Consider the following 72,089-nt stretch of genomic DNA (forward strand, 5'->3'; position numbering starts at 1 on the left):
GTTCACTCTAATGATAATTTCTTTTGCTGTGAAGAAGCTCTTAAGTTTAATTAGATCCCATTTGTCTATTTTGGCTTTGTTGCCATTGCTTTTGGTGTTTTAGTCATGAAGTCCTTGCCCAAGCCTGTGTCCTGAATAATATTGCCTAGGTTTTCTTCTAGGGTTTTTATGGTGTTAGGTCTTATTTTTAAATCTTTAATACATCTGGAGTTAATTTTTGCAATAGGTGTAAGGAATGGATCCAGTTTCAGCTTTCTGCATATGGCTAGCCAGTTTTCCCAACACTATTTATTAAATAGGAAATCCTTTCCCCATTGCTTGTTTTTATCAGGTTTGTCGAAGATTATATGGTTGTAGAAGTGTGGCATTGTTTGTGAGGCCTCTGTTCTGTTCCTTTGGTCTATATCTCTGTTTTGATACCAGTACCATGCTGTTTTGATTACTGTAACCTTGTATTTACGACAAACCCATAGCCAATATCATACTCAATGGGGAAAAATTGGAAGCATTGCCTCTGAAAACTACCACAAGACAAGGATGCCCTCTCTCACCCCTCCTATAACACTGTATTGGAAGTTCTGGCCAGGGCAATCAGGCAAGAAAAAGAAATAAAGTGCATTAAATTAGGAAAAGAGGAAGTCAAATTGTCTCTATTTGTAGACAACATGACTGTATATTTAGAAGACCCCATTGTCTCAGCCCAAAATCTCCTTAGGCTGATAAGCAACTTCAGCAAAGTCTCAGGATACAAAATCAATATGCAGGAATCACAAGCATTCCCATACATCAATAATAGACAGACAGCCAAATCATGACTGGACTCCCATTCACAATTGAAACAAAGAGAATAAAATACCTAGGATTACAACTAACAAGGGGTGTGAAGGACCTCTTCAAGGAGAACTACAAACTACAGCTCAAGGAAATAAGAGAGGACACAAACAGATGGAAGAGCATTCCATTCTCACGGTTAGGAAGAATGAATATCCTGAAAATAGCCATACTGCCCAAAGTAATTTGTAGATTCAATGCTATCCCCATCAAGCTACCATTGATATTCTTCACAGAATTGAAAAAAAAGAAAAAACCTTAAACTTCACATCGAACCAAACAAGAGCCAGCATAGCCAAGACAATCCTAAGCAAAAAGAACAAAGCTGGAGGCATCACACTACCTGACTTCAAAAAGCGTTCTTTAAAACATTCTCACTACGCAAGTGCCCGTTTTAACATATTTTACCAACATAGGAAATTATGTCATTATGTCTAAAAGTTATGTGGCAGGCTGAAGGGTAAAACATATCATGTTGAAGTTTTGTTTAATGTTTTTCTAAATTGATTTTATTTTTTTAGAGACAGGGTCTCACTGTGTTGCCTAGGCTGGTCTGGAACTCCTCCTGCCTCAGCCTCAAACTGCTGGGATTACAGGCTTGAGTCACCGCACCCTTCCTAGTGTGTGTGTGTGTGTGTGTGCTGACATGCAATATTTTTCTAAAATATATATTCCCTACACTATATTATTTTCATCTCTCACTTGCTTATTCATGACCTTAACCTATTTTTTATTAAAGTGTTTTTATTTATATTGGTTGATTTATAAATGTTCTTTTATACTAAGGATGCAAATGGCTTGTCTTCTGTATTACAATTATTTCCCCAAGTTTCATTTGCCTTTTAGTTTATTTATAAAGAATTTTAATAAACAATGTTGTACAGTGGCACATAGAAGTTCTCCTTTATGGTTTATTAATTTTCTTTTAGGATAGAGAAACCTTTCATATTTATATATCAGATAACTATGCACCCTTTGTTTTTTGTGTTTATTAAAATGGTTTGCACAGCACTGTAGTAAGGGATGTATTTTTGTTTGTTCCTGGTCATCTTTTTCTAGGCCATCATGTGCTTCTTCTTTTATTTAAGCCAGGCCAGGAGGTGCTGGTTGCCTCGGAAAGAGTAAGGTGGTGGAAATGGAAGATGATGGAGCCACAGAAGCTGCTGTGAGTGTCCTGGGGAAGCACTGCCTTCTGTGTCCTCCTCCCCCAGCAGCTCTCCCCCGGGTGACCTTGAGGACTATGGGCCAGGGATTGAGGCCAGATAGAAATGAGGATGTCTGCGGTGATTCTCATGGGATCTGGGAGATGCCAAGATTCACAGTGAGTCCAGCTCTCAGCCCAGCCTGGGGCAGGGCAGTAGGGATGCTTCCACGACCACTTCAGGTCCTGGAGTTCAGATGCTGAGATGATGCCCACACTTTCTTCCCCATCCATGTGCTGGAAGGAGCCTCTGAATGTCTCCCAAGCCTGTAGTGCATGAAGAAGAGATTATGGGAGAGCTCAGGAGATGCCCGGGAGAGAGGCTCACCGGAAAGGCAGCAGCAGCAAGGATCGGGTGCCCACTCCCGATTCCCGGTGCTCCCCAAGACCCTGGAGGACCTGCCACCATCCCTGGGCCCCGCCCTGACTAAGAAAACCCTAACTGGAAGTTTATTACATCCCTGCCACGCTACAGCAAGAAGATTACAAATAAAAATGAAGTAACATTAGAAAAATAAAGAGACATTTCCTGTACATCTGAATGTAGGGAGTCAGGCTTTGTATCCATGAAGTTATTTTAGTGTGCGCGTGTATGTGCATGTGTGTGTGCATGAGTGCATGTGTGTACATGTATGTGTGTCTGTGTGTGCGTGCGTGTGTGTATGCGCGTGTGTGTGCATGTGTGTGTGTGCGCGCACGCATCTGGGTGTGCGTGTGTGCATGTGTGCGTGTGTGTGCATACGTATGTGTGCATGTGTGTGTGTGTGTGTTTTACTCCTTAATCCAGTGAATTTCTATAAGAGTATAATACAATGTAAAGATTTGCCATTTTTGAAAAGTAATTCCTACTAGCTTCATAAGCCAGCTATTTGCCATTTAGAAGTGTGTGTTTGCACGTGTATGAGAGAGAGAGAGAGATTTACCAGTAATTTAAAATGGCACATTTATTATGTATCAAAATCTAATGACATTCTGATAAATTCTGGGTCTGTCATCTCTGGGCTTTTTATTCTATACATTATCTAGTCTCTGTTTTACCATGGGCATTGGATGGTTTCGGGCAATTGCTGAAGTCTTGTAATGTGTTTTAGGATTGGTCTACACTCATGCCCACTGCCTACACTCTTGCTGACAATAACTTCCTTCTCAATATCTTCTTGGAATTCTTGCCCATTTGGAAATTTCTTGTCATAACCTTGATTTTACGAGATGCTGTAGGTGGGATTTATACCTTTACTACACTGGTATTATGATGGGATTTATGCCTTTACTGTATTGATCTTACGATCGAGGATTGCAATATGCTTTGCTATTGATTCAAGCCTCTTCTTACTGTCTTCAGTATAGTTTTATAGTTTTATTTATGCAGGCTCTGTACATCACTTCAGGATCTATCACTAGGTAGTGAAATCGTTTGTGTTTTCTGATTATTGGTTTTTTTTCACTGTTTGCTTATTTGTTATTTTGTCACTATATTGGGGAAGAGATAAGGACCGTATCTATTCCAGCAAAGGAACATCATGTCTGTACGTGTGTGCGTTTTTTTAAAAATCTATTTGATGAAGCTATTTTACTAGAGGCCTCATTTCCTATCATGTTTTATTTTTTCAGCAGAGCAGCCACACCACACTTTCCATGTGTTTGGAGCAGACTGATTTTATACCATGGTTCCTGCCCTCTCCCTGCCTTAGAGAGCGCCCTCTGTGCTTAGGAGAGGCCCTGTCCTCAACTCATTTATAATCCGCACCCCTGCGGCTCCCAGGCAGTGACTTTTACATGGGGCTGTCCACTGCAGCCAGTGAGAACTCTTCCTCTCCCCGATATCTCATCCCCTTGCAAATCAGAGCAGCCAGGGAAGCTGGGCAGAGATCCTCCCCTTTTCTTCTCAGAATACCGCACTCCCGACTCTCTCAAGAAAAAATTAAATTCAGTCCTAGGCCACGTGCTTCCATCTAACCGGGAATTATATTTTGAATGGTGAATGCTGCCACCCCCAGGGCATTAGGAAGCCTGTTAGATAGTTGTTTTTTTTTAATATTCCTAGAGTTTTTATTTTTATTTATTTATTTACTTCCATAGGTTCTTGGGGAACAGGTGGTATTTGCTTACATGAGTTAGTTCTGTAGTGGTGATTTGTGAGATTTTGGTGCACCCATCACCCAGGCAGTATGCACTGAACCCAATTTGTAGTCTTTTATCCCTTACCTCCTTCCCACCCTTTCCCCCAGAGTCCCCAAAGTCCACTGTGTCATTCTTATGCATGTGCATCCTCATAGCTTAGCTCCCGCTTACGAGTGAGAATGTACGATGTTTGGTTTTCCATTCCTGAGTTACTTCACTTAGACTAATGGTCTCCAGCTCCATTCAAGTTGCTGCAAATGCTATTAATTCATTCCTCTTTATGGCTGAGGGTTAGATAGTTAGTTATTGTCACAATGTCTGGAGGGAACTAAAGGGCTTTATTGGATCTTGCCATCCCTGCAATGCGTGGGACAGGCCTGTATGGCAAAGAAACATCCTATCTCAAAGGACAAGAAATAGTAAACTGTAGAAAAAGAGGTCATTCTGACGCCACTTTAGCAGCAGAAATCATCATAGATTTTGGTACTCAGGTAGCTATGGTTTCCTAATTTCCTGATTGGATATCCGCCCCACACCCCACCTTTTCTTTTTATTTGTTTCCTTTGCTCCTTTTTGGAAAGAACACACGGCTCATTTATCTGGTATGAAGTTTTCTTTTTTCCTATAATGAAGTGGCATCATTCATCGGGGTGACACCTGAAGTTCATTGTCCCATGCCAAGGAAAAAGGAAATGAAGAATGCAGACATAGAAGGAGTGAGGTTGGGAGCAGAGGCAAAAGAAAGAGAAAAGCTCTCTCCTGCAGAGAGAGAGGTCCTGAGCAGGTCCTCCAACCCACAGTGGTTTTGTAGATGAACTTGAGGTTTTGTAGATGAACTTGAGGAGGCGGCTTCCTATTTACATAGGGCGTGAAAGATTGGTTGGTGAGCCATCTGTATAGAATGCAAAGAACTGGTTAGGACTAGGTGTACGATTTTCATAGGGTGAGAAGAAGCTGGCCACCCCACCCTAACCTTTTATTATGCAGATGTGGTCTCTACCTGGCCAGGGCCACCTTGCCTGTTTCTTTACTGTACATGTGGTGACAAAGAAAAGGGAAGATGGAGCCTCCATGTTGAAAATACCTGGCCCCCAAAGTGGCCCTTTTTTATTGGCACAGCTGCCAACATTCCCTCGTGCAAACTTCCAACTTGCTTATCTGTGTCTGCAGCTCAATTTTTTTTTTAATTGTACTTTAAGTTCTGGGATACATGTGAGAAACGTGCAGGTTTGTTACATAAGTATACATGTGCCATGGTGGTTTGCTGCACCTGTCAACCCCTCATCCAGGTTTTAAGCCCCGCATGCATTAGGTATTTTTCTTAATGCTCTCCATTTCCTTGCCCCCACCCTCTGACAGGCCCTGGTGTGTGATGTTCCCCTCCCTGTGTCCATGTGTTCTCATTGTTCAACCCCCACTTATGAGTGAGAACACTGCAGATCTATTTTTCAAGCTGCTCTTTGTTAGAAAAGATACAATTTGAGGGCTGTTTTTGTTAGAAAGGAAGCCTTGCCGAGGACTCCTTTATCCTCACTATCTGCCTAAATAATTTCTTTCTGCCTCCTGTATCAGTATGATTTTCCCATTTGTGATGGTCAGTTTTTTGCACCAACTTGAGTAGGCTGGCGTACCCAGCAAGTCAATCAGGCACTGATCTAGGGGTTGCTGTGGAGAGATCTCGTAGATGTGGATCACGTCCACACAGTTGGCCCTCCCTTATCTGTGGTTTTCTTTTCATGATTTCAGTTATCACTGAAACCACGGTCTGAAAATATTTAGTAAAATAATTCCAGAAATAAACAATTCATGAATTTTAAGTCGTACACCGTTCTGAGTAACATAATAAATTCTTGTGATGCCAGGTCCCATCCCATAGGGACATGTATCATCCCTTTGTCCAGCGTGTCTGCACTGCATACACCACCCAGCATTAGTCGTTTAGTGATCTTCTAGGGTGTAAGATAAAAATACATAGTATCTATAAAGTTTGGCACTACCTGCAGCTTCAGGGGATCTTGGAATGCACTCCCTGCAGAGAAGGCAGGGGGTGGTGACATACTGAGTTGACTTTAAAGAAAGTAGATTATGCTAGATAACCTTGGTGCACCTCAAAGCCTTTAAAAGAGAAACTGAGATTTCCCTGAGGAAGAGCCCACCTGAGGACAACAGCATCAGCTGGATTTCCCAAGGGTTTCCAGCCTGCTCACCCACCCTATGGATTTCCAACTTGCCAGCCCACAAATGTGCAAACCAGTTCTTGAAACAAACCTATCTCTCCTCCCTCTCTCTTACTCTCTCAATCTCCTCTCCTTCTCTAGACAGATAGATGGATATTATATATACACGTATACACATACAATTTCTAGATGATATGTTAGTTCTGTTTCTGTATAGCACATGGCGTTTCATAAGTGTGTGGTGCATGGAGAAGTCTCTTAGGTGGGAGTAAGATTCTAACACCAGTATGAGAATGCATTTGGCCAAAACTATTCTTGAAACTCTCTTAAGACAGCTGCAGACACCTTTGAGGAGTGCAACGCAGCTGCTGTGTTACCCTCCAGGGTTGAAAGAGTTTAATGTTTCCCTGTGAGCAGCAGACAATGAGTTGGTTGAATTTTGGGGTTAAAAAAGGGACTATGTATAGCATTGTTGGAATTACACACAGTTGGACAAAACATTCACAGGGCCAGGTTCTTTGGGGACTGACTGAGGAAGCTGAAGGAGCATCAGAGATACAGCTCCCAACTCAGGCCCACCTGGGCTCATGCTCAGTGAGTGAGATGGTGCACAAGGTTGTCCAAATAAATAAACTCGCTGGCTCTTGGACTGGAGCACATAGAGTAGAATTGGAGTCAGTTCCATGCACATGCCATGCATCCCCACTGTAGGAACAAAGGGTCTTAAGGCACCGGGAGAGGAAAAGTCCACTCTGAAGTTGCCTGGGAGAAGGTGGTCAGGTCACTCCAGGTGGCGAGGTGTGAACAGGTGCTCAGCATGCTTGAGAAAATGGAAGAATCCTAGTGGTGCCTCCTCTGGATGAGACCCAAATCCCATGGGTGACCACTGCCTGCTGCACAAGCCCAACCTGCTGTTCCCCATGCCGTGCCAGACCACGTGGTGGTGTCAGAACCACCAGCCCGCCAGAATCTCGGTGGAGCTAAGCGCTCAGACACGGCAGCTGTACCACGTAGGTGTGAAGTTTCAGCTTGTCACTTACTAGCTCTGTGATGTTGTAAAGTTCAAAGTCGTTCTGTGTCTCACTATTTTTTTAACCTGTAAAGTGGAGGCAATAATGCATGTTTCAAAGGCTCGGTATGAAAGTCAATGAGCCTTTGAAGGACGCACTCTTATTAGCCCCATTTTCTCACAATTTCAACCTACCTGCACTGCCCCACAGGGGTGAAGGACAGGCCACTCTACTCCTTATGTCTCTGCTCCCTTCACTGGGCAACGTCTTCCATGAGGGTCTGGGCTAATTCGCCCTATGCCCCCAGAGACGCAGATAAGGTGTGGTCCACACAAGGCAGCCAGTAGATGTGCATCATAGATATTAATAGAATGGATTATACATATTAATGTCTGACCCCACTTAGAGGATTGGAAGTTTTCAGCACTAAAAGCCTACCCTAAACTCAGCTTCTTAGATTTGCACAAATCTTGAGATGTTTGGGGCCTTGAAGTTTTGCTTAAGGAAATTCTAAATAGATGCCAGCATGATTGCAGAGAAAAGAGAATGCTTATACATTGTTGGTGGGAGTGTAAATTGGTTCAACAATTGTAGAAAGCAGTGTTGCAATTCCTCAAAAAGCTAAAAGTAGAACTTCAATTTGACCCAGCAATCCCATCACTTGGTGCATAACCCAAGGAATATAAATCATTCCACCATAAACACACATGTGCACAAATGTTCACTGCAGCCCTGTTCACAATAGCAAGGACATGGAATCAACCTAAATGGCCGTCAGTGGTGGACTGGATAAAGGAAATGTGGTACATATACACCATGGAATACTATGCAGCCATAAATGAGCTCATGTCCTTTGCAGCAACATGAGTTGAGCTGCAGGCCGCTATCTTTAACAAACTAATACAGGAACGGAAACCAAATACTGCATGTTCTCACTTATATGTGGGAGCTAAATGATGAGAACACACAGACACATACAGGGGAACAACTCACACTGGGGCCTGCTTGAGGGCAGAGGCTGGGAGGAGGGAGAGGAGCAGAAAAAATAATTATTGGGTACTAGGCTGAATAACTTATCTTTACAGCAAACCCACAAACCCCATAACATGGGTTTACCTATATAACACACCTGCACATGTACCCCTAAACGTACAATAAAAGTTAAAATTAAAAGAAAAATAGATTGCACCCTGTTTTCACATCTGTTTATTGCTTATGTATGTTTCTTCTTGGGTGAAATGTTTATCTATTCTGTGTGTCTATATATGTTGGTTTTGATTTGCTAAAGCTCTTTCTATATTAATAATGTTAACAAAGTTTAATATTATCCATATAAATCTAATCATATTAACTTTTTTGGTGAGCCACAAAAATTCCAAATTTGAAATCTATGAAACCGCATTGTAAAGGAGAGGTATGCCATTTGATCATTGTTCCACTCTTTGATTAGAACTGCATTTATACTTGAGAAATGGGAACATATAATGTTTCAACCATAAAAGAAGATTAAAAACATTAACATAAAGCACTGTGGGAAAAAATAAGATTAAAACTTGCCTTCTGTCTTGGCACAATTATGCATTCCTCCCCCTGAAATTACTGTAAGGATATAAATTATCTCAGAATCCCATTGCTGTATTTAGTATTCCTCCTCCAGCCTACCACAGGACCCTGTGTTTAATGTTAGCAATACTCAAATTTATCTAAATCATCCTTTTATGCATTAGTCTTTCATTTAAAAAATAAGTTACTTGAATAATATTTCATTATATGATTATGCTACATTCTGTTTAGTTACTCGTCAGCTGATGGACATTGGGCTGTTGGGCTAGCGTTAATAGTGCCGCAATGAACATTCTTGTGCAAGTTCTTGCTCAAACACATGGTGGAATAGGGAGGAATCTGACACGGATGATCCAGGTGATGGAAATCAGACACAAAAGGACACACACTGTGTGATTCCATTATTTGAAATGTCCAGAATAGGTAAATTCACAGGAACAGAAAGTAGATTTATGGTTGGGAGGGGCTAGGAGGCGAGGACAATGTGGAATGATTGCTTGAGAGGAAAGGCGCTTTATTTTGGGATGATGAAAATGCAGGGTTTTGTAGAGGAGATGGTTGCACAACGTTGTGAGTATACTAAATGCTGCTTAATTGTTCCCTTGAAAATGGTTCACGGTCAATTTTATATAACGTGAATTTTACCTTAAAAGTGCACACACGTTTATACATGCATATGCATATATATGTATAAGAAAAAAATACATTATTTCTCATGAATATTCATATTAGAAAGAGAAAAAATAGAGATGGAGAGCACATCATTTACTTCTAAGTCACCATGGTTTATCTCAGTCTCTCACACAGAAGCCACTCAAGAAATGTTTTTTTGTTTTGTTTTGTTTTTTGTTTTTTAATTTTTGTTGTTGGGAGGTTGGTTAGCTCACCAACTGAGCTAACCGGCTGCCTGACTCAAGAAATGTTTGAAGTAAATTATAGGAATTAAAATTCAATCTTTAATAAAACCCATTTGGGATCTGATATTTTATATTATCTATTGTGTAGCTGGCCAAAGAAGAACCCATTATTCTTAATGTAAGGTGTATGAAATGTCGGGCTGCTGGCTGTGGTTTAATTCACAATACAGCCACCGTTGGTAAAGTTCCTTAGGATTTATTAAACCTGCTTATCCTATGTGAGTATAATTCATCACATCTAGCCCAGGTAGCTTCATTTCTCCTTGGGACTGTGAGAAATGGCACTTAGGAGGTACACAGCCTATTTTAGAGTTTGGGGACTTAAATTTCTCTTATTTGGTAACATCCTCTGGCTTAAGCACACAGACACTATCTTTGGATTTTGCTGTCTGATTAATGGCCATGTCTACACGGGTTGCTTGGACTTGGAGAAAGACAGTAGAAAGAAAGAGGTGTTTGGCAATAGTAAAGGTGGTGAAAGCCCTTTTCTCAGCAGACAAACCCTGAATAGTCAGCAGCTGATGTGAGCAAGACAGCTCTCTTTTATCGTGGAGTTCATGGGGTGATGAGCCAGCCCTGTCTGTGCAGGATTGTCCCAGCATTAGCAGTAAAAGTCTCACATCCAAGACAACCTCTTCCGCCGGACAGAAAATGCCCTGACTTTTGGCAATAAGTATGTAAGATTAGGAGAAAAGTACAAAGCCTCACATCGGCTCTGAAAAATAAGGACCAAAAGCAGCATCTTGACATCACTGAGTGACGCCACTGAAGTGTACAACTGGAAATGTGTTGTCATGGTAATGTTACCAGCACATCGTTGACTTTGCCTGTAGAATAGCTGTTGTTCTTTGTGTCAAGGTAACTATAGTTTAATATTCAACTTTTAACATTGTGAAAATTAGGACTATGTTTTCAAGAGTTTAGTTAGTAAGAATGAGAACAATTGCAATAATAGCACCATATGACCAGACATCACCAAACAAAAAAAAAAAAAAAAAAAAAAGAGAGAAAGAAGAAAGGAAAAAAAATTACTGGTTAATTAATTTGGAGGTAGATTAGCAGGTAAATTATTAGCAAAAAGCATTTTGCACAATATGCAGAAAAGAATTTGGGATTGGGCCTGATGGAAAAGAGGATATCAGAATGCATATGGAAATTCAATCTCCCCCATCCAGGATGAGCCAGGCAAGTTCTTCCAAATCAATCAAAAGTATTTTTGTCTTTCGGGAGCCACCAACGCTCAAGTGAAAATAGTGGCCACTGAATTCACTTGGCAAACCACACAATCATACATATACGAACATAACGTCCCCTTAATTGTACTAGGACTGAGCAGAGCTATATTTTCTATTTCAGAGGTTGCAACTAACATGTTCCTTAGGCAAACAACAACAAAAAAGAAATTTCGATAACAGATATGTTGGCCCTTTATCTGTAGAACTGATTTTATCATGCTTTTTACAGTGTGTCAAATAATGTGTTGAAATTACAACATAAAAATGTCCCCCCAGCTCTAATGCAGTTTGCTTTATTTTATTTATTTACTTTGAGACAGGGTCTTATTCTGTCACTCAGTCTGGAGTGCAATGGTGTAATCTCGCCTCACTGCAACCTCTGCCTCCCAGGTTCAAGCAATTCTCCTGCCTCAGCCTCCTGAATAGCTCAGACTACAGGTGTGCGCCATTGCCACCCAGCTAATTTTTGTATTTTTAGTAGAGATGGAGTTTTGCCACATTGGCCAGGCTGGTCTTGAACTCCTGACCTCAAATGATCCAGCTGCCTTGGACTCCCAAAGTGCTGAGATTACAAGCATGAGCCACCTTGTTTGACCCTGCAGTTTGCTTTAAAAAATAGAGCTTCAAATTGTTTTCTTGGTTTTGTTGAAGATTTTATTTTATTTTTTAACTTTTATTTTAGGTTCAGGGGCACATGTTTAGGTTTGTTAATACAGGCAAACGCATGTCCCAGGGATTGGTGTACAGACCATTTTATCCCCCAGGTACTAAGCCTAGTACCTCATAGTTATTTTTTCTGATCCTCTCCCTTCTCTCCACCTTCTCCCTCATGTAGGCTGTTTCTCTTGTTCCCCTCTTTGTGTCATTAGTTCTCATTACTCATCTCCCACTTATAAGTGAGGACATGTCGTATTTGGTTTTCTGTTCCTCTGTTATCTGGCCAAGGAGAATGGCCTCCGGGTTCATCTATGTTCCTGCAAAGGACATGATTTGTTCTTTTTTATGATTGCATAGTATTTCACGGTGTACATGCACACATTTTCTTTATCCAGTCTATCATTGATGGGCATTTAGGTTGATTCCATGTCTTTGCTAATATAAATAGTGCTTTAACAAAAACATATGTGTCTGTATCTTTATGGAAGTGTGATTTCTATTCCTTGGGCATATACTTGGTAATAGGATTGCTAGGTCAAATGATAGTTCTCTTTTGAGCTCCTTGAAGAATCACCACACTGCTTTCCACAATGGTTGAACTAATTTACCCTCCTACCAACAATATATAAGTGCTCCCTTTTCTCTGCAACTTCGCCAGCATCTGTTATTTTTTGACGTATTAATGATAGCTGTAAGGTTGACTGAAAAGATGGAGAGGCAGACCCAGGGTCAGGTTTAGCAAGTTTATTTCAACGTGCCAGGCTGGCTGTCTCACCACAGGCAGTGAAGGCAGCAGCCTGGCTTATACACTATGGGGATTATATGGGGGAGTTGCAGGTAGCTGGGTGCTATTCTAAGAAAAACCACATCTTGGTTCTCAGGGGCTGACATTCTGCTTAATTGGGTTAACATCCAGGGTTCGAGAGCCGGATGCGACCACATACTGGAACCTAGGTGCCCTGTTTACAAGGCTTGAGGCTGTTTTTCTTATGAGCTCGGCTTAGCAGGGGACAACAGGGAGGGGTCTATGGGCTTGCATTGCTGTGACCTTAACAATAGCTATTCTGATTTGTATGAGATAATATTTAATTGTGGTTTTAATTTGCATTTCTTTAATAATCAGTGATATTGATCTTTTTTCATATATTTGTTAACTGTATGTAATTCTTTTGAAAAGTGTTCATGTCCTTTGCCCACTTTTTATTGGGCTTCTTATTTCTTGTAAATTTGTTTAAGTTTCTTATGGATGCTGGATATTAGACCTTTGTCAAATGCATAGTTTGCCAAAATTTTCTCCCATTCTGTAGGCTGTTTACTCTGTTGGTAGCTTCTTTTGCTGTGCAGAAGCTCTTCAGTTTGATTAGATTCCGTTTGTCAATTGTTGCTTTTGTCATGATTGCTTTCAGCATCTTTGTCATAAAATCTTTCCTAATTCCTATGTCCAGACGGGTATTTCCTAGGTTATCTTCCTGGGTTTTTATAGTTTTAGGTTTTACATTTAAGTCTTAAATTCATCTTGAGTTGATTTTTGTATGTGGTTTTGGGAAGGCGTTCAGTTTCAATCTTCTGCACATGCGTGGCCAGTTAGCTCAGCACCACTTAATGAATAGAAAGTCCTTTCCCCGTTGCTTGTTTTTATCATTTTGTTGAAGAGCAGATGGTTGTAGGTGTGTGGCATTATTTCTGGGCCTTCTATTCTGTGTCTGTTTCCACACCAGAACCATGCCGTTTTGGTTACTGTATATCCCTATAGTATAGTTTGAATTTGGGTAACATGAAGATTTTAATAAAGCCAGAGATATCATCAGAGAACAGATTTCTTTTTGTGTCTTGTCAAAATATCAACTATATTTTACTTATTTATATACGTATTCAGCCACTGTGCAAATATAAATGTTGACAAATTTCACTCAGTCTGTAAATTCTTACCAAAGAAAATAATAGTTACTATTTGCTAAAGTCTAGCGGAAGTTCAAAGGAACTCTTTTCACTGGCCAGGGGGCTTGGAGGAGGTGGGAATTCCTCGCAGGTTAAAAGTCCCTGTCCCCTACATCTGGGTGGACTTCCCCCTCAGGGGTCCCCTTCCCCTCAGTGTGGAAGCTGCTTTCCCTTTCCAGGATTCCATGTTTCGGTCCCCTTCCACAATCTTCGTGGAAGCTTTCTCTTTCTCATCTTTTTCTCTCTCCTTTTTCTCTTTCTCTGTCTAAGTAAATCACTTTCTGCAAAACCTCTTTGGGGTTCGATATTTACTTGGGAGCGCATGGGGCCTGGCGTGGTCCCCTCTCCCTTTCTTGGGAGAGCGAGAGACCAAGAGCCTGGAGCCCACCTGGGAGCGAGCTAAACCTCCTCTGCACCCTGAAACCCGGAAACAGTAAGGCGTGTTCTTTCACCCCTACTGACACGATGATCACATCTCCAAGCTCTTTTGTTTTCTATTTAATTTTAGGGCAGCATATCTGGCCTGATTTATCAAAATACCCATTGTTTACTGCAGATTAATCAGAGGCAGGTGATGACCAAAGAAGGTCATTCAGGGATCTTGAAGCCACAATTACAGTGATTTCAGGGGAGATTATGTAATTCAGCAGAAACTTCCATTGTTTTCTTCCTTTGTCAAATGCATCTCACATGTTTGCTTGCAAAAACTCACAGATGGGGCAAGCTCTTTCTAGTTACTATTTCAAAATCACACAATGACAGCCCCCAATCTACATTCCTCAGCATGAAGGCCTTGACTCCTTTCTCTCACCCCAGCTCCATGGCAACCTTTTCTTCTGGCCTTCGCAGCTGCAGCTTTTGGGGAGTCCTGCTTGGGATACTATTTTGGGTGCCCTCATTAGACACAAGGTCAGTGCAACCATGTGTGCCAATTGCAGCTGCACAGAATGGAGCAATCTAGGACACTGAAAACAAACCCAGGATGCCATCTCCCTTACTTCTCACTTCACCAAGGCAGTGAACCCTCCTGAGATATCATTCATTCATGACGAACTTGCCGTCCAGCTCAGGTGAGGAGAGGGGTAGAGAAAGCTCAGCTCCAAGCAGCACGCTTTGTGTGGGGCGATTGCTTTGCATGGGATTGTCTTTGGGTCACGTTTTGTCTGGCTCTCTTCCCCAGGCACGTGGTAGGATTGCCTTTCCAAACCTTCTGGAAATTAAGGATTGCTTCATGACTTGCATCGGCCAAGGAAATGAGCATAAAAGTGTCCAATGCATTCGTCTCTATGTTTCCTCTTTCAATCTGCTGTGAACACCTGTGTTTTCCAACAGAGCTGCTACCATAGCCAGGGTCCTGGGGTAGGGCCAACACAGCACAGAAAACTCAGGGTCTATGCCCAGTGGGCACACAGCGTAAATGAGAAATCAGCCTTTGTGCTGAGGTTCTAGGCCTCCGGGATTTTGGAGATAGTTACCAGAACATAATACAAATTATCTTGACTGCAACAATGTAGTTGATAAGGGGTGTGAAATCTGAAGAATCCCAATGCCAGGTTTTAAAAACAACTTCTCAGACTAGAAGTCCTAAGACTACAATTTCTGTTGAACAAGGAGATGTTGTTCACGTCTCATGCACTCACAGAGGGCATGACCACAGTGCGGGCACATAGAGAGCAACTGAAAAAGCAAAGAAACATCCAGGGGCACCAGACGATCTTCACATCAGCGTCTTCACATCCTCTTCTCCACCGCACCGAATACCTGCGCTTCCTTTTGCAAAACTCTCACACTCATCACCACATTTGCAGTGTTGGTATCTAGAGCCGTTTTATCCATGAGAAAATGAATATAGGTTGAAAATGGGACCCCTGATTCTATGACTTGTGTTGGTTGCTTCCTTTGCTCTGCAGCAGCTTCTTAGTTTGATGTGGTCTCACTTTTTTATTTTTGTTTTTATGGCCTATGCTTTTCATGTTACCCTGCCTTTGTTTTGGGTTAAAAATAATAATTGCCCAGGCCAATGTAAAGAGCTTTTTATCCTATGTGTTCTCCTAGGCATTTTATGGTTTTAGATTCTACATATATGTCTTTAATTCATTTCCGTTAATTTTTATATGGTGGAAGATGAGGATCTGATTTCATTTTTTTGCATGTGAATATCCAGTTTACTTCAAACTGTTTATTGAAGAGACTTTCCTTTCCCCATTGCATATTCTTGGCACACAACGAGATTCCACTTCTCACCCGTTAGGGTTGTTGTTGTCCAAAAGATAAGAGAGCGGTGCTGGCGATGATGTGGCGGAAAGAGACCCTATCTGCTGTTGATGGGAATGTAAATTGGTACAGTCATTATGGAGAACAGTATGGAGGTGCCTTGAACAACTGAAATAACACTGTGATGTAAGAGTGTCAGTTACATCAACAGGGGAAAATTCACCATAAATACGTGAAAAGTCTAAGCATTTCTACAGGCAGCCTGTTGCCTGTCGTGTCATTGATAAGAGAGGATATCTCACACAGAAACAATTTGAAGGTTTGTTATTAAAAATACGCTGGCACTATTTCAAACACAGTGGCACCTGGAAAAAACACAGGTTCAGCTCCAGTGCGGAAGAAGAGGTGAGGGTATCATTTCACGGACACGATCATAAGTGTAGCTCAGGAGAAGCTGAAATAAGATCTAGGCAGGGAAATCATTGGATAGAATCCTCCTGGTGCTGAATTGGAGGAAGTCTGATTTTATCTAAAGAAGATTTTAGGAGCTTTGATAGAGAGAAAGGAGGAAAGCAGAAAGGAGAGGGGGAGAAAAAAGGAGGTTCACTGCACAGGTACAGTGGATAAGTTCAGTTCTACCCTTCTCCCCCAGCAGGGATGGGTTCAGCAAGAAGACCATCATGTAAGTTGGTCTGAGCAAAAGTGTTTCCCAGAGAGTAGGACAGCAGGTAACAGATGCAAAATTTTATTCTTCTGTAGGGACAAGAAAAACACATTTTAAAAGATTTTTTTTTTCAGCCAGTTTAAATAAACATTTCAGGTGTGTGCATTTAGAAAGGTATCAGCCAGAACAGCTATCAGGGCAGCGCCCACGGTCATGCCCCACTTTGGAGGAGAAGGGGTATGTTTAGGCTCTTCTTGCACTGCTATAAAAAATGCCTGAGGCTGAGTAATGTATACGGAAAAGATGTTTAATTGGCTCAGAGTTCTGCAGGCTGTACAGAAAAGCGTGGTGCTGGCATCTGCTCAGCTTCTGGGCAAGGCTTGGGGAACTTTTACTCACGGCAGAAGGAGAAGGGAGGGCAGGTGTCTCTCATGGCAAGAATGGGGGCAAGAGTGTGAGGAGGTGCCACACACTTTTAAATGATCAGATCGTGCAAGAACAAACTCACTACTGTCAAGACAGCACCAAGCCATGAAGGATCTGACCCCACGATCCAATCACCTCCCACCAGGCCTACCTCCAACACTGGGGACTACAATTCAACATGAGATTTGGAGGGGACATCTTATCTATATCAGAGCATGAGAAAGGAGCCCATCAAGGGAGTGGGCATCAAGGGAGACCATCAAGGGAGTGGGCACTTGTTTCTGGGGAGTCTACTTCTTCAGCAAATCAATAGCTGTGAAGCAGGAACTGATGGATACTTCCAGGCAGGTGTAGCCAGGAGACCTGCAGAGGCAGAAACAGTGTGGCCAGTGACACAGCAAAAGGGTCCTGGCATGACCACGTGGCCTACCACCATGGGGAAGAGATCATATCAGAGCTGGATGCAGAGAGCTGAGCTTACTACAGCAGAGCTGCCAAGTATAGGAACCACTGCCCACCTGCACCCTTCTTCACCCCCAGACCACTGGGTCTGTGTGAATACACATTGGCCAGCTCACCCAAGTAGATTCTTTAGACTTGTTGGTAGCCAATTCCAGCCCTGTCTAGTTATTTCCTCATTCACAAGTCAGGGGCACAAAAATCACACGTGTCCTTATGAAAAGATCCAGCACCCTAAGAGAGTGGGAGAAGCGAGCCTCAAGGGGCAGAAGAAAAGCACACTTTTAGTAGCATTTTAGTAAATGAAACATATATAAATTTGAGACATAGCCTGCTTTGGGCCCACAAACAAGGCTCAACTACAGAGCAGAAATGAAAACGTGATCACTCTTTTCACAGGGGCTGCTATCCAGATACTCTTTAAATATTGCCTCTGGCTGTCATCTATTTTAGCGAATGAATGGTATTAGGTAGAGAAACCTGGGAAAAGTGTGAAAGATGGGCACAGCAAACTGATCACCCCTCCTTTTTTCTCCATTTCCCTCATGTATTAATTAGGCAGCAAGCAGACATGGATGAAGCAACTCTGTCCAATACAAAATGCCCACCCAACTCCTGGCTCCCCTTCTCCTTCTCCGGCAAACATGCTTCCCTCAAGGCCATGTAAACTCTGTACTCTGCTTTTCCCAAACACAGGGCTTACTATCGTCAGATTTGATGATTACTTTTTTCTTAGGGTAAGTACGTCCCCATGAAATATTTGGGATATACTTGCACTAAAATGTATTCATGGTTGATCTGAAATTCAAATCTCACTGCCTGTCCTGTATTTTATCTGGGACTCTGGCAGGGAGTGATGCATGTCGTGGGGCTTCTAGGGGAATCAATTGCTCAGAAGCAGACAGCTCGCAAATTAGAAAGCCTGGGAAAACACAAGGAGGGAGAAAATTAAATGGAAGACACGCAAAATGGCTGCAGTCATGATGCTTTAAAAACTTAATCAGGAGAAGGTTCCTTGGGCAGAAAGTCTGGAGTCAAGAGGGCAATTCTTTTTCTTCTTTTGATTTTGCTTCTTATTCCACAGAGGAAACAGAAAATACATTTTTTCTTTGGGGTGATTAAGGCCAAAGGAAAATCTGTGCTAAAGCTCTGGCCTTACCATCTAATATCAGTAGCAAAGCAAGATTAACTTATTAAAATTTTCATAAATATTTAGGACATTGCATCCAACCACCAATGTGGACCTCTACACAGATATCCTTGACTTCCAAGCCAACTCTTAGAGTTTCCCCAGAGAGATGTTTTACGTTCTTGTCATTAGGAAAATTAAGCAAACATTTGAAATGAGCTGCAAAATCAGACTGAGGTCTAAATAATTCACAAGGAGATTACTAGACTCCTGATACAGAATGTTTATCAGAATAATAGCTCTCTACACAGTTTTTTCTTTTTTTCTTCTCTCCAGCAGCTGCTGCAACACTCCATACAATCAAGAACCTGCCTTCTCTAGTTTGTTTGTTTTGTTTTGCTTTGCTTTGTTTCTTTTTTTCTTTTCTTTTCTTTTTTTTTTTTTTTTTGAGATAGGGTCTTGCTCCATTGCCCACACTGGTGTGCAGTGGTGCAATCATGGTTCACCACAGCCCAGCCTGGTTTTAAACCTTAAAAATATATCTTCCCTGGTTTTAAATCCTAAAAATATATCTTAGTCTGACTTCTTTGACATACCTCCAAAGAAGGAAGGAGAGAGAAGTTCAGGAACTCTAAGAGTAGATAATGTGGGTATTTCCTTTCCTGGGTAGATCTCAAGTGGAGCTGAAATGGACTTTGGTGACATAATCCTAGGATAGAAGTGGCTGGGTCCTGTGTGTGCCTTTTCTGATGAACCTGAGACAGCCTGACAGAGCATCTTTTGTCCCAGCCTAGTCCATTGTGTTTTCTGGAAACCAGCATCTTCTGAGAATAGCAGAACAGTTTCCACGTTACTAAGAAAGATACTGGGGTAGAAATAGAAGCCAAGAGACGCAATGGCAACCCTCCAGTGGATAAAAGAGAAGACACAGAAGACATCTGCATGGGAAATGGGAAAGAAAAAATATATAGCAAACGTCCTCAGAGACAGAGCAAGAATGGAAAGGAAAGACAGCTTCCCTCCTATCCCACATCCTCTTGCCCAGAACATCACAAGCTCCTGGAATTTAGATGAGATAAAAGGGGAAAACACACAGGAATCCCAGAATGCACAAGACAGCCTATGTATAATTCAGTATTCATTGACCAAAGTCCCACACATTGACAGTTTCCAAAGCCCAAAGGACAGAAGGACAGAAACAGTAGTCACTCCTCAGGTAGTCCTTTCTTCTATGAAAGAACAGACCTTTCCTGGAACCTGCCAACTAACTCCTCTTCTGCCTCACTGGGGGTCACATGCCCACTGCTATTCCACCAATCACTGGCAAAGGAAAAGAAGTTGAAGTGAATGGTTTAATCTAATCAAAATTAGCCTCCTACAGACTGGGGCTACATTCTTGGAGATGAGGGCATTAATCCTAACACCTGACCAAAGGCAAGAAGAAGGAGGGAAGACTTTTGGTTAGGTCATTGACAATATCGCAACATGGGACAAAATGATAAGAATGAGGACTGCTGCATCCTCACCTCCAAAGAGAACCCAGGTAGGCATCATCCCCGCCTCCCTACACCCTGGGGCTTCTTATTTTCATATCACACATGAAACCAAGGAGACAGCAGGAAGGTCACCTGAACAGTGGCAGGTGAGTGGCAATGACATCCTTCACTCCTGACTCACGTTCTTTCCATAACACAGTTTTCTCTTGGCCTGTATAAAAGTGTTTTCAAAGGGCATTGTAAACGTTTTTAGAAAAATATGTTAGTTTCTCATTTTTCTACCATAAAAATGCATAGAACATTGCATCACCTTTGCTGTTTAGAAGAATTCCACTCAGATGCCTTCTTTAAGAAATAATAGAAGCAAGCACATATAACCACAGCAAGACACCGTGCGCTTTTCCAACAATGCCACACACAACTCACCTCATTGTTGCGACAACCTCATGAGAAAAGCACCATTATCCCAACTTTAGTGATGAGAACTCTGTGGTTCAAAGAGTTCAAATGATTTGTCCAACGTCAAGCAGCTGGTGAGAGTCAGAGCCAGGACTTAGCTCCAGAGAAGTATATCATAAAAGATGTTACACTTACTCCAGGGACAGAGCTTAGTGCCCAGTGGGATTAAGTGTATACGTTTATAGATTTCAGAAAATTCACATACCTGGGACAAGGTAAGCTAATAAAATCTAACAGGCAAGCAGTTTATTCAAACAAATAATTGGCAAAATAAAATTTAAAATATTATTTTAAAAATAAAATTAAAAAGGAAATTAATACAACCCCTTTGTAAAATTGTCCAGTCCTCTCTATTAAAGCTAGCACCTACCAAAGCTAAACATATACATACTCTGTTACCCATCAGCCCCACCCTAAATCTATCATCAACACAATGTTGGGCATAATTTTGCCAAGATCCGTGTACTCGAATGTTTAAGAAAGCAGTATTTGTAACAGCCAGAAGCCAGAAACTACCCAAATTTCCAAATGGTAGAGTAGTTTGTGGTATATGTATATATGCACATGAAATTATATATAATATTACATACATATAGTTTATATACTTAAATAGACTATTCAACAAGAGTGTGAGTAATCTAAAATTGCATGTAATGGTCAGGCATAGTGGCTCACACCTGTAATCCCAGCATTTTGGGAGGCTGAGACAGGTGGATCACTTGAGGTCAAGAGTTTGATACCAGCCTGACGAATATAGTAAAACGCTGTCTCTACTAAAAATACAAAAGTCAGCCAGGCATGGTGGTGGGTGCCTATAACCCCAGCTACTCAGAGGCCAAGGCAGGAGAATCACTTGAACCCAGGAGGTACAGGTTGCAGTGAGCCAAGATCTCGTCATTGCACTCCAGCCTGGGTGATAGAGTGAGATTTCGTCTCAAAAATAAAAATAAAAATAAAAATAAATAAAGTTGCATGTAAAAATACGCATGAGACAAATAGATATAATGTTGAGTGAACAAAGCCAGGGCCACAAAAAAGTATACACACTATACATACAGTGTAAATCCATTTACCTAAAGTACAAGCAAGCAAAACCAATCATTTTGTTGGCAGTGGTGGCTAGTGGGGAGTCAGGTAGACATGGTGAGAAGAAGGGAAGATGAGGAAGGCCTCCGCGGGCTGAATGTGTTCTGTCTTTCCAGTACAGTTTGAGTGACACAGGCGTGTTCAATTGTGAAAGCTCACCAGGTGTGCAGTGATGATACGGGCATGCTTCCACAGGTACCAGGTACTCCAATTGGAATATTTTAGACGGTTAAAGGATTTGAACTTCCTCAATGTTACCTGTCTTTAACTTTGCATATTTTATTTCTTTTTTGTCTTCCGGGCACATCTGTGGTATCAAAAAAGTCTATGTTTTGTGTATTGTTAAATTCTCCCTTAAAAAGCAGTTTTCTTGCTGTGATACATGAATTAACCTCTTGGCATTACAATTTTCTTTTTCATGACAGGGAACTGGCAGGGGAGAGTAAAAAGCAAGAACTTTACTGGAATGAGAGAAAGTGGGATTAATTTTTGACCCTGTTCTCAAGCTCTCCTGGAGGACGGGTTGTATCGTCGTCTTTCCCACTCTGGGAGGAACTGCAGCCTCCCTGCCTGCAGCTGAGGGCTGACTTTGAACCAGTGTGTGTGCCGGGACCTCCTCCTCATGGAACTTTTAGTTGGCCACTGTTGGAGTTTGGAGCCTCTGGGATTAAAACTATTGCTAATCTGAAATCAAGGAAGAAGCTAGGCATAGAGAGAGGCATCTGCCCAGGTATCTGTCTAAGGGTGTAGAGAAACAGACCCACGCACACACCTGGATGGCAAAGGGGTGCAGCCTCCATGAGAAAACTGGTCAAAACAGGTTGAAAGCCTTAAAGAGTGTGCCACATCCTCAACTCAGTTAATACTACTTCTAAGAAATGATTCTATGAAACAACTGGGCAAGTCTTTACTACATATTGATTATATTTCCATCGAAATTATATTTCAGTTTTGTGTGGGATAAATATGATTGCAGCTGAACTACCGTTTGACTAAGTAAGACACAAGTTAGAGTGCCTTCACAGAGCTGTTGTGAATCACTGAAGAAATGAGAGTGTTTTGAAACCTATAACTTTCTGTCTGGCAGGTGAAGCAAAAGTCATTTTCTGATGGAATTGTGGAGATGAGATTCTAAGAAATGTGTTCATTTTCGTCCCGGAATTCAGAGGCCAGTCTGGATTTATTGTATCTTCCAGAAACCAATTTATCCCCAATAGATCACACAGAGAAATATGTCTTGATTCTGCTCTTGCAACTGACACTCAATATTTTAATTTATTTGATCCACAAAAGAAATATAGATTTTTCACAGTTTATGATGCTGCACACTCCCTAACCGACTTTCTTTGAAACAAATATGTTTTTCTTTGCTAGAATGAGCATAATGATGTCAGTGGATAGATCACATTTACCAATAGCTCTCTTTGGAAATCTTGAGACATCTGCTGTAGCTGCTTGAGGTTTTAGCAAACGAAAGCTGGAGCTATTAAATTAAGGCTCTGAGAGTTCCTTTCTCTGGCCAGTGGAGGACTCAAGGGTCATCCATTAGCTTTGGAATTTGTTTCTGTAATCCTGGTCTCCAAGGTCATTTCTTTTCTGAAAGCTGGAACCTCATCAAAAGGCATCTGGATGAAGACCTTGTAGGCTGAGGGCTTGCTGGTCAGCAACATTGGCAGCAAGGCTGGTGAAAAATAAATTAATTTACCCTACCTGCAGTTCTGACCTACAGAGTCAAAGGCAAAGAAAAAACATTGAACATCATGATCATTCATTAAGGTGTTGAGTTTTATGCCCAGAGCTCAATGCTTCTTTTCCACCCCTTCCCCCACCCATTGTGGAGAATAAGTAGAGAATTACATGACCATCTCACCTACTTTGAGGTTTCTATTCAAAGAGTGTTTTAAGATGCTCTTTTTATTGCTATTCAGGGAAAGTGAGACCACCAGATCAGCTGCCATTAAACAGATGGACATTTACGGTTCCCAAGAGGCAGGGCACACAGCACAGGGGCAACCCGGGAAAGCACCAGGCTCAGCAAAAAGGCAGAGGGAGTGAGGGGACGGTGTGGGTAAGAGCTTCCACTGTGGTTTCTGTGGGAAATAACAGGGGAGGCAGTGTAAATAGGAATAGGATTGATTAGTTGGAATAATTTCAGCCAGTCCTTCAGGGTAGGTGTATTCTCTAGTTTTCTGGTCCCTGGCCCTGGGGTAATTAGGGCAGGTGCATAGTAGCCCTGAGTATAAGAAACTCACCAAGAACGTCATTGGCATCTGCGCTCCAGATTGTTTTTTACATTCGGAAGGAGTGCAGTCTTTTGCTATCTCCAGCAATTACCTAACCTGGGAGGGGCGGTCACTCCCTGGTCAGCAAGATCCCAGATGTCAAAGCATTTGCTTTTGGATCCTTGGTCATGAAATGCTTATTTTTAGCAAACAGCAATCTCATTTTGTCTTTTTTGTTTTTGACTTTTTGGAAACAGAGTCTGGCTCTGTCACTCACGCTGGAGTGCCATGGTGCGATGCCAGCTCACTGCAACCTCTGCCTCCTGGGCTAAAGCAACCCTCCTGCCTCTGCCTCCTGAGCAGTTTGGACTATAGGTGCATGCCACCACACCTAGCTAATTTTTGTACTTTTTGTAGAGATAGGGTCTTGCCACATTGCCCGAGCTTGTCTCAAACTCCTGGACTCAAACAATGTACCTGCCTTGACCTCCCCAAAGTCCTGGGATTACAGATGTGAGCCACTATGCCCATCCCAAACATAAATTTTAAAAATGTGTGCTTAATACAAGGATTATCTCACCTGTGTGGCCAGGGAGTCAGAGGTGATTATTCCTTTCTTATCCTGCAGCATCCCATCCTGCAACTGTGTGAGATGAGCATGTTTCCACACTCTTGAAATGCTGGGTGCAGGGGTATGTGGGATCAAAAAGTGTAACCCTATTAGAGGCATCTGGACTTCCTTACCTGCTAAACTGGCCTATTCAATTACCTGAAGAGAGAAAAATAACTCTTTGTACATATTAAACATTCAGTTTTGATCTGGTCACAGAGCCAACAAATGTGTTGTTTTCCTCAGCCCTGGAGGTTTATTGATTGCATTAAAAAAAAAAAAAAGAGTCTGAGGAAATTAGGAACACAAATTTCTAGGCCATTTCAGGGCAAGAATTCAGTGGACTTCTTAAAAACAATATAGGAACTAAAAAATTACCAACAAAAGAAAGTCCAGGACCAGATAGACCACAGCAGAAGTCTACCAGACATAGAAGAATTGGTACCAACCTTTCTGCCACTATTTCACAAGATAGAGAAGGAGGAAACCCTCCCTAATTCATTCTATGAAGCCAGCATCACCTTCATACCAAAACAAGGAAAGGACATAACCAAAAAAGAAAACTACAGACTGACATGCCTGATGAACATTGATGCTAAAATCCTTAAGACCATACCAGCTAGCCAAATCCAACAACATATCAAAAGAAAATCCATCATGATCAAATGGGTTTCATACTAGGGATGTAGGGAAGATTTAACATATGCATGTCAGTAAAGGTGATATTTCACATAAAGAGAATTAAAAACAAAAATCACATGATCATCTCGATCAGTGCAAAAAGGCTAAATCCAGCATCCCTTTATGATTAAGACTCAGCAAAATCGTCATACTGGGGACATGCCCCAATAATGTAATAAAAGCCATTTATAACAAACCCACTGCAAACATAATACTGAATGGGGAAAAGTTAAAATCATTCCCTCTGAGAACTAAAACAAGACAAGAATGTCCACTCTCACCACTCCTCTTCAACGCAATGCTGGAAATCCTAGCCAGCACAATCAGACAAGAGAAAGAAATGAAGGGCATCCAGACTGGTGAAGAGGAAGTCAAACTGTTCCTGTTTGCTGGCAATATGATCATTTACCTCAAAAACCCAAAAGGCTCCTCCAGAAAGCTTCTAGAACGGATAAACAAATTCAGCAAAGTTTCTGGATGCAAGATGAATGTACACAAATCATTAGCTCTTCTATACTACACCAATGGTGACCTAGAGGGGAATCAAATCAAGAACTCAACCCCTTTTACAATTGCTGCAAAAATAATACAGTACTTAGGAATATACTTGACAAAAAAGTGGAAAGACCTCTACAAGGAAAATTAGCAAAACACTGCTGAAAGAAATCACAGACAACACAAACAAATGGAAACATATCCCATGATCACGAATGAGTAGAATCAATATTATGAGAATGATCATACTGCCAAAAGCAATATACAAATTTGATACAATCCCCACCAAAATAGCGCCATCATTCTTCACAGAATTAAGACAAACAATTATAAAATTCATATGGAACCACAGAAGAGACTGCATAGCCAAAGCAAGACAAAGCAAAAAGAACAAATCTAAAGGTATCACACTACCTGATTTCAAACTATACTATAAGGCCATAGTCACCAAAATAGCATGGTGCTAGTATAGAAATAGACATATAGACCAACAGAACAGAATAGAGAACCCAGAAATAAGCCCAAACACTTACAGCCAACTGATCGTCAAGGAAGCAAACAAAAACACAAAATGGGGGAAGGATACTCTTTTCAACAAATTGTTCTGGGATAATTGGCTAGTCACATGTAGGAGAATGAAACTGGGTTTTCATCTCTCACCTTATACAAAAATCAACTCAAGATGGATTAAGGACTTAAACACCTGAAACTATAAAAATTCTAGAAGAAAACATTGGAGAAACCCTTCTAAATATTGGCTTAGGTATGGATTTCATGACCAAGAACCCGGAAGCAAATGCAATATAAACACAGATAAATATCTGGGACTTAATTAAACTAAAGAGCTTTTCACAGCAAAAGGAACAGTCAGCAGAGTAAACAGAAATCCACAGAGCAAGAGGAAATCTTCACAATCTATACATCTGACAAAGGACTAATATCCAGACTCTACAAGGAACTCAAACAAATCAATGAGAAAGTTGAAGAGTGGGAGAACTAGGGAAGGGATGACAGGGGGTGGGGAGACTGGGGAGGGATAACATTAGAAGAAATGCCTAATGTAGATGATGGGGGATGGATGCAGCAAACCACCATGGCACGTGTATACCTATGTAACAATCCTGCACAATCTGCACATGTACCCTAGAATTTTAAAGTATAATAATAATAATAATAATAAACAACCCCATCAAAAAGTGGGCTAGGGACATGAATGGACAATTATCAAAAAAAGATATACAAATGGTCAACAAACATACGAAAAAATGCTCAACATCACTAATGATCAGGGAAATTCAAATCAAAACCACAGTGTGATACCACCTTATTCCTGCAAGAATGGTTACAATAAAAAATTCCCAAAACAGTAGATATTGACATGTGATCATGCAGTGATCAGGGAACGCTTCTACACTGCTGGTGGGAATGTAAACGTACAGCCACTATGGAAAACAGTGTGGAGATTCCTTAAAGAATTAAAAGTAGAGCTAGCATTTGATCTAGCAATCTCGCTACTGACTACCTATTCAGAGAAAAATAAGTCATTAGACGAAAAAGATACTTGCACATGCATGTTTACAGCAGCACAATTCTCAATTGCAAAATTGTGGAACCAACCCAGATGCCCATCAATCAACAAGTGGATAAAGAGATAGATAGATAGATGATAGATAAATAGATAGAATGAAATACTACTCAGCCATAAAAAGGAATTAATTAACAACATTTGCAGTGACCTGGATGAGATTGGAGACTATAATTCTAAGTGAAGTAACTTAGGAATGGAAAAACAAACATCGTATGTTCTCACTGGTATGTAGGAGCTAAGCTATGAGGATGCAAAGGCATCAAACTGATACAATGGTCTTTGGAGTCTTGGGGGAAACGGTGGGAGGGGGCCAAGGGATAAAATACTACAAATAGGATGCAGTGTATACTGCTATGGTGATGGATGCCCCAAAATGGCACAAATCACCACTAAAGAACTTACTCATGTGACCAAATAACACCTTGTACCCCAATAACCTACAGAAAAACAAATTTAAAAAAACAAAATAGGAATAGATCTAAACATGGAAATGGGCTGCACTTGACGGCATTTTGTCCTCTTCATTTTTGAAGATAATTTCTTACTCACATTTCTGGTATCCATGTTAACTCTGCTACTTTGCACATGAATACCATAGCCATGCCATTAGTTTGTGCGAGTCTCGCTTTCTTCAGCTGTGAAATGGAGATGATGATAGGTTCTGGCTGGGCAAGGTGGCTCATGCCTGTAACCCCAGACATTTGGGCAACTGAGATAAAAGGATCGCTTGGGCTCAGGAGTTCAAGACCAGCTTAGGCAACATACCGAAACCCTATCTTTATTATAAATCAATAATAACAGATCTTCCTCATATGACCACCGTGATGGAGAAATCACATTATAATGGAGCATTTGTGACACATATGATCAATGTTAACTGGGACAATCATGAATCTTATTAGTATGGCAGATCGTATTTTCCAAAAATGGCCAGAATATGTTGTTAAAATTTGGAGTGTTTTTTTGTATTGTTCTTTTTTTGTTGTTTATTTTCTCTCCATTTGCAACGAAGCAAAATGAGGCTTTTGTGACTGTCTTAATGGATAGAATATGTCAGAAGTTAGGATGTGGGACTATCAATTGTAGCATATAAAAGACCCTACGACTCTGCCTGGTCACTGGGGGACTCTCAGGCTTTGAATCCAGCCATGATGCTCTGAGGAAGTCAAGCAGCCACATGGAGAGACCCAGCTGAGGTTGCAGTGGATGGCCAGCGTCATTCCCAGGCATGTGTAAACAAGACTTCAGGTGGGTCCATCCTGTACGCACTTGCAGGACTAAAGCTGAGTGCAGAGCACGCCCCTCTTAGCCCAGCCACCCACGTGGATTATCCACAGGGAAAAATCAAAGCCATTTTTAAGCCACTGGGCTTGGAATTATTTTTGACATAGTAATAATGCTAAAATAAGAGGTTTGTAAAATATAGGAATTCTATTAATGTTTGTGCTGTTATTTTTTTCTAATTAACTAACCTCAACCACCCCTCCTCCCCAAACCTAAGATAAAAAACTAGTAAGTGAAAAGAAATCTTGATTCTTAGCAATACATGAATTTTACATAAAACATATTACCATGTGAAGCAATATTTCTTTAACAAATAATATACTGAGAGGCAGAATTTTCTATTTCTGCTAATTTACATCTGTGTAGGTATATCTATACATATATATTTGTATCAATACTTATATACAGATCTATCTTGATAGATAAATGCACAATTATTTTCTTCAGTTTTACCCTTTTGTTCTATAATCAGAATGAAATAACTTTTAAATGATTGAATTAAAGTACATTCCTGTACTTAATAGTAGTTTAAAACTTAAACGGCATAAATGTGTTCTCTTATTATAAGCAAGAAAAAAATGCTGGGTCCATCTTAATCAATAAAATTATTTACTTTTTTAAAGATTGTAAAAAAATACAGAGAGCTCAAGAGTAGATTCAGAAAATAAAAGATTGAAATGATAATATACATGAAATGATAGTATCTTTTAAAAATGCTATTTTAAGAAGTGTAAAGACTTCCCTAAGCAATAGAGGTTCTCAATTTACTTTGAAATGACTGTGCTTAGCTTGCTTTATGCAACTTTTTAATCTCTGTCAGTTAAAGGAGCAACATAATACCTTAAGGATGAACCAGAGAGGAGTACAAAACTCAGCTCAGAACCAACATATCGTCTTTCTCAGTAGTCTGACCCACTGCATATTTCTTTTAGAATGTCTTATATTTCAAATGGTAGCATTGCCTTCTCCTTCTTTACTGAAATAATATTTTAGAAATACTCTGCTGCGATCAAGTTATGGATACTTGTTAGCTATATTTGTTATGGAAACTCACTAGTGAAAGTTAATTCGTCATGTTTTTTATTGTAGTGTGTATAAAACATAAATATCTCTTCTAAAACTGGCTTTCCTTAGTCAAAAAATGTCTGCATCCATAGGAAGGTAGACAAACAAATCTCTAATGCTGAAATTTTATAGTATGTAAGCCCATGATTTTTCTGTCCAGACAGAAAGGATAAAATTTAGAATGGGCAACTTCCTTTCACAAACCATGGCACATCTGCACCTTTTAATTCTGTAAGTTTACCTTTTAGTTCTGTAAGTTCTTTGTAAACACTCACTGAGAGTATTCAGATCATCCTGGAACCCACATAGGAACCAACAGCAGGGCCATAGGCGCTGGGTGTTTCAGTCACTGTTGTGAGAATCTCTCATTTCTATGCCTACCAATAGTGACCTCATAATTTCACTTTTCAACTAATTTTGACTATTTTTATTTATTTATTTTGATTCATTGATATATTTATTTTTGAGACAGAGTCTTGCTCCGTCACCCAGGCTGGTGTGCAATGACGCAATCTCAGCTCACTGCAACCTCCGCCTACCTGGTTCAAGCAATTCTCTAACCTCAGCCTCCTGAGTAGCTGGGATTACAGGCACATGCTCTCATGTCAGGCTAATTTTTGTATTTTTATAGAGACGGGGTTTTACCATGTTGGCCAGGCTGGTCTTGAACTCGTGACCTCAGGTGATCTGCCCGTGTCGGCCTCCCAAAGTATTGGGATTACAGGCATGAGCCACTGTGCCACGGCCTTATTTTTAAGAATAAAGCCTATGAGCATTACTGAGACTACCCCTTCCAAACAGCATTGCCATTGTGCTTTACTTAATGTACAAAATAAAAACAAAATTCAAGTGGATAGAGATTTTGGATTTTGAGTTACTCAAGATTCCATGGCCAATTGCAGTGGCTCTATGCATTTAAATTGAAAAAACATAAAACAAAAACTAAAAGACTCCAAAGATCTTCAGCTCTTCCAAGTGCTCAGGTCACTCACAGGCACTAATGCTCACCAAGGTGTCCTTTTTGAGTCGCCATTCTTCCTAACGTCCAAAAAAGGTCGTTCAGTTACTCACAGGTTCTCTCTCCCAATTCTTCGCTTTCTTGTTCAAGCCAACAAATTTACCCATGTTTCCTGCAACCAGGATTCAAAGCCTATCTTCACCAGACAGGTGAAGCTGTCTACAATCTTATCTTCCACGATGGAATCTGCTGTTCACCAGATTCAAAGCCTGTCTTCATACTACTGCTATATCCACTATGTGAAATGATTCCTGAACTCATTTTCCAAACAGCAATTAAGTCTCAACGTCGCTGACAGCAGAGATCTACAGACCCAAAGGAAATATTTTTGAGTGGATATATTTACAATGTGATTAGAAGAAAATTAGACTTGAATATAAAATCTTTTAGGCCTGTATATGAAAATACCAAAAATCTTGTTGTAAGATTTCAGCTATCTGAAATAGTATATACAAATTTTATGCTTTTAATGCTTTCTTTCTTTTTTAACTTTTAAGTTCAGGAGAACATGTGCAGGATGGGCAAGTTTGTTACCTAGGTAAATGTATGGTATACAGATTATTTCACCACCAAGGTATTAAGCCTCATATCAATCAGTTATTTTTCCTGATCCTCTCCCTCCTCCCACCTTCCTCCCTCTGGTAGGCCCCACTGTGTGTTGTTCCCCATATGTGTCCATGTGTTCTCATCATTTAGCTGCCATTTATAGAAGAGAACATGAGGTTTTTGATTTTCTGTTCCTGAGTTAGTTTGCTAAGGATGATGGCCTCCAGCTCCATCCATGTCCCTGCAAAGAACATGATCCCATTCCTCTTTACGGCTGCATGTATTCCATGGTGTCTATGCACTGCATTTTCTTCATCTAGTCTGCCATTGATGGTCATTTAAGTTGATTCCATGTCTTTGCTATTGTGAATAGTGCTGCAATGAACATACACGTGCATGTACCTTTATAATAGGATGATTTATATTCCTCTGGGCATATACTCAGCAATGGGATTACTAGGTTTAATGGTAGTTCTGCTTTTAGTTCTTTGAGGAATCACCACATTGTCTTCCACAGTGATTGAACTAATTTATACTCCCAACAACAGTTTAAAAGCTTTTCTTTTTCTCCACAATCTTGTCAGTATCTATTATTTTTTGACTTTTTAATCATAACCATTCTGAATGGTGCAAGATGGTAGCTCATTTGCATTTCTTTAATGACCAGTGATGTTGAGCTTTTTTTCATGATTTTTGGCCCCATGTATGTGTTTTGAGAAGTGTCTGTTTTTGTCCTTTGCCACTTTTTAGCGGGGTTGTTTTCTTCTTACAAATTTGCTTAAGTTCTTTACAGGTGCTGGATATTAGACCTTTGTCAGATGCATAGATTGCAAAACTTTTCCTCCCATTTTGTAGGTTGTCTGTTTACTTGTTGATAGTTTCTTTTGCTATGCTGGAGCTCTTTAGTTTAATTAGATTCCATTTGTCAATTTTATTTTAAATTCCAAGGCACACTGGTGTTCCTTCAGGGCTACACAAAATTATTTGTTCTCGTATTGCAATTCTCTGATTTATCGGCTTTCTTTGCTGGATGCCTGTAATTACTGTGGACCATAGTAAATACGCAGTCATTAAATTCCTGATTTCTTCCTGATACTGCATTGCAGTGTCTCCTTGCTGATGAAGAGCAACAGTGTGCTCAGTCCAAGATTCTACCACACTGCCATAGTCTCATCATCTTTCAAGGAGACCTTCAGCATCCCCACGTATTTCTCAATTGTGTGGCTCCTTTCCTCATCAGCTGTAGCCATTGAGTCCCCAAGTCTCTGCTAGCAGAGATCTGTATTCCCACAAAATATGGTTGTGTCTGGACATTTCCTCAATGAGAAGAGAGAGAAAAGAAAAACTTAAATGTGTAAATATTTAGGCACATAGATGAAAAACCCTATAGTTACATTTACTAATTTAGTTAAATCTATTCTGTCATTGTATTATATACAAAGTTAAAAGTGTTGCTTTTACTCATTCTCATATTTTCTAAAGCAGATTACTTAAACATATTATATGTATATCATATGTGTACTTGACATCAATATATTTTCAGTCTTGAAACACCTGTCTAATGAAGTTTTTCAGAGCACATTTGTTAAGTTGCTTGAGATAGAGCACAAGCTATGTTTATGTTTTATGTTTTGCCTGGAAATTTTATCTCAGACCACCAGTGCCTATTTGCTTAACCTTAGGATATTTATTTTTTTTTCCCTTTTCCAGAGAGTATACATAAACACAACAAAATAACCTCAATATTGTTTTATTAAAGAGTTCTTTGGATGCCTTGTAATATTTAATACTCACTATTTTAAAATCATAGCCCTAGAAATAGCTACTAAATCCTTATTAAATATTAAACTCCAATTGTTTTTTTCTCTTCCTTCTCCTCCTCTTTATCTTGGCCTTTTCACTGTCTTATTTTTTTCTCAATCATTGTCTTTTTTTCTCTCTCTTCCATCCTCTTCCTCTCCTGTCTCTTCTTTAATAAATGATGTTGGTTGGATTCCGGCTCAAGGAAGCTTCTGGGTTGCCATTAAGATGTCAGTCAGGGCTGTAGTCCTCCCAAAACCACCTAAAACTGGCTCATGTGATAGTTGTAGACTTGAGGAATTTTCCATTTCAACCCCTCACAGGGCTACCTTATGACAGCTGCTTTGCTCCAGAAGAAATAAGAAGCAACACCCTAATGAAAGCCATAGGTTTTTAATAACCTAATTTCAGAGCAGATGCCTCATTACTTTGGCTAATTAGGTTCATTGGAAGAGAGTTCTTCAATTCAGCTCATGCTGAAGGCAAAGGGATTATACAGGGAGTGGACACGCTGAGGCAGGGGTCACTGATCACCATCTCAGAGGCTGGGATGGTCACCACGTGCAAACTTATAGAAACCAAGGATAGCAGCAAGCCAAAATAATTAAGTATTGGCATCAAAACCCCAAAATTAATCCCTTGTAGTAATTTCAGTAGTTGAAGCTAGAAACAGATAAACGCACATACAAATGAGACTAAGTAAACCTTTCATTTCTACCAAAATGATGAGTCGACTCAAAGAATATCCTTATACATTTGTTATAGTTGTAGGAATGTCACAAAGGTGTTTAAAATATCCAAATGTTTTCCATTACCAGAGTTACATGACTGAAATTTAGTTACTTAAAGATGTATTTTTGTTTCAGGTTTTCGAGTCAATTTTGTTATTGTTAATGTTGCTGTCAGCTATATTTTGACCAATACCATAGGATGTTCTTGTAAACTTAGTACTTATTGTATTTGGCATATATTTCTGTGCTCAGTATAATACTGAGTGAACAGGGAAGATCTGCAGGGCATGTGGGGCCTGATCATCGTGGAAGGTAGGATTGTAGGCAGCTTCTGTCTCTCTTTTTGGTAGAGACTTTGCTGTGCTAACTGATAATCTGAGTTATAATAATCCAAAGAGAACACAAGAGCTCTTAGTACATAACGAAGTCTGCCTGATTTCCTTGAGTTTCCCCAGCTTGTTGTCCTGTGGTTCATCCCACCCTAGAAATCTGAGGGCAGCTCTCAATTTGAGCCAGACTCTGTTCCAGGCAGGCAAAAGCAGCCCATGTTGGAGAGAAGGCAAGCCAGATCTTGTGAAGCCAAATGCAGAGAGGTAAGAGACGTGGAGAAAAAGACTTACAAACCCCAGCACAATAGGCATGCGGCCAGCCAGCCTCTAGCCCACTGGTTTCCAGGCTCTGAGACCAGACAGGAAAGTAACCCCAGCCATCCCTCCTTCCAACCCTGTGTTCAATTCTCAGGTACCTGCAGTCACAGAGCAAGAAGCAATGGCTTGTGAGGTTCCAGTTCCACATACTGTTCTGTGAGCTAAAAAGAGAAAGAGCAAACTGCAGAGAGAATGCATTGATATCCACGTGGGAGAGGCAAGAGAGGTTTCCATCACACCTTCTGTCCTCTGAAATGATGTAACAATGACTTTTGGTGTTTCTACCTCAGTCAGTGCCAATTTCCCTGAACCAAAGTTTTTGAAAGAGGTCCATTAAGGCTTTTTACTTGTAAAATAGCTTGTCAAAGAACAGGCTTTGCTGCAGGGTCAGTGATATGTCCAAGTTTAAGATGATGCCAATTGAATCAGAGAATCATCACCAAAAGAAATTGGCCCATTTTGTCATCAGGATCGTATTTCCAGTAATAGCAGTTGTGTTTTTTCCATCTTCAATGAAAACAGAACACAATAACAGTCTATAGGAGGTTGTTCTGCAGTGACCTTGAAGGCAGGGGACTTTTAAAAGGCTGAGAGTAATTGTTCAAAGCAGCACAACGGATTTGGAGGAGACCCGGTGAATGTGCGCCAAGTTTTAAGGATGCTGGAACACTCCAATCACTTCTCTCTCCTAAAAGCAAATGTAACCAGATTGCTGCAGGGGGTCGACTATGATATTCCAGACTCTTAGCGTCCTGGCTGCTATGAGCAATGTGAGGACAAACATGCAAGTGACAGAGCAGGGGAGGTGAGAAGGAGCCTTCATTCCCTATCATTTTTATATAACTCAGTCTTTGAGTTCTCCTGATATACATCAAGCATGTTTTAAACTTTCCCTGGCTTACTTTCCAGTTAAAGTCATTGTTATTTTTAGACTAATCTCATTTGAAAATAAAAGATCTAGAGTCATCACCCACTATTTTGGGCCATTCACTAGTAAAAATCTAACTCTTTTGTAACAAATTTATCAGAAATTCTTTAAAATGTTGGTTGTACTAAATATAAATTCAGTATGAGTAAAATCTCTTGAACTTTCTCTGTAGGTGCTTCATTCGCTCACTCACTAATTCATTCATACATACATACGTATACCCATCCATCCATCCATCCATCCTTACACAAATACACCCATCCATCCATCCATTCACCCATCCATCCACTTATCCAACCATTCATCCATCCACCTATCTATCCACTCATCCATCCGAGTACCCAACCATCTACCTGTCCATTCACCTACCAACTTATCCATCCATCCTTCCATCCACGCATCTATCCACCCATTCATTTATGTCCCCACTCATCCACCCACCCATCCACCTACCCACCTATCCATCCATCCATCCATCTATCTGCCCATCCATCCATCCTTTCATTTATTCATTCAAAAGCACCTACATGTGGCAGGCTTTGGTCTAAGACCCGGGGATCCCATGGTGAATGTGAGTCACTTCCCTGCCCTCATGATGGTCACATGCAATGAAGGATTCAGACAGTATGCAAGAAAAGAAATAAACAAACACAATGTTTAGGTTATGATAAAATGCTATGAAGATAATAAATGAGTAATTTGATGGAGGGAGACTGGAATGGGAGTGATGGAGCTACCTGAGACAGCAAGTTAGGGGAAGCTCCCCAGATGAAGACATGAGGGTGCTGTCCTCTAAGGAGGGAAGATGTAACTAAGATAGGCCAAGAGCAGGAGCTGCAGGCACAGGATCCAGCAAGGAAAAGTCCTGAGGCAAGAATAACCTTGGTTAGTTTCAGAGACAAAATGGACATAGGTATATGGTATGTGTATTTACTGCCTGAACACATTTTAAAAAGACAGTTTATAGGTGAGGTTTGAAGCATGTAAATTCAAAAAAATAATCAATGAATATAGAGAACATTTGAAGATGTTTTTGTATGTGTTATTTTTATTTCTAGTAAATTTTACCCGATCAATGCAAAGAATGCATGAAGATTCACTGATGACATAGGTAGATCAATTTACATCCCAAAAGTAGTTAGGCATTTCTACATTTGTTATTCTGCCAGGAATTTCCCCAAGTACAACTTTTGCTTGACAGTCTTTCCTGAAACCATCTGAAATCATGAGTCAGTATGTGCAGTTGTATTTATGACCAAAGGCTCAGGGTATCCGCGTGTAGGGCAGGAGTCAGATGTAAAACAAGCCCAATGTTGCCTTGGAAGTTCTATAGGGTAAGTAGATGCTAGCATTTACTTTCTTGCCTCAGTGGCTGTGGTTCTGACCTGCACTACTGTAACTAGAAGCTTAATAGTCACTTTCATTTTCCAAAAAGGTCAATGTGTTTCTTCCAATCCAATAATGGAACTTTCCACTAGGTTGGTAGCACAATTCAATTTTTAAGCCAAGCTAAGCCTGGTTTTGTCTCAGCAATTGGGTTATTTAGCTTGACTCCTACAGAAAACCAAGCTCTGTCATGAGGAGGTGGGCAGCTGTGACTTGTACAAGGATGAATGTAATTATGGGATTTGTTAAGTTTGGTGTAAAGAAAGTAGATTGGAAGTCTGCCATGCTTATCTATGGTAAAAAATAAAACATGTACAAATGCTATATTAGAAGTTTAAAAAAGGCTCAGACATGCAAGGAAATTTTAACATTGACTAGATATTTTATGATATTGAGATTATATTTCTAATTCTATTTATGAATAATTATAATATTACAGTCTTTTTAACAAGCATAAGAAAGTATTTATGTATTCTATGAAAGAAACCTCTCAGAAGGGCTTTTAACCTTTGTAAAATTTTCTGATTATGTTTTGTTTCTATTTTTTTCCTGTTTGCATTGTTTGTTGTTGTCATTGTTAGTAATACACTGACCTGACCGCCATGATATTTGGAATTCAACTCAGTATTTCCACAGTCATAGAGAGAGGTCATATTCATTACATTTTATTCCTAAACAATTGAAAATTTCTCCTTCAAGAATTTTGCTAGTATTTTGATATTTAGCCAAGAGTTTTCTTCTGAATCTACAGCAATGGACTCTTGCATGGCGAGATTTGAATCCCACGTACAACAGAAGCTTCCAAATGCATTGTTTGGCCACAGAGAAGGATCCTTATTGAAAGATCCCTTGAATGGCATAATTGAATAGACATAATTGCAAAGCTCTGCACCATGTAAAATTGTAAATAGCACTGACAAAATAATTTATGCTCATTTATGATACAGTAGCTCATTACGGCTCCAATTGTCATTTCCTTCATTAGCTAAGCTCATCTGTTTCTCTGGTAGACATTCCTTTTGTATTATCCACAGTCCTTTTCCCAGAGAAATACTTGTGCATGTCGATAAGAAGCACTGAGCATGGGAGGGTGCTGGTGACAGGGAATATAGGCACAATGTACACAATGTAACCTAAACAGACACTGACACCACATCAAAACAGGGACAGGTACCGTAGAACAATGACAGGTAAATGTTGCATTAGAATAGTGCCCATTGATGCTTTGGTTTCAGGAATGTCATAATAAATGAATAAAGTGGGTTACCACTACAATTACGGCAATCATGATAATGTTTTCAATAATAACATGATTGAACGAGAAGCCTGCAATCAAGCCCCATATTCCTTGTGGGTGTGTTCAACGAAACCTCACGCTGTAATTTGTTTTACCTGAATGACTTCCCTCATCATCTAGTTTATCACTTCTTTCCACCTTGTGTCAGGTTGGAAGCCGTCACTTCCCCATGTCGTCCATCCTTAGCTGCAAAGTTCCTTCTTTGTGTTGAGCAGCAGGAGGTCTCTTATCTTCCTTTCCACTTGTTCCAGCTGGAGACCATGACGTAGAAGCCTCTCACTTTCTGGGATTGTTGGAATAAAACCGAACCCCTTCCCCAGTTTACTTGTTCACCCTGGAGGGAGGTTAGGGAACTGTGGAGAAGGCAGGATGGTCACAGTATCTATTCTCCTTTCTCTAACCAGGAAGGTTAATATGTGAAAATTGTGGTCATGTGTGACTTACTTGAGAGGTTCCTGGGTTCTCTGTGTTTGACAAATGGAGAGGTGGTCCTGGTCCTCTGTACGAATGGACTGAAAGAAGATCTGTACCTATGGAGTACATGTAAGAGGATAATTTTACTAAAGACCCAACCATGTCTATCAAACCAGCATTAGGAGCAATAAAACTGCTATGTTTGTCATATTTTAACATAAACATGCCTCTATTTTTATTTCAATTGGTTCCAAAATCAGAGAGGAATAAAGTAGGGTCAACTGTTGCACTCCTAAAACACAAAAATGAACAGTAACATTATATTAAAAGGGTGAGATATTGGCTAAATACGTTTTTTAAGTATATTAAAGAACCTCATTAAGGTGTGTCGTGTCCAGTTAATGGCACCGATATGTTTTGTTCATTCTCAAATTCAAAACATGCAATATTTAGTACGTGGGTCTCAATGTTTTGTCTGAAAACTTTATGAGTTAAGAATAGTGTTCATTTTGAATTACAGGCTAAAATATAGTTGCTTATATGAGAGAGAAATTTGTTTTATCTCATGGAAACATCCTAAGAAAGGGGTCTGAAGCTGGAATAGTGGTTTGGACCTAGAAGGTCTTCAGGAGCCCAGGCTTCTTCCAGATTGTTGCTCTGCTGTTGATCCCCATTCCTCTCATCTCATTAGCAAGATGGTAGCATCAGCTACAGACACCACCTCTACATTAAAGTACATAGGAGAAGACAAATAAAGAACTACGTTACAGTCCAAAAGAGGAGCATAATCTTGCTATACCTTGGAAGCTGTCATGTGACACTTCTGCTTTCATCCCATTGGCTAAGATTAAGGCACCTGACATTCCCTTGTCCCAGGGTGTGCTGGGTAATGTACACTTTATTCTAAACAGCTAGCTATGAAGTCAAAAAACACAAACTCTATTCTTAGGAGGAAATGCATAGGGAGAAAATGAGTAGTCTCTTCCATAGGAAATACAGTTGCCTTTAAAGACTAAAACATTTTAATATATCTGCAATTCTGAGCTCAGGTCAAGGTGCACCATGTTGTCTGTGGCAGCGTAGGTGCATGATGAGACACCTTCAACATTGAAGCCAACTGTGTTTGTTCAGATGGTTAACAAAGACACTGAATAGAAGCAAATGCACCAGAACTTCAGCAGCAAGGCTTCTAACTACCCTGTGGAGCCCCAGTTCCCTTCTTTCTAAAACCAGCATAACATTATCTAACATTGTGATTATAATATTTGCCAGGCCTACTTTCCAAGTTGTTGTAAGAATCAAATGGCCAGGCACGGTGACTCAAACCTATAATCCCAGCACATTGGAAGGCCAAGGATGGTGGATGACTTGAGGTCAGGAGTTAGAGACCAGCCTGGCCAATATGGTGAAACCCCCTCTCTACTAAAAAAATACAAAAATTAACTAGGCATGGTGGTGGGCATGTGTAGTCCCAGCTACTAGAGAGGCTGAGGCAGGAGAATCACTTGCACGTGATATGCAGAGGTTACAGTGAGCAGAGGTCACTCCACTGCACTCCAGCCTGGGCGACAGAGCGAGGTTCCATCTTGGAAAAAAAAAAAAAGAATCAAATGAAAGAACATATAGAAATTAGATTACATGTAGAAAAATGAAAACCTGTATGATTTTGCTTTACCTGCCATATTAGGAGTCCTCAGTTCATTGGGTATTTGAGACTCACATAACCTAATATCCTAAGTACTTACAACAGGGGCTAGGAAAGAAGAGATACTCATTGTATGGGACTCATCTTTAGGAGGTTATATAGAACTTTTAATGTGTAAATTAATTGGTTAGCTGATATAAAGTTGGTATCTTTTGGGTAAAATAGAGAATAAACATGCCTAGGACTATAAGATGTGGGGGGATTGAGATAAAATTTAAATCCGCTGATTCCAATCACGTCCTCCATGAATTTTCCCCATTCTTCCACATAGTGTATTACCAGGACCCCTGCCTCCCTGTCTGATGGGCATTCACTTGGTTGATATACTGGGAGGAATTCATCATTTGTACCTCACACCATATTGTCTCTGGCAGAAACCATTAAAGATAAAGTCTCTTTGTTTTACATTGGACGGTCTGAAGAGCCATTTTCAAGTAAAAGCAAATAATGACATTTTTATGACCAGAATGAATTTATTTGCCTTTTCCACATTGTCAAATGCTCTGTCCCTATCCACTGATATTTTAGACTCAAGTAGATTAGAGTTTCTCCTCATTTTCCCTCTTCCTAAAGCCACAGATTCTGATACTTGCTCAAGAAGATAACAACAGTAACAAAGTATAGCTCAGTGAGTTTGTGGAAAATTAGAGACAATGGATGCTGAGTTCTTATTGAATCAAAGTTGAGAAAAATTCTGGAGCAAAAATAATGTATCATCTAAGTGGATCCTTTCCAGTGTCATGAGAAAAACTACTATTATTTCTCACATTTAAGTAGATCATAGTATTTACCATCTCATGGGGGTTTTGTGAAGATTCTATGAAATAGTATTGGCACACGGTTACTGTTAAGTAAATGTTGACTATTACTGTGGGAAACAATGGACTGCAGTGAAGGTCCTCAGGTGCCTTTGGGCTGCAGTGAAGGTTCTCAGATGCCTTTGGGGTGCAGTGAAGGTTCTCAGATGCCTTTGGACTGCAGTGAAGGTTCTCAGATGTCTTTGGATGGAGGAATTTTGTATAAGTTTTCCGTGCAGTCAGGGGACTCAGAGAGTGAGCAGCCTCCCATCTGGACCCTGGTTTTAGGATGCATCCCTGTAGGTTCTCAGGTTGGGGTGCAGGTAGGAAGAAAGGCTATAAAGGGCCTGGGTTATCTTTGCCAAATGGAATGTATTTCTGGTATTCACAAAACTTCTAACACTTCACAGGAAGCTAGACATTGACATTTTTTGTAAAATATTTTATTTTTACATGTTGAATATTAATTTTAAATTTTTAACGTTCTGTTGCAGATGGCATTGGGCCAGATAACCACCAGTGCACTGCCTTTGCTCTGACAGAATACGGTCTGTCCCCAGGGATACTGTTTCATGGCAGTATCTCAAAGCAAATGAGTGTAAAAAAAATATTGCTTATATTTAGTAAGTGTAAAATGGAATCTTGGTGGAATAAATGGAATTTGGAGAATACATGAGAGTATCAGTATAGGGTTGAGTAGCATAGAGTTAGGAGAAGGTTAGCCTCAGTTATATTCTAGTTTCTGTTGTTATCTCAGGTTACTGAATTTACCTCTCTACATTCAATATTTTGTCTGTGAAACAGGGATGATAATGCTCCCCACACACACATGCAATCACCTACACACATCAGACTTTTGTGAAGATCTCATTGACGATGCAGGTTAAATCTTTAGATCATGAGCCAAATCCAGTGAGCTCCTATAAATGGTAGCTGTTTCCTTCGTTCAGTCCTAGCTGCCAGTACCCTTAATTCAGCTCAAGAAAAACAGCCTTTATTTAACTGAGACTGGCTTGTGAGCAAGATGACTCTTGGTAGCACATTAACTTTTATTTGCTCAGATCTGAGGTTTCCTTAAAGTCCAGTGGAACACAGGTCCAATTGGCCCTGGTTTTTATGTATTCATGATGTACACTCCTTAGTAATTCCCTGAAGAGGCATATGTGTTATGTGGGTTTTCAAGCTATACTTACTTGCAAGTTAAAACTGCAGAGAACTTTATAATTTCAGGACTGGTGGGAACTGACTCATTTAAGAAAATCTATGATGAGAGAGGTCTCCTTCTGTCTGCTTCCCTGACTTTATATCTGTGCATCTATTATTTATTTTTCTATTTATTATACTCATTGGCACACAGATGCAGTTACACCATGGGGAGGACACACTGATGGGAATTAGAGTGGGGTTAGCTTTCCCCACCCTATGCTTTCCCAATCCCTAGATAATATTTTCTCCATTTTCCATTGTAAATGCTTACTTCAGATATCATTTTGATGTACTTTCCCCCCAAAACTCTTTCACAGGCGTAATTATGGAATCTTAGATTCATGGACTGGAAATTGATGTAGAAATTTTGTCTCTGGTTCTCTGGGGAAATAGCTCATGATGCTACTCCTGAATCCTAAGTAGCTGCCTTATCACTTGGCCCGGAATACAAGGAGAAAGAGCTTGTAAAGAGCCATTTCAACGAATGAGTTTCCTCCTCTTTCTTTGTAGATGAAGGAGGGAAGCCTTCCCAAAGTGAGTTGCATTTTTTCCCAGTGCATAATGAATTAGCAATTGAAATATAAGAGAACGTACATCTTTGTAAAATAATAAAACCTTTTCTTGTCATGAAAATAAACCTTATCATAGCAACACTTAAAGATATAAAGATACAGTAAAAACAGAGGGTAGAAAAATGACTCGACCAATCTATTGACAGTGGACATGTTATTCCATTTCCTTCACTTCCCCCTGCATATTTTAATTGTATCCTATTCATGTTGGTATACAGTTTTGAATTCTGCTCCCTTCGGTCAGTATTAACTATAAACTTTTTCTGTGTTCTTATTCCATATTATTTATAAACACATTCATAAATGCCCCAAATATTTCATGTGTAGACTTGCCATAATTAAGCAGTGTCTTAGTCTGGAGTCTTGGGATGGTTTCTGATCATTAGTAGTAGATACAGCACTAATAATAGTAACCAACATTATTGAGCATTTGCCTATGTCAGGTGCTGTGTTCAGGATTTCATGTACATTATTGCATGGGTTTCTCAACAGCAGCTGAGACACTTTCTATTGTCATCCCCTTTGGCAAATGAGGACAGTGAGGCTTCAAGAATGTATTTAATGAGCCCAAGGGACAATGGCTCACACGTGTTACAGGCAGGATTGGATGGTTAGAGTTTTCCTTTTTTTCTGTGTTTTGATTCATGACCAGAATAACAATGTGAAGCCCTGTATAGATTTAGGTGCATGACGAAGTGGGTAGAGCACTCCAAAGTGCAACTGGATTTCCAGAAACTGACCTTCTCTTTTGCCCGAATGAATCAACAGAAGTGATGTTCTTGAATGGAGCAGGCAGTTATTTGTATCAGTTGGTTTTTTTCCTCCTTGTTACCCAGGCAGTTGCTGTTTCTGTCCGAGAGTCAGGGGTCTCATTTTGGGACCCAGAGGAACGTTCAATTTCTATTTCTATTTCTTTTTGGAAGGCTTGGGGTACAGTAACACTAGGTAGAGTTTAGAGTTACCTCTGAAACTTCTCAGAGGATTGGCTGCACAAATACTCTTCCACACAGAGATCAATAGAGGCTACACCAGCCCAGAAGTCGTGAGATTGAGGGTTTAGTCTGAGCTCCACCTTGTAGTAGCTGTGGGAATGAGGGAATATCCATTTGTACTTGCTTCAATTTCCTCATCTCTTAAATGGGGAGGGCAGTGTTTTATCCTCCTATGTCCTAGGAAGAGCGTATTTTGAGAACCAATGGGAGAATTAGATGTCCTGTTTGTTTCTTCCTCTGAGTTCCATTTCTGCTTCTGCTAAGAGCCCCCAGCTTTACTCTAAAGATGAACTCTTTTTTCACTCACACTCTATGTCCTTCCAGTGAGGCTGAGTCAACTCTGTGGCTCTCTGTCCCTGACCTTTCTGCAGCCAAGAAAAAATACATTTACACACCCTCAATAATGGCTTCGGAGATGTATCTGTAATCCAGGCCAGACCTATCAGAGCAATGTTTGAGGATGAGGTAATCAAAAAGCAATCCAAAATTGAGTACACTTCACAGTCTGTTCCATGGAGCTTGTTCCATTTATAGGCCATCAGTCCCTCGTGGCTCTGTCATGGTTTATACAGCTCTGGCTGCCTGGGTTGCCACTTTTCATCTTCATCCATGCGTAATCAGCTGTGTTGACCGTGGGGACATGTGTTGCATTTACCTGCTCAGCACTCATCCTCCCCTCCACCCCAACCCTGTCATATGTACTAACTTCCTGGGACTGCCAATCAAAATGCCCAATGCTCTCTTGGCTGAGGGGTAAGGAGCAATCTGGGCCATGCACATGCTCTCCTCAGAAATGTAAATCTTGAGTTGGGAAGGCTGAAAACAGTTGGAGCTGCTTTATCCATGTGTTGCTGTGGCAACAAGTACTTCTTCTTAGCTCCTATTCAGTGTCTGCATTTCCCAAAGCCTGCTTTTTCTCTTTACTGTTGATGTCGTGATCAATATTATTGTCCTTTCAATGGAATTCTATTCTGGGCTAAGATACCCAAATTTGTTTCAGAGAAAAATTGCGCTCAACCTTTCCCTTCTCTACACTGTTGATACTCTGCTTCTTTCCTGCTCATAGAACTTAGCCATCTTTCTCTTTATCTCTTATTCCCTTCTCTCCAGTCAACTTTATGAGAAGATCCCAATAGTGCATTGCTGTTGCTGTTTATTTGCAGATCCCTCTTTCAATAAGCTGGGATGTCTTTGTACATCTAACTGCCTGATAACCTTGAAGACCCAGTGCTGATATCTGGGCTGAACATGAGGAGGAACCAAATATTATTGAATGGGAGCTGTATTTTAATTGGTTGGTAAAACAGGTAGTGAAAATTGATTAGGGATAGGGAGGCAAGTGAAGGAGAGCTGTCCCAGATCAATTGCCCATATGTTCTTTTTTATTAATTAATTTATTTTTGAGACAGCATTTCACTCTGTCACCCAGGCTGGAGTGCAGTGGCGCGATCTAGGTGCACTGCGACTTCCGCCTCCCAGATTCAAGCGTTTCTCCTGATTCAGCCTCCTTAGTAGCTGGGATTACAGGTATGTGCCACCACACTCAGTTACTTTTGAGTTTTTAGTGGAGACAGGGTTTCACCATGTTGGCCAGGCTGATCTTAAGTGATCTGCCTGCCTTGGCCTCCCTAAGTGCTGGGATTATGAGCATGAGCCACTGCACCTGACCTAATTTGCCATATGTTCCTGATCCTATTCGAAACAACGCTCCAATTAAAAGCTTAAGTCAAGTGAGTTCAGATGAAAACACACAGGCTGACAAAAATCTGAATTATTATCTTAAAGCTACAACTAATTTTCACTTTTCTGTATATTGTTTCTTTAAAAAAAAATAGAAGACACAGAGGCATATATCTAGAAAGAAATTCTTGAAAAGGTAAATCAATTAACCTTTACCAGTAAGCTAGTACAAAGAGAAGGGGTGGTAAAATGATACCATTCGTAAAGATCAGATTTCTCGCTCCTGTCAAAAACATGCCTGCAAATGCCAGGAGACAGACTGTGTTTACTCTACTTTTTGATCTACAGGTAACTTCTTCATGAAAAGCGAACATTTTCTTGTCACCCCGATATTTTTGCTTTCACATTTTTGGTTAATTGTGGGTTATCTGGCCTACACATATAAAGAACAAAATATATCTTTATTTACATAAGCCTATTAAAATATGGAACTTTTCAAACATGAATAAAGATAGAAAGAATGGCATGACTAATTTCCATGTATTCCTTGAAGATTTTCTACAACTAAGCTGGGTGCGGTGGCTTACACCTGTAATCCCAGCACTTTGGGAGGCAGAGGTGGGCGGATCATGAGATCAGGAGTTCGAGATCAGCCTGGCCAACATGTTGAGGCCCTGTCTCTACTAAAAATACAAAAATTAGCCAGGCATGGTGGCCCAGGCCTGTATTCCTAGCTACTTGGAAGGCTGAGGCAGGAAAATCACTTGAACCCGGGAGGCAGAGGTTTCAGTGACCCGAGATTGGGCCATTGCACACCAGCCTGGGAGAAAGAGTGAGACTCCATCTGAAAAAAGAAAAAAAAAAGTTTTCCACTATTATCAATACTTTGCTTAATTTGTTTTATCTCCACTAATACTTCTCATTATTATCACCAACATAGCAAGATTATTATTTTTTTATTCCCAAGCTTTAAGTAATTTTGTCTGTAAATATGGCAGTACATATTGCTAATAAAGACTTCTTTTAAGTAACTAAGACACATGATTGCACATAATGCCATCAGATTCACCAATATTCATTTGATATTGTTCAATACCAATCTATCTTCATACTTCCCTGCTACCTTAAAAATGTCTGCTTAGAGTTCATTTAAATTAAGGTCCAAGCAAAGTAAGATCCAGATATTTTCTTTGTTGGTGTTTTCCCATAAATCTCTTTTAAGTTTTTAGAGTTTCTTGTACTTTTCTTCTTTATTCATGCCACTTATTTGTTTTTTATAAAAATAATTTTCCAATAGAATTTTCCAGATTCTCCATTGGGCTGTGTGCAGAAAAGAGCATAGCAGGATGGAGACTACTCACTATGGAAAATGTGGCACATATACACCATGGAATATTATGCAGCCATCAAAAATGATGAGTTCGTGTCCTTTGTAGGGACATGGATGAGCCTGGAAACCATCATTCTCAGCAAACTGACACAAGAGCAGAAGATCAAACACCAGATGTTCTCACTCATAGGCGGGTGTTGAACAATGAGAACACATGGACACAGGGAGGGGAGCATCACACACTGGGGTCTGTTGGGGGAAATAGGGGAGGGACAGCGGGGGAGTGGGGAGCTGGGGAGAGATAGCATGGGGAGAAATGCCAGGTACGGGTGATGGGGAGGTAGGCAGCACGTCACACTGCCATGTGTGTACCTATGCAACAATCTTGCATGTTCTTTACATGTGTCCCAAAACCTAAAATGCAATAAAAATAAAAAATAAAAAAATAAAAAGAAAGGTGCTTTTTCAAGTTGGCCCTTGGTTGATGTCTAGGAATTTGGATTTGGGGGCTGTGCCTGCCATTCCATGGTAAGACTAGCTCACTATGCCTGGACCACTCAAACATTATGATTTATTCGGAACACCTGCTTTTCTTCCGGGAGTCTAGCATCTTGGTATGTGCCTGGCAGAAGATCTTTATGTGACCAGCTCCCAAGAAACCTACAGTGGTGAGTCCCCGATGAGCTTCCTTGGGGAGAAACATGGCCACTTGTTTCTACATTTTCATAGGCAGGAGAAGAATGGATTCTAAGGCCCTCATGAGAGGGAGAGAGCACCTGAAGCTGACGTGAAAATCCCTGCAGATCTTGCCAGTGTCTTTGTCCCCTGGGATCCAGTGTGTATTCTTATCACATCCTTCTTACAAATCTTAGTCATGAGCGCAACCATCTGCTAGCCCTATGAAACGTTCTAGGAACACTCCAGGTGTAGGGTGGTCTTGAGGGCCCTCAACAGAAGCAGATTATGTTATCATGGCATCTTTAATGTATTCTTACATCCCCATGTTTTCTGTAAACTGAATTTTTTAAATATTGAGGTGCAATTGTATTAGAGGGAGGGGTAGATTATAGGTGGGCTTGTACTTCTTTTATTGCATTGTCTCGGGAGGCAGATAATAGCAAGTTATTGGGCTGGGCGTGATGGCTCACGTCTGTAATCCCAGCACTTTGGGAGGCTGAGGAGGGCAGATCACAAGATCAGGAGTTTGAGACCAGCCTGGCCAATATGGTGAAGCCCCATCACTACTGAAAATACAAAAATTAGTGGGCATGGTGGCGAGCACCTGTAGTCCCAGCTACTCGGGAGGTTGAGACAGGAGAACTGCTTGAACCTGGGAGGCGGAGGTTGCAATGAGCCAAGATCGCACCACTGTACTCTAGCGTGGGCAACAGAGACTTCTTCTCAAAAAAAAAAAAAAAAAAACAAGTTATCTTCCCTCCAATTATGTTCTGAATGATCAGTAGATGGAAGCATAGAATCATTCTGTCATGGTTTGAAAGAAGTCAAAATACATGTAGATGGGAAGCTGGCTTACCAAAGATGAGACTGTATCAGCTACCAAGTTCTTGACTTTCAGTTCCAAACCCATCCATTTTTTATTCCCTTTGTAATACTGTGACTGAAGTTTGTAAATACTGCACATTTGTTAGCTGGAACAACCTGCAAAAGGATTGTATGTCTCCTCCTGCTCCCAATACTCTCCTTATTCCCAAAAGGAAGCAGTCACCAGGCCACTCTCTTCCAATGGGCAGCTTCTTTGCCATGGTGCATGGGGCTTCATAGCACATCCTCCAGCAAGTTTTGCTGATGCCGCAGTGGGTGCTTTCTTGCTTGCCAGGCCCAGCCTGCTATACCTCACTGAACCTCTCTACCTGGGCCCAGAGACACATCCTTTCCAGAGTCCGATCTTGAACTTGGAGACGGCCCTTTCCCAAGTCTGTTCTGTCTTTGGCACGCCCCTTCAGTCCCAGAGGTAGTGCCTGCTCCCCGCCTCTGTGATTACCATATTCTTCAGATTGCTTTTGATTTTTTTTTTCAAGACGGAGTCTAACTCGCCCAAGCTGGAGTGCAGTGGTGGAATCTCGGCTCACTACAACCTCTGCCTCCCCAGTTCAAGTGATTCTTCTGTCTCAGCCTCCTGAGTAGCTGTGATTACAGGCATGCACCACCACACCCAGCTAATTTTTATATTTTCAGTAGAGACAGGGTTTCACTATGTTGGTCAGGCTGGTCTGGAACTCCTGACCTCGTGATCCACCCGCCTCAGCCTCCCAAAGTAGTGGGATTATGGGTGTAAGCCACCATGCCCAGCCTTCAGATTGCTTTCCACCCTTCTGAGTTCCTGACCCTCTTTTACATACGACCTTTATACATGATATGCAGTCCCTCCCTTCCCTAACATGGGGAAAAACAGGCCCCAAGTAATTGCATCATCACTGGTTGCATTAGTTACTTCTCAAATTTAGTTAGAGTCCCACTGACTATTGTGTTACCTGAAAGCTTCATTGTATAACCATAGCATATAATTTATGTGTAAAGTAATAAAGGGAAGAAAGAGAAAACAGGCAATAAAAATTATTATTTATAAAAACAAACACACATAACAAGGGAAGAGAAAATATGCAAAAGCATAGAATACTCATTTCTGCTAATACATGCATGTGACATTATTCTCTTAGGATCCATTCCATATTTCCATACTGCTCCTGCTCTCAGCCAAAACATCAATTAGTCAAGATTCCTCATCTGGTAGAGTAACTCAAACCTTCATTTCTAAAGAATCTGAATCTTCGATAGTCCTACTTTTGATTGTTGCTTTGAGTTTCACTAAAAAATTTAATATAATTTTTATTTTTTAATTGACAGTTAAAATGGTTTATATTTACTGTGTGCGCTATGGTGCTCTGAAGTATGGATACATTATGGAAGGGCTCAATCCAGCTAATTCACATATTCATTACCTCTCATAGTCCTTGTTTTTGTTTTCGGACACTTTACTATCTCAGAATTTTTCAAGAATACAATATATTATTAATTCTGGTTACCAAGTGCAATGAACCTCATTTCCTTATTGCTCCTGCCCAACTGGAATTTTGTATCCTTTGAATAGCATCTCCCCAGCTCCCTCCCAGCATCCTTGCTCTGACCTGTCAGCCTTTACTACTGAGCAAGGAAGCACCAAGAGACATCAGAATAAATGAATCACTGGGTTCCTGTAAGTCCTCCTTGCTCCTTGTGCTGAACACTAACCCAATTTCCTTTTGATAATTTGGTAATTTCCTGGCCCGGCCAGCAGAGGAGCTCTTTTCTTGCCTGTTCATTTATTGATGGCTATCTCATCCTTCAATTCAGTAAAGCCATTGTGGAGACCTCTGATGGAAGCAGTGCCAGTGTGGGGCCTGAATCCTCTGAACCTGCAGAGCTCAGCTGCTGGGCCAACACACTGTCTTATGGCCTTTGCGACTTTATGATTACAACAGAGATTATTTCAGGAATTATTTTCAGAGTGAGCTTTCATGCACTGCATTTTATTGTGTTCATTGACTTATTTCAGTTCTGAAACTGGCCAATGTGATTCTCACTGTTCTTAAATAGGAGCACATTTGGGCAGCTTTGAAAGGCCAGTCTCGGGCTCCTACACCAGCAGTGCCTGTGTTCAGCAGTGCATATGCAAAGCAGGCAGTATTTCCCCAGAGCTGGGTCTGCCTTCCAGAGGGCCTGGCTTTCAAACTGCTGTTCATTCTGTGTCACTGGCATCAAATAAGTTTAATGGGTTGGCACCAGCTATTAAAAAACAATAGGCTAGAACAGAACAGAATAGAGAACAGAGTAAGAAATGTCAGAGCACATTATAGGTAGTCAGGGTGTGTACAAATTTAGGAATCTTCTGTTTGAGATTGAATATGTATGATCACATACTATGTCATTAATATAAAATGTAATTCTTGCTGTGAGTTATACCATGAAATGGCTAGTGCTTATACCTAATGCAGATACCAGCCATGTATGGGTGGCACAGCAATGTTATTTTCAAAGTAACACTCATCCATAGCTTTCCCCTTTAACTTAATTAAAAAAAGATAATTGTAGTAACACAAAAAACACACACTCATGTACGTATAATTACTATCTCCCAGGCTATGTTCTAAGTGTGTTTTACTACAGACTTATTCTTCACTATCTCAGTGAATCACTACCAATTCCCTTGGAACTGGGATTATTACCCTCATTTTGTAAATGAGGAAACTGAATCACAGAAAGGTAAGGTAATTTCCTGAAGCCTGCACATTTAGGAAGAACTGGAGCTAGAATTCAAACGCAAGCAGGCAGCCTATGTTTCCCTGGGTCTGTTGGCAAACTTTCTTACCTGTTCATTTGGAGAAGAGAGGTGAGTGGGAATTTATTTAATAATTCTATTTGCATAAAGCCAATTGATTTCTTAAGTGATGGGCACTTGGTCTTGGCATAAGGAGGGTGACATTGTGTTTAAATTGGGCAGCAGCTCCAAAACCTTGGCAGCATCAGTAAGAAGAACTCCGATATCACTTGTGATTCTAGCAGAGAAGTGTGTTAAGCGATTAGCAATGTCTGCCATGGGTACAGAATGAGATAATGGCGTACATGCCACCAAGTCTGTGTCCTGAAGTCTTTCTCTGAAGCACTGTGGCCTAGGCCTAGGTTCTAGTTCCTGAAGATACAGAAGCAAACAAAAGAGACAAATGAACTTTCCTATGAAGGGAAGACAATAAAGATACATAATAAGATGAATAGTTGAATACACATGAATACGCATACCATTTTAGGTAGTCACTTTGTATACTAGGAAGGAAAGAAAAGCAATGCAAAAAAAAAAAAAATAGATGGCACAGAGGTAGGCAGTGGCCCTCTAATGAATCAGGTAAGCCATCTCTGAAGAAGGGATGTTTCCTAGGACAGAATACAATGAGAGAGTGAGCCCACAGATCGCTGCAGAAAGAGCATTTGAGGCAGAAGAAATGGCAGAGGGAACATGCCACTTCCTTGGCTTATTCAAAGAATAGACAAGACCTGTCCTAAGCCTTTTGGCCATCTATGTGTCATTTTAAACTGTACGAAAAGCTTAGCAGCACAGGCATGAGCATGCTAGAAAAATCTATGTAGGAGGAACTGCGTTTTGTTTTCAACCTTTTAACAAAAATGTATTTATTCTGAAATGGAGTGTTGCTTTGTCACCCAGGCAACCTCCACCTCTCAGACTCAGGTGATCCTCTCACTTCAGCCTCCCAAGTAACCGGGAGCTACAGGCTCCCACCACCACCTGGCTGATTTTGTTTTATTTTTTTTAGAAATGAAGTCTCAGTATGTTGCCCAGGCTGGTCTGTTGCCCAGGCTGGTCTTAAACTCCTGGGCTCAAGCAAACCTCCCACCTTGGCCTCCTTGCTGGGATTACAGGTATGAGCCACTTTACATATTTCAAAGGTTTTTGTAAAAAAGTAATTTATGAGAGACACATAAAAGGAAAATGTTAAAATACTTTATAAATTGCGTAAGTATTGTCTCAGTTAATAACTTATTTGAGGTCACGGTTTGGAATTCCTTCAAGGTCTTCACGCTGTGCCTGCTAAGAAGATATTTACTTATTTCTCTGTGGCAACCCGAACCAATTTCAGAATAAGATCATTTTAAATGTAAAGAAATCATACATTATATGAGACCCACCCAATGTGGCCCTATGCTCCAATGACCTGGCTCAGTGTTCCTCAGCTGAATGTGATTTCTCCCCACAGAAGATACTTGGCAACGTATGGGGACTACTGAGGTGTCCCAATTAGAGAATCATACTGACATCGAGCCGGCAGAAGCCAGGGATGTTGCTAAAAATCCTGCAGTGCACAAGAAAGACCCTATGACAAAGAATCATCTGACCTGTAATGTCAATGGATCAAATAGCGAAGTGCCCAGATTTAGGTAGAAAACATTGTTAACAAGTGGACACTGAATCCCTTGTCTCTGCTCCAATTTTCTGCAGTTGCCATGGAGACCAGGTGATGCACGCATGCAAATTCAGTGGCCGTGCAGAAGTTTCAATGTCAGGGCGAGGGAAAAGACAGACAGCAAATGAGACTGCAGAGGCAACACTAACAAGCAAGGTTCTGCAGGGGTTGAACATCACATTCATCAAACTTTGGAGTTTGCCCTGGGAGATTCTCCTCCCGGAGCAGGGGAATTCCTTATCTATCAACTTCTGTGTCAATATTCAGAACCACAGTGTCCTTGTTTTCCCTTCTTCTCCATACTCAAGATGACACCATAACGAGAGAGCTGGCTGCAAAATCCCTTCTAAGAGATCATGGTCATCACATTCAGGGATATGTCAAAGCACAGGCAGTGCAGGCTGGGCAGAAATGTGGTTCGAAAATTCAGAAAGCATTTGCTACTTTGGTGACAGTTCCATTGTGTCAGTTCTCCTGGTGGTGGCCTTGACATCGAAGAAATTGCCTTGAATTTTGCTATTTCTTTCTAATTTTAATTCCCTGCTATTTGACATTATTAATCCTGAGAAGGTGCTTTTTTTTTTTTTCAAAAAACACAAAAATTTGGTATTGATCTTCTTACCAGGGAGAACAAAAGAGTATGGCCATGCTACCTGAGAGTTATTAATGGTATTGCAGCATAGAGTGGGACAGCTGAGGCATCATTTGTACAGGGAGAGAATTAGGTCTTCTTCAAAGATCTCTCTCTCTCTCTGTGCGTGTGCGTGTGTGTGTGTGTGTGTGTATCTGCCTGAAAGCTAACACCAGGTTCTCATTTTAGCTGTAACTGAAACGTGAACAATGGACTAATAGTATTAGGCTACCACCTATAGAGAAAAAGAGAGTCTTCAGTGATCAGAAATTAACTTAATATACTCTTAAGTACTTTTAACATCTTACACCACACACACCACACACACACACACACACACACACACACACACACAGACAGGGTGAGTGTAAAAACACATAGGCACATCATGGAAGACAATTAGCAATTTTATCAGAAGTCTTAAAATATATTTACATTACAAATTCATATTTCACGTCTATGAATTTTCATAGTAATAACTTCAATACTGTAGTTAACTACAGTATTGAAATTATTCCCTCAGATACACCCTAAGGAAATAATTTCAATACTGAAATAATTGAAATAATTATTTATTTCATCCTAAGGAAATAATTTCAATACTGCAGTTAACTATTGCTTCTGCCTGCCCTGGAAAGGCTGTTCCTTAGGCTACCGGCACCCAAATTCCCTTCGGGAAATTTTCTCTTGCCCACTCTCCATCCGTGTGTTTAGGCAGGGCTCATGCCTTCCTCTGCTCAGAGAGCAGCCCCAGTGTCAGGTCTAAGAAATTTGTGAATTTCATTGTTTTGCACTGTCATCTGTTCAAAGGTGGGAATAAGATTCAGTTAAATTCTAGGCCAGGCATGTCCCAGAACATTAATAGAGCTGTGGAAATAAGAAGGTCTCTTTTTAATCAGATGTATTGCTGAAGGACATAAGCTTGAAACCTTAGGGTACCACCAGACGGAGAGAATCTAGCTAAGAATGTATCTGTCACAGAAAAGGGTAGGGCTGAGCATGTGAATCTACGATGGACTCCAGCCTCACCACCAATTAAAATCTTGGCTTGAGGAAGACAGACCTTCTACATGTACTACTGTGTCTCTGCTACCAAGAATGTCACTTCAGAGATGCTCATAAATGTCTGTGAGACAAAGACTTTGGGGAACGAAATCCTGATGAGGCCCCTTGAGTACCTCCATGAAGCTATTTCTTTTATTTATTTATTTATTTATTTTTGAGACAGAGTTTCACTCTTGTTACCCAGGCTGGAGTGCAATGGCGCAATCTTGGCTCACCGCAACCTCCGCCTCCTGGGTTCAGGCAATTCTCCTGCCTCAGCCTCCTGAGTAGCTGGGATTACAGGCACGCGCCACCATGCCCAGCTGATTTTTTACAGTTTTAGTAGAGATGGGGTTTCACCATGTTGACCAGGATGGTCTCGATCTCTTGACCTCGTGATCCACCCGCCTCGGCCTCCCAACCATGAAGCTATTTCTAAAGCCACTGTACTCCTGTAATTTCCAGTGTGACATTTAACGCATTCTTCTTGTGGGCGGGTTTGTTTTCTTGCTTACGCCAGCTTGAACTGAGTTTATAACAGATAAACATTTCAAACACAAGAGATGTCTGCACAGGGGTTTATTCACTGATACTCATCTCAGAATTCGCTCTGAATTGTGTGTACTTTCTGTTTCACTAGCTGTTGAGACAGCCAAGTGAAAAGGGCCCCCAGGGAGAAGCTCCATCCGTCCTGAGCACTAGGAGGAGTGTGCGGTGCAGCCTAGGGAAGTTCCGGCCATTTGCAGGAGGGCAGGGCCTGGCCGCTCCTGTTTTGAGGTGGAACTGGGGATTCTATCTGTGAGGCAAGGAACCGGAGAGCAGGACTCTCACTTTGCTGAAAGTCCCTGTTTTCCTTTTTTTTTTTTTCCTTTTCACCAAATAAATTGTATTTTTCTCACCCTTCAAAGTGTCCGCGAGCCTAATCTTTCATGGCCCGTGACAAGAACCCAGCTTTTAGCTGAACTAAGGAGAATGTCTACAACAAATGGGGTCACTGTTACAGGGAGATGCTCTAGGTGCTATGCATTTAATGAGCAAGAAGTTCAGTCTTGTCTAGGCTGATCCACCCATTCACTTCCCAGAACCCCTAAAGGGGCTGATGGGTGTACCCTAATCACCTTACGTTTCTCTGAGACCCCTTGAAATTTTACATCCTAGGTCCAGTTTTTCTCTAGGTCCAGGGGATCAATAACCCCTCATGACTTGGGACAGCATTTCACAATATCACCCTATGTTCACCTCCCTGTGAATCTGTGAAGTGAGTGTGTATCTGTGTGTGTTACCAAATCTGTACCATAACCTATATGAGGCTCAGCTCATGCCCAGCCAGGAAACCTGTTTATATCTACAGTGATAGAAAAAAGCATCAGCATAAATGACCAACAATAGATTTCATAAGAACATTTTCTTGTTTTTGTTTTTGTTTTTTTTTTCTTCTGAGATGGGAGTTTCACTCTTATTGCCCAGGCTGGAGTGCAGTGGCATGATCTCAGCTCACTGCAACCTCTGCCTCTCTGGTTCAAGTGATTCTCCTGACTCAACCTCCCAAGACTGGCTTTACAGGTATGCACCACCACACCCAGCTAATTATATATTTTTAGTAGAAACAGGGTTTCACCATGTTAGGCAAGCTGGTCTTGAACTGCCGACCTCGGGTTATCCAACGACCTCGGCCTCTCAAAGTGCTGGGATTACAGGCATGACCCATTGCTCCCAGCACATCCAATAGTTTATTATACAGTTATTAAAACCAAGTTCATTTAATGCATTCACTTACTTAACAAATATTTTTTATGCCCTGTTCCTGGATTCCCAAGCTGGCCCCGGGAGACAGTGGTTTAAAAAATATGCCTACCTGGCCTCTGAGTAACTGATACATGCTTTCCAGTGGGAGAAGTCGATAATGAACAAACGAATAAACTAAATAATTACAAACTACAGTAACTGTATAAAGAAAATAAACAGGGACCTGTAACGAGAAGTAGAAAAGAGGAAGCCTATTTTCCATAGGGGTAATCAGGGGAGAACTCTTGGAGGAGGCTTGACTGAGACTTCAAGGAAAAGGAGGAACCAGCTATGCATACCACGAGAAAGTCCTTGTGTGCTCAGGGAACCGGCCAGCTCCTGTGCGGCTGGCGTGTCATGAGGAGCAGGAAAAGAGCACGAGATGGAACTGAAGGAGTCAAGGAAGGAGTAGTCTTCCTGGTTCCTTTCCACCTCAGTAAGGAAACACGATTTAGGTCTGTTTATTTTCATGGGAATATATCACTGAAGAATAAGTAAGGATAAATATGTTACACGCATGCAAAAAATTCATTATCATTCATGATAGAAAGGAATACTTCAAATATTCAAGAATATAATGGGTTTATGAGTGATCTTTTTGTGATTTCCTTTTGCCTATCTACAAGGGACATATGTAAAAAGAAAAAGACCAATAGTTTAAAAACAATGACACTGTAGAAAACTTAACGGGTGTTTGTGTGTAATATGGTTGGCAAACACTGATGATTCAGCATGTGAAATACAGGCAAATCCTAATGGGGGGCTGCTTACCCTACAGAGAGGCGGGCCTGCCATTGCTGGTCTCCCATTAAGATGTGAGGTCATGTGCACAGATCCTCGGAGGAGATGACTCTTTAATGGGATGTGGGCACCACAATATATTATACTACAATCTTCATATTGTGGCTCCTATGCCATTCTAAAGCTGGCAGAAAGAAACCCTTGAGAACCGAAATGGCATCTCCCCAGACCCCAGAAATACTGGCACAGGAAATATTTGGATTGTGTTAATCACTATTGAATTCCCCTTTCCCTGCCTTCCAATCAGCCCTTGTTTAAAGCTTATTTTCTGTGCCAAGCAAAGATTTCTTTCAGATAATCATAAAAACTCTTTGGGAACTAACAAATGTAGTTATTGGGTTTCACTGTCTACACCTCCAAGTGAATGCTGGAAGACACTGTGTTTATCCTAATGCTACTCACTTTATAGCTGTACTCAGACAAATGTGAATTTGGTTTCAATCTTCAAATGCATTGTCTGAGATGAGTTGTGTAGACCACTGCTCCATGATTAAATTCTGGGAGATTCAGAGGTTTGTGATTGTGTCTAAGCCCAAAATGGTGGCAGTATACGATACAAAATTAAAGTGAGTAAAAGATTAAATAACAGAAAACATAAAAAGTGAATTGCTCCTGGGTTTACTTTCAAGACTGCAGCCAACCAAATATCTGAACAAGACAAAATAAAAACACATAGCATGTGTGTGTGTGTGTGTGTGTGTGTGTGTGTGTGTGTGTGTGTATGTGTGTGTATGGAGTTTCGCTCTGTCACTCAATCTGGAGTGCAGTGGTATGATTTCAGCTCACTGCAGCCTCCGCCTCCTGGGTTCAAGAAATTTTCCTGCCTCAGCCTCCTGAGTAACTGATATTACAGGTGCAAGCTACCATGCCCAGCTAATTTTTGTATTTTTAGTAGAGACGGGGTTTCTCCATGCTGGTCAGGCTGGTCTTGAACTCCCAACCTCAGGTGATCCACCCATCTCGGCCTCCCAAAGTGTTAAGCTATCTTTTTCAAGACACTGGAGAGCCCTAAGGGAAGCAGGCCATGAGGGACAAAGATATTGGTATAAAGGAGTCCTGTTGGTGTCAGCTACTGTTTTGCACAAGCTTTATCCATTAGGTACTTACTGGTTAAGGTGTGATGGGATAGGAGGCTGCAAATCTCAGCAGAAATCCTAGCATCAAACAGGGGTCAGGTAGCATTCTTAGCAGCCTCACAAGAACAAGAAAATGAAAACTGGAGTTCGTGGTCATCAGGGTAGCTAGAACTTTAAAGGCTGAGATCTAAGAGTAATGGGAAAAACAGAAATGAACTCAGAGACTCAATTCCAGGCATTTAAGAATGCCTTATTTGCAAAGTGAAAGAAGCAAAGAACCTGCAGAGAAACCTCATTAAAAGACTGAAAAGCTAAACATAGCTTTCAGCAGTCTCATGGTTTCAGGGAGATGAAAATTACAGTTAATGGTTGTCTTGATTTATGACAAGAGTGACACCATAGTACAGTGGCGGAAAGAATTATTCTTTCGATGTATGGTGCTAGATCAAATGAATATTCATATGGACAAAAAATGAATCTTGAGACTTATCTAAAAGTTATACACAAAACTCTAAATTGCCTGCACTTCTAGAAGTTACAGATAAAATGATAATCCTTCTAGAAAGGAATATTGGAGAGTCTCTTTATAACAGTGGGTCAGGCAAATATTTTCTAATTTGTTCATGGAAAGTAAAAACCTTCAAGGAAAAAAATCAGTTTAGCTACATTTAATTGGGGAGTTTTACTTAATAAACACACACCAATAATTATCTTGACTATGGTCATTTCACAATGCACATGTATATAAAAATATCATACTGCACAAATAAAATATATTGGGTTTTATTTGTTGATAATATCTCAATATAACTGTTAAAATAATAATAATGTTCACTGAGGCTCCCACATTCTTCAAAGGAGCCTCAGTGAACATGAAACAGAATTCCGGTCAGCAGAGGAATGTGAGGAACCCCCTGAAGCCAGATAAAAGAAATATTTGAAATAATCTGTGATGACTGTATTCAGTGCCAACTATAATTTTTCTTCTCACCAGCAAGACTGGAAAACCTCATGTTTCATGAGTATTACACAGAGTGCAGAATGGATCTCACTCAAGAGGTGGTGAATCAGTAGACCTACAATGAGCGCTGTTCAAGTTGCAATTAAAAAGTTGTAAAAGTTAAGTTCTGAAGCTGACAAATGATTTTCATAAAATGTAATGGCATCCCAGAACAAAAGCCAGGATTATTTCTAGTAATGCCAAAACCAAAACCCCTCACTCAACTAGGTAAATTGTACAGTGTCTGGAATCTGATTCAAAGTTATTAGTCATGGAAATAAGCACACAAATATGACTCATAATAAGGAGGAAAATCAATCATTTAGAAACAAACAAAAGAGAACTGACACAGATGTTAGAATTATTAGACAAGGACATGAAGTTGTTATAACTGTTATTTCTTTTTTGTAGTTATTTTTATTATTATTATACAATTCTGGGATACATATAAAAACCTGTGCAGAATGTACAGGTTTGTTACATAGGTATACATGTGCCATGATGGTTTGCTGCACCCATTAACCCATCATCTACATTAGATATTTTTCCTAATGCTGTCTCTCCCCTAACCCCCACCCCCATCAGGTCCCAGTGTGTGATGCTCCCCTCCCTGTGTCCATGTGTTCTCATTGTCAGCTCTCACTTTGAGAGAGAACATGCGGTGTTTAGTTTTCTGTTCTTGTGTTAGTTTGTTGAAAATGATAGCTTCCAGCTTCACCCATGTCCCTGCAAAAGAACTGAACTCATCCTTTTTCATGGCTGCATAGTATTTCATGGTGTATATGTGCCACATTTTCTTTGTCCAGTCTATCATTGATGGGTATTTGGGTTGGTTCCAAATCTTTGCTATTGTGAACAGTGCTGCAATGAACATATGTGTGCATGTGTCTTCGTAGTAGAATGATTTATAGTCCTTTAAGTATATACCCAGTAATGGGATTGCTGGGTCAAATGGTATTTCTGGTTCTATATCCTTGAGGAATCACCACACTGTCTTCCACAATGGTTGAACTAATTCATACTTCCACCAACAGTGTAAAAGAGTATAACTGCATTTCATATGTTCCAAGAGGTAAGTAAAGTTATTTCCTCTCTCTCTCTCTCCCCCAAGTAAACATTGACATGCCCACACACATACAGACAGAAATGCTCCTCAACTTACAACAGAGTTGTGTTCTGATAAACTCAACATAAGTTATAAGTCAAAAATGCATTTAATATACCCAGCATATGGAACATCACAGCTTAGCTTAGTCATAACACTTTAGCCTTTCGTTGGCCAAGAAAATATCACACAAAACCTATTTTATAATACAGTGTTAAATATCTCACGTAATTTATTGAATACTACACTGAAAGTGGAAAACCGTATCACTGTATGAGTATTCCAAGTATGGTTTCTACTGAGTAAGTATTACTCTTGTACCATAATACAGTAAAAAAATCCTAAGTTGAAACATTTTAAGTCCAAAACTGTGTGTGTACATGCATGTATATATACTTATATGCATATATGTCTAAATCTACATATCTACATATGTGATGAATAGATACAAATGTTTTATCATATAGAAAATCCTCTCTCTCCCAATTAAAACTTCTAGAGATAAAAACCACAATGTCTGAGATAAAAAAATAACCTGGATAGGAATAACAACAGACTAGGCAAAACAGAATAAGAACTGTGAACACAAAATTATAACAGTAGGGTGAAATGTATCCAAAATGAAACGAAAAAAAGAGAAAACAGAGAAATAAGAAGAGCATCAATGAGCTGCAAAACAATTCCATTCACCTAATATTTGAGTAACTGACATTCTAAAAGGAGATGAAGAGAGGGTGACAGAAAAAGTAGGTTTGAAGATCTAATGACTAAACTTTTTTTTTCAACCAGTTTCATCAAACCTAGAAGTCCAAGAAGCTCCATGAACTCAACCCAAAGGACAAGAAGTATGAAGAAAAATACACAAAAGCACATTATAATCAAATCAGCCAAATTCAGGGATAAAATCTTAAGAGCAGTCAGAGAAAAGAAGTATTTGATACAGAGTAACAAAACAATGATGAGAACCATCTCCTGTCAGAAACAAGCCAAGCAAGAAGAGAGCAGGGTGCATATTTTAAAAACTGAAAAAATGGTTTATGTATTAGACAATTGTCTATCCCCAGAAAAGCATTTTAAAAGTAAAGCAAAATAAAGATTTCTTTACACAAAAGATTGATACTCAGCAATCTCATAACTGGGTATATACCCAAAGGATTATAAATCATTCTATTATAAAGACACAGGCACATGAATGTTTATTGTGGCACTGTTCACAATAACAAAGGCTTAGAACCAACCCAAATGCCCATCAATGATAGACTGGGTAAAGAAAATGCGGCACATATACACCATGGAATACTGTGCAGCCATAAAAAGGATGAGTTCATGTCCTTTGCAGGGACATTGATGAATCTGGAAACCATCATTCTCAGCAAACTAACACAAGAACAGAAAACCAAACACTGCACGTTCTTACTCATAAGTGGGTGTTGAACAATGAGAATACATGGACACAGGGAGGGGAACATCACATACTGGGGCCTGTCAGGGTGTGGAGGAATAGGGAAAGAATAGCAGGGAGTGGGGCATGGGGGGGGCTAGCATTAGGAGAAATACTTAATATAGATGACGGGGTAATGGATTCAGCAAACCACCATGGTATGTGTATACCTATGTAACAAACCTGCACATTCTGCACAGGTACCCCAGAACTTAAAGTACAATAATTTTTAAAAAATGGCTTGAGGATAAAAAAACAGAATTTATCAACAACAGACAAACACTACAAGGAATATTAATAGAAATCCTTTAGGTAAAAATAAAATGATTTCAGAAGAAAATATGGATGTCTGCAAAGAAATAAACAATACTAGAAATGATAATTGCATGGAAAAGTACATAAGATTTTTTCTCATTTCTTATTATAAATTTCTTTAAAAGATAATTGACTATTGAAACAAGTATAAAAACAATGTAATGTGGGTTTTATGCAAAAGTCTGGCAACAATTGCAAAAGGTTCAGGGGAAGAAATAGAAAGTTTCTTATACTTACGTAAAACAGTATAAATCACTTTAATGTATGCTGTGATTTTCCTTTGCCACACTATGGATGTAATGTAGATCATTATGTTAACTGAAATATCTCAGAAATGGAGAGTCAAATACAGTTTGTTCTCACTTACAGGCAGGGGCTAAAAAAACGTGCACATGGACATATGGAGTGGAAAAAGTGACACTGGAGAATCCAAAAGGAAGGGAGGCTATGAGGGGAATGAGGGATGAGAAATTACTTAATGGGCATAATGTACACTATTCAAGTGATAGCTACACTAAAACCCCACACTTCACTACTATGCAATATACCTTTGTAACAAAACTGCACTTATATCCCTTACATATTATTGAAAAAAGTATACTGTGATAAGTTAAAGTTTTATCATTTAAGCCCTGAAGAATGCATCATAATGACAAAACAAAGATTTAGTTAATCAGCCAATACAGAATATAAAATGGAATCATAAAAAGATTCAATTAATCCAAAAGAAGGCAGGAAAATAGGAAAAGAGGAAGAAAGAACATTTGAGGAAACTATAACATAAATAGTAAAATGGTAGATTTAATTCTAAGCATATCATTATATTACATGTAAATGTATAAATACTCCAATTAAAAAGGCAGATATTTTCATTTTGAATATAAAAGCAAGGCTCAACTATGAAACCCCACTTCAGTATAAAGAAACATATAGGTTAACATTGAAATAATGGAAAAATTCATGCTAACGCCCAACAAAAGATAAGTAAAATTGACACATTAATATCTCACGAAGTAAATTTTAGAAAAAAGAATATCATCATAGATAAAAGAAGTTTATTTCACAATGATAAAATAGTCAATACCTTGAGAGGCCATAATAACCTGCAATATTTAAGCTATTATTAACAGAACTTGAAAACATATGAAGCAAAAACTGATAGAACTGCTTGAAGTAGATAAACCTACAATTATAATCAGATATTACAGTATTCCTTTCCAAAACTGATAGACCTAATGGAAAAATCTGTGAGAATATAATATACTTGAACAATACCAATAATGAACTTGACCTAATTGACCTTTATAGAACAGTCTACCAAAGAACAGCAGAAAACAGTTTTTACACCTGCACATTGAATAATCACCAAGTTAAACCACATCTTGTGCAATAAAACAAGTTTCAGTCAATATAAAAGCCTTTTGGCAATACAAAACATATGCTGTGACCACACAGGAATTAAAATCGTAATCAATAACAGATTACAGGAAAATTTTCAAATTTTTTAGAAATTAAATATGCAGTATTAGATTTCTATGGGTCAAAGAAGAGAAATCTTAACACAATATCAAAATCTGCAGGATGCCAATGACCCAGGATTTGGGAGGAGGAAGTTTAAATGTCTGTATCAGAAAAGAAGAAAAGTTCCTTGATGACTTCAGCTTCCATCTTAAGAAACCAGAGAAATCAGATAAAACTCAAAGTAGGCAGAAGAAAGAATATATTTTTAAAAAGAGCTCAGAGTAGATGTCAATGAAATGGAAAACAGAAAAAAAAGGGGGGAAATTAATCTGAAAGCTTGTTTTTAAAGAACATAAAATCTTACTGATAAGTACCTTTCACACTGATCAATGAAAAGAGGCACACAAACTCAAAATACGAGGGAGCAGAGAGATGGCATCACTACACATTCTAAAGACGCTAAAATGCTGATAACAATATTATGAACAGTTATGCAGCAGTAAATTTGAAAACTTATATTAAAAAATCTTGAAAAACAAAACTACTGAAGCTCAAGTCAAGAACAAAGAGATAAACAGCCCCATATCTAATGAAGAAATTTGCATTATTCGTTTAAAAACTTCTTTAAAGAAAATTCCAGTTCCAGATGGTTTCACCATTGAATTCTACCAAATATTTAAGAAAGACACAATACTAATTTTGTAAATTTACTTTAAAACATTGAAAAAAAGAAACTATGAGGCCAATATGGCCCTGATACAAAAACCAAACAAAACTTTACAAGAAATCTAAAGATCGATATCCTTCATGAACATAAATATAAAAATTCTAAATAAAATTTTAGCAAATTGAATCTAACAATATAAAAAATCATAATACCTCCAGATCCAGTGCTGTTCATCTTAGGATTGCCTAGTTGGTTTAAAATCTATGTATCCACCAATTATTTACTTCATATCAACAAACTTCTAATGCAAAGTTATAAGATAATCTCACTCTATGTTAAAAAGCATGTGGCAAAATTCAGCATTCATTCCTGATTAAAATGTAAATAAATAAACTTCTAACCAAACTAATCATCAAAGAGACTCCCTGCAGTCCGTCAGAGGCATCTGCTGAAAACCAACAGTTGACATCATTCTTACTGGTAAAGTCTAAATGCATTCCCCATGAAATCAAGAACAAAACAAAAATGGCTATTTAGATCACTTATATTCAACATTGTGCTGGAAGTTCTAGCCAGTGCAATAAGGGAGTTAAAAGAAATAAAAGGCACCCAGGTGCAATGAGATTAGGAAAACTGCCTTTATACAGCATACAGAGAGTGGAAAAAGTCCATGAGGGAAATCCAGTCGACTCTATAAATAAACCCACTGGATCTGCTTAGAACACTTGCAGGGTCCAAGCACAAGATTCTGCAAAATCAAGCTACAAAAATACTTTCAAAGAACAATGAGATACCTAAATTGAAATTCAAAGATACTACATACTGTCAAAAACAATCAGACATCCAAATTGAAATTCCTTTTATAATGAATCCAAAATATAAAATACTTAAAGATAAAATAATAAAAATGGGAAAGATCTACATCGAAAACTGTAAGACTTTGCTGGGAAAATTATAAATGAAGAGATAGATCATGTTTATTGATGAGAGCTCTCAATATTGTTAACATGTCAATTTTTTCCAAATCAATTTATGATTCAATGAAATCCCAATCAAAATCCATGCAGACATTTTAAAAAGAAATTGACAAACTGATTTTAAAATTTATATGGAAAGGCAAAAGACCTGGAATAGCCACAACAACATTTTTAAAAAAGAACAAAATTACTACTAATCAAAATCATAACATGCTTTTTATACAAAACACTACTAAAGAGAATAAAAATGCAAGCCACAGATTGGGTGACAACATTTGCAATCATAAATTTGACAAGAGGTTTGTATCTAGAATATAAAGAACTCAAAATTCAAGAAGGAAAAAAATGACATGAGCGAAAAATGCGAAGAAGATTTGAACAGGTGCTTCACCAACATAGCTATATGGAGAGCAAGCACACAAATAGGTATTTGGCACCATTATCCACGAGAAAAATGAAAATTAGAACCACAGAGAGCAATTACTACACATCTATATAAATAGCTAAATTTCAAAAAGAAGAATGGGGCCAGACACGGTGGCTCATGCCTGTAATCTCAACACTTTGGGAGACTGAGGCAGGTGGATCACCGAAGGTCAGGAGTTCAAGACCAGCCTGAGCAACATGGAAAAACCCTATTTCTACTAAAAATATAAAAATTAGCTGGGCATTGTGGCAGGCACCTGCAATCCCAGCTACTCGAAGGCTGAGGCAGGAGAATCACTTGAATCCAGGAAGCAGAGATTGCAGTGAGCCCAGATCATGCCACTGCACTTTACCCTGCACCACAGAGCGAGGCTCCATCTCAAAAAAAAAAAATAAAAATAAAAATAAAAAGACTAATGACAGGAATGTGAAAGAAATACTCCCCAATGACTTTGGAATACAAGTACTTTGGCAGTTTCTTCAAGTTAAACATACGCCTATCATATGATCCAACCATCCTGGGCATTCACTCAAAATAAACGAAAAGGTATATCCATAGAAGCCTGCACAGGGATTTTTACTGCAGCTTTATTTGTTGATAACCTCAAATTGGAATCCAGCCAAGTGTCCCTTAACAGGTTGATGGATGCACAGAGACTGGTACCTCATACAATGAATACTAATCACCAATAAAAAGAAACAAAATATTATTAAATACTATAAAATGGATGAAGTGTAAAATAACTGTGCTTAGTAAAAGAATCTAGGCTGGGTGCCTATAATCCCAATGCTTTGAGAAGTCTACGCAGGAGTATGGCTTGAGGCTAGGAGTTTGCGACCAACATAGTGAGGCTCTGTCTCTACAAAAAAATTTAAAATTTGAGCCCAGGAGTACAACATTGCAGTGAGCTATGATTGCACCACTGCACTCCAGCCCGGGCAACACAGCAAGATCCTGTAAAAAAAAAAAAAAAAAAACTCCAGACCAAAAATAGTGCACATTCTATGATTTCTTTAAATGATGTTTGAGAAAAATGCAACCTCATTTCCAGTTGCAGGAGGCAGAGGAGAGGTTGTCCAAGGAGGCTGATGTGGAGGGGTGTGAGGGAGGGATTACAAATCAAGGTGAATAATCTGTCTGAGGACATCCTCAGAAAGGACATCATTCCGAGGCTCATTGTCTTGATTGTGGGGAGTTGTTCACACGTGCATACCTTCAGCAAAACTTATGAAATTGCACACTTTCAATGTGCACAGTTTATGGTGTGTTAAATATACTCCAATAAAGCTGTTAAAAAAAATACTTGTCTGCAATTTATTTGCCACTTTTTCTGTTAACAAACAAACAAGATATAATAGAAAAGCTTTTGCAAAGAGCTGAGTCGCCAATGTTGTGGCTCCCCACACGTTGGAAATCTTCTTCTATATTTCTTTTGTTGGTGGGGAAGGAAGCTTATTTGTTTCCTTCCTGAGCCATGGAACTAAAATATGTTATCTGTGTAAGACACATGAACACATGACTACCAAATTTAGCAGCCATCATCAATAACATCTCTGAAATCACAGTGTTCTGTGCTAGCTGTATGATTTCTAATACAAGTCAAAATAAATTTCTATTTTTCCATAATCTACTCTATTTCCTAAAAATCATCTTTGTATTATCAGTTTTCTGTTCTTTGTGGAACATGCTCAGAGCTTACCGTCCTTAGCGAAATGCCTGTCTCCATCTCATTTTGTTTCCTCTCTTACCTCACCTATTATATTTTATCCAAATATGGTGATAATTTAAAAAAATATTGGTTTGCTTCTTAATTTTGACTTTTTAATATTCCAGTGGAGAGCCAGACGCAGTGGCTCATGCCTGTAATTGCAACACTTTGGGAGGCTGAGGAGGGTGGATCACCTGAGGTCAGGAGTAGTTAGAGACCAGCCTGATCAACACAGTGAAACCCCAACTCTACTAAAAATACAAAAATTAGCCAGGCATGGTGACAAGTGCATGTAATTCCAGCTACTAGGGAGGCTGAGGCAGGAGAATCACTTGAACCCGGGAGGCAGAGATTGCAGTGAGCAGAGACCACATTGCTGCGCTCCAGCCTGGGGAACAAGAGCAAAACTCTGCCTCAAAAAAAAAAAAAAATATATATATATACAGTGGAGATTGCATCTGATTGTTTATTAAGCTTTAGTGCTTCCAAAACTCTATCTACGGGTGATCTAGAACGATCTAGGCTGCCTTGCTAGTGGAGTTCTAATTTGTGTCTGCAAGTGAATGTCAGGTGCATGAGGTTTGAGAGGCAGAAAAGCAGAGAAGGCATTGGTCTCCAGTGCCAGGTGCAGAAATGCATGTGGGCATTGGTGGATGGTGAGGATGAAGCAGTGGCATCGTTTCCTGACTTTTCCCTGGGCATCAGCCACTTGGGTTCCAACATAATTTGCAAAATTTCCATCAGCCTTTTTGACCTTGCCTGCTCAGTCCTTCCCTTGTTGGGTCAACCTTAATTCCCTACATGAAGCAATCCCTGCTAAAAGCATCCAGTGACTTCAGATTTATTGTCTGAATCAGTTATTGTTTTCATATTTGGTTGGTTGGTTTTGTCTTTTAAGCTACTAAACTTTGTGGGGTTTCTTAAATTGTGGTAAAATATACATAACATAAAAATGTACTCTCTTAATCATTGGTTAGCGTACAGTTCATTCACATTGTTATGCAATTAATCTCCAGAACTGTTTTCATCTTGCAAAACTGAAATGCTACACATGTCTCCCCTGCCCACAGCAACCACTGTTCTCCCTTTTGTCTCTATGGATTTGACCATTACAGGTACGTCATATAAGAGGAATTATACAGTATTTGTCTTTTGTGGCTGGCATATTTCACTTAGCATGATGTTTGAACCAGTTGTATTTTGTCACATTTAATATATGGATCCTTGGCCTGAGGAATAAAGCAAGTGCTTGATTTTTGTTGACATAAAATAGATTCCTTCCCTAGGATTCTAAATAGCTCTACCCATGCAAAAAAAAAAAATCACGTTTTGTTTCTTATTTCTTTTGCAGTTTTCAACTACCCTGATAGATCATGCATTCGAGGGGCTGCCGATAGCTGAGGATAATATGCTAGAGAACCTGTACCCACTGGCAAGCCCCAGGAAACCCCCCCTCTTGTTGTGTTAGGTCTCTGAAATCAGACACTTCACCCATGCTGAGTGTTACCTAGACATAATTTCTCTCTAAATTCTATTACTGGCCTTTGGCTGCAGAAAAATAAGTTAATTCACATCCATGTCAATAACTCAGTCACACTAAAATTGAATCAATGAGTGTAATTAGGTCTCCAAGTATGCTGTAATTTGGCAATGATGGTACTCATAGCGAGGTGGTGAGATTAATCACCGGGTGTCGTAAATGGAATGTGCTGGTTCATGGGAAATCCAGCACGGTTTCCCTGGCTGGGATGAGGATTGCCAGTTGTGGGTTTTACGGACAGCACCGGGCCCGTATTCTCTGAGGGGAGCCTGAGTGCACGACCATGAAAATATGCGAATGTGAATGTTGGCCATCACCTGGAGATTCACGGTCAAGTGAGTCAGTGTTCTCTTTTGGCTGCCCAGGTTTTGGGGGATACTAAATGTCTTTATGAGCCGAGGAAACCTGTGGTTCCTCAACTATCCAGATCAAAGGAGGAAAATTTGAAATGAAAATACTTCGTGCAAACTCTAAAGCTCATCTATGAAAAACTAACAACTTGTTCTGCACATGAAATTCTGAGTTTGGTTTTCTGGTTGACAAACCCACAGTGGGTCAGAAATAGCAAATTACAAAATGAAACAGAGCAAAGTATACATAATGACAATGATCAATATGTAAACTACAGAAAATAATGCAAAAGCAGACCGGGCACGGGGGCTCATGCCCGTAATCCCAGCACTTTGGGAGGCCAAGGCGGGTGCATCATGAGGTCAGGAGACTATCCTGGCTAACACAGTGAAACTCCATCTCTACTAAAAATACAAAAAATTAGCCGGGCATGGTGGCTCGTGCCCATAGTCCCAGCAACTCAGGAGGCTGAGACAGGGGAATTGCTTGAAATCAGGAGGTGGAGGCTGCAGTGAACTGAGATCACACCACTGCACTCCAGCCTGGATGACAGAGCGAGACTCCGAGAAAGAAGGAGAGAGAGAAGGAGAGAGAGGAGAGAGAGAGACAGAGAGAAGGAAAGGAAAGGAAAGGAAAGGAAAGGAAGGGAAAGGAAAGGACAGAGGGAGGGAGGGAGGGAGGGAGGGAGGGAAGGGAAGGAAATAATGCAGAAACTGCAGGCATGGGACCTCCAAGAACATCTCCATTTGGGCCATTAAATGTAGGAGCTAATAGCTTTACAGACTGCAACAGGTCTTATGTTTATCTACAAATTTCACCACACTGTGAAGAAACATGATCATAATTACAATGTTCAGATGCCCTGAGGAGACTGATAATCCTTGTAGTTTATGGAGTTGTGCAATACAGGAATATGTTTAAACACAGTTCTACCTCCCTCACATATCAGCGCAGTCATGTATGGTTCTTAATATGTAACAGGCATGGTTATCTAGCACTTGACTGTGCTCACTTTCAGTCAAAGAAAATGAGGCTTAGATAAATTAACTAACTTTCTCAAATCATAGAGCCATTAAGCAATGAAGCATTGAATTCAAACGCCAGCAGCTGAGCCCCAGCCCCACTCTTAAGTACCACAACACAGAGCTCACTTGTGATACTTCCAGGTAGCCAAAAGCTTTATTCTATTGGAAACACATCCTACTCCCATCTAGAATAAAATTATTGGAAATATGTGATATGTCTTTAAAAGGAAACTAACTAATGTAACTCTTTGGAGCCCTGGGGAGCCTGCACTGTTCTCATTAAGCATAAGTATGAGTGAGTTGATTTCAAAGTTTATTAAATGAGTAAGTGTGGGAAATAAATTAGGAAAGAAACGATTCAGATGAAGAAAAATGACAGAAACCTAAGTTTTAAGGTTATAATGTCCTCATGTTACAAAGCACATGTCTGTATGCTGACACGGGCCCATATATATTGAATTCCTATGAACCGATGGTTTTGCATGCACATTGCATCTCTTTGGAAAGAATATACACATACACTTGATCAAGAAGTTTGGCAGTAGGAGAATAGATTGGGGGGCTGAGTGCAGGTGGTTGGCACATTCTGTGGTATAAAGATAACCGGCTGTGGAGTAGAGGGCTGGATTTGATTGCTGTCTCTGCTATCTGTAAGCTCTTTGACCTTGTACAAGTTAACTCCTTGTATCCTTCATTTTCTCATCTGCAGGTATTTCTTAAGACATGGTACTAGATCAGGGGTTGGCAAGCTCTTTTCCATAAAAGGTCAGGCTTTGAAATATTTTCTACATTCCTGGCTACCAGGACAGAATTGCAGCCACTGAGTTACTGAATTCTTTCCTATTTATGAGAAAATAGCCATATAAAATATAGAAATTAATGGGTACAGTTGTGTTACAATGAAGCTTTATTTACAAAAACAAGCAGGGGGGCAGACTGGACCTCAGTGATGTAGCTTGCTGACTGCTTCACTAGATAAATGTGGGTTAACCTCATCAATGGGTTTTGATGAGAAGTCAGTAGCATATTACATGAAAAGTATGTGATACAGTATCTTGCCCATGAAGGGTGTTTAGCAAAGGACAGTCATTATTATAAGGCAGATATTTTATGTGTAACCTAGAAAATCACATCTGGCTTTTGGATAGTCAGACCCTCTGTTCTTGCTTCTTAATTTTCATCAGGGAAGGTTAAGAGACAAGGTTAACTTAGCTAAGAAGCAACTATTGGTGGGAAGAAAGATAAGGAAAATGACAGAATTTTGTTACAGTTTCAAAATTCCTAGTTCAAAATAGGAAGAAAGGCCGATATTCTCCTGATGTGGCCTTCCCTGACCTTGCAATATTTCCCCAGAAGGCTGTAGGCCCTTTCCCCTTTATATAACATTAAATGTGACTACCTTGTATTAGTAACAGGTGTATTAATGGGGGTGCTTAGGGCAGGCAGGGAATAGGCTGAATGACATGAATTCTTCCCTTCAGAAATGGGCATCACTCCATGAAAACATAACATCATTTGTTGAATGTAAAATAGACTAGAATTTCAGACCTGGAAACATTTCCCTTGAAGCATCAAAATAATTGAATACTGTAACGGCTCAGCACCTGGCTTAAAGTTATAATACCAGGATTTACATTATTCTTAGCCACAGGCATATTTTTCACCAGCTTTTAACAACCCGCCTCCTTTTCCCCTTCCCTCCCACACAATAACTGGATGACTTGTCCAGATCTTAGGCAACAATTCTCTTAGCACATCAGCTCCTGGAAACAAATGCACTTAACCAGAAAAACAGGGACATCAACCAGCGAAGACACATCCTTAGTTAATAGAGCCTGAAATTACTAGAATCTGTAAAGTACAGTGAGGAAAAGAAGTTTCACCTGCCTGCACCATCAGTCGTTGACTCTCCATCTGACTTGGAGGGACTCTGAGGGACCGACCTGAGCCTGAGAAGAGGAGAGATTCCCCTTCAAGAACACACTGGGAATTCACGAACCGCCTTCTCCGTGGTGCAGAGCACAGAGGTAATTACATAATTGTCTGTTCCATTACTTTATTCAAGAGTCACAATCTCAAATTCCATCAACCGCCAGAGAAATGGCATCAGTGAATGAAGTAGTCATTTTAGGGACTTCAATTAATGGAAAGGGTTGTGTCCCAATAAAGAGATGAGCCTGGACTCA

The 72,089-nt window shown here is 40.0% G+C and overlaps 1 long non-coding RNA gene across 1 annotated transcript; it reads left to right on the top strand.

The window, feature by feature from the left end:
* Positions 1–5,430: 5,430 nt before the first annotated feature.
* LOC116527217 lies at positions 5,431–13,939 on the top strand. The gene is made up of 3 exons (XR_004258433.1): positions 5,431–5,442; positions 7,100–7,102; positions 13,830–13,939. It is a non-coding gene; the product is annotated as an uncharacterized LOC116527217 (long non-coding RNA).
* The last annotated feature ends 58,150 nt before the right edge of the window (positions 13,940–72,089 follow it).

The sequence above is a fragment of the Sapajus apella genome, unplaced genomic scaffold, assembly GCF_009761245.1.
Source record: "Sapajus apella isolate SASKATOON/1434 unplaced genomic scaffold, GSC_monkey_1.0 scaffold2, whole genome shotgun sequence".
NCBI lineage: Eukaryota > Metazoa > Chordata > Mammalia > Primates > Cebidae > Sapajus > Sapajus apella.